This window comes from Silene latifolia, chromosome 6, assembly GCF_048544455.1.
Source record: "Silene latifolia isolate original U9 population chromosome 6, ASM4854445v1, whole genome shotgun sequence".
NCBI lineage: Eukaryota > Viridiplantae > Streptophyta > Magnoliopsida > Caryophyllales > Caryophyllaceae > Silene > Silene latifolia.
Window position 1 is genome coordinate 104,588,032 of NC_133531.1, and position 72,089 is coordinate 104,660,120.

Sequence of the window (72,089 nt, forward strand, 5' to 3'; positions counted from 1 at the left end):
AAGGGCCGAGATTCAAATTATTTGGAGGATGGTCAAATCCGTCTTTACCTTCTAATTTTCTATCATTGTGCCTTTTACTCTTTCTCTCTCCTCCTTTATCAGACTCTCTCTTAAGCAATAACGTATGTTCATGTTTCCTTCTTCATTCTCTTTGATTTCAAGCGCCATTAATATAATTTCGACCAAATTACTTCGTACATTAGAGTTCAAATTTGCTTCCTTCTCCTTCCTCGCTATTTTATCATTGATTTTCCTGATTTCGAGCATATTACAATTCTAGGTAATTTCTCAAATCCCCAATTTCTTTCCTATTTCCCAGTTTTTATGGTTTTTATGATTCTAATTAGTTGATTAGGTTTGTATTCATGATTTGTATTTCTTTCTTTTGTTTTCGTTTGCTTTCAGTTGTCGTTCGATTCGGTTACCTGCATTTTTCGTCAATTACCTATTAATTACTTTATTTTACGTACTTAATCATTGATCTCTCACTATAATCTTTTGTGTTCCTTGGTGATTTTGAATTCTTTATTTAGAATCTTAACCCTAAATTTGTGTTGCATTATTATTATGAATGGATTCTTGTTGAACACTTGGCTATGTGGTAGAAACTAAATTTCCATTTAATTTTCTTTCAGATACTTGTATCGAATAGTCATCCAGCCACACTGAGTTCTGGTAATTATTTCACTATCGCGTTATAAGGTTTGTATTTGATTTCATCAATTTTCATATCATGTATTCTCATTCAATTTTGTCTTCTTTACATAACTGACTATGATATAATTTCTTTTACTGTTGAGTTGATAAAGTTATTACTACTTATAGTCTCATAGGTTCACACTTCACAATAAGGAAAAGTGAAACCATTTTGAGGTAGAGAAACTATAATACTATGCAAATCACTTAGGGCTATTAGTGGAATTTTAGTTTCAGGATAATTACTTAAATCTGAGTGGCTGGTGAATGACAAGAAACCTACTGCAGAAGATGATTTGAAGAAGATCCTTGGATCAGGTATTTCATTAAGTTTAATTGTGCTTGATATCATTTACAGTATTGATCTTTGAGATATAATTTTTATGTTAGTTGTGTTTGATGAATTCATCTTTTTGCTGCAAATGATTATTAATGTGGGATTGAAGTATTGTTTTGTTAGTGGTAATGATCTCATGGGTTTAGTGATTATAGATGGAGATGACTTTGTACTCCCTTTGTCTCGGAATTACCTTACAAAATACTCTTTCCGTCTCAATCATTTTTTTACCTTTTAAATTATTTGTGAATAGTATTTTAATTAAAGCTAAACAAATGATTGGGATGGAGTGAGTATGAAATTGTACGATTAATACATAATCTCACAGTCCATACTGAATTCTTGTTTCAAAGTTAATACAAATGAGTGAGCTAATTTATGTACTAGTACAGTAGTACTAGTCCTTAAAAAGAGTAGGAGAATAATGAAATAGTATCTCAGAAATGGTGAGAATTACGGAAAAATAGATGGTATATACCTGATATATACCAAATGCTGATGGAGCTGATGATAGTATCTTGATGCAAGTAAGGAATGCTTTTCTGAATAGGAAAGCAAGTGACATGATATGGGTTATTTAATTGGAGAAAATTGTTAGTGACTAGAAAAGATTTAACTCTTTCCGTCTCAAGCTTAAGATGGGTCAAATACCTCCACATGGTGGTAATAAAGACAAAAGTTTTGACATTTCCTAGACAGTTTGTCTTGTGATTTGATAAGTATTTACCATGTCTTAAGTTTAAGACGGATAACACCCGTCTTAAATGAGAATTTGTGAACCTTTATTATCTTTGCAATAGCCATTGTTTTGCTTATAGCTTGCCGCATTGCTTTAACGATAATTCCATTGGCCTGTTTGTCATGGACAAAATTTTCAGTTCATAAAATAGCCTTGCAGATGCATGAAAAAGTGATACATGTGCATTAAAAAACCTTGTACATGCATGAAATATGTAAAATCTGCATCGTTTCTTCTTGTATTTTTTTTTGTGTTTGATCCCTGTTTGAATAATTGCTTATGTTTTTTGTTTTTGATCCCTGACCCAGGAATAATCGTAAGAGTTTAGGGTAAAACGGCCTTATTAGTGCATGAAGTACCCTTCTAGATGCATGAAAAAGCGATATATGTGCATTAAACGACCTTGTACATGCATGAAATATGTAAAAATGTGCGGTGTTTCATCTTTTATCTCTTTAATCCCCTTTCGAATAACTTTTTCGAAAAAGGGTACCGCGGAGTTGGCTAATCCTACCCAACCCTTTGCCCCTCAAAAGGGTTTAGTCTGCCCCTCTAGGGTATCTTTTGGTCTTCATCGCAGGTTTGGCTAATCTCACCCTAAACCCTTTTCAGCATACTCAAGGACATTGTTCCCCAAATTTAAACTCGTTCCCATCATAAGGGAAAAAGGTTAGGGTTGTATTAGGCGGCATGGTTCACTCTCCCCCTGTATGGTTGTCTTTTGTTCTTGTTGTCGTTCGAATGACAATAAGGGAAAGAGTTTAGGGTTGGATTAGGCGGGTCCGCGTACCTAATCCAACCCTAAACTCCTTCCCGTCCTAAATTTTAGGACATTGTTCCCCTAGTTTTAATCTCGTTCCCTAAAAAGGGCTCACTCTTCCCCTCTAGGTTGTGTTTTTGGTTTTGGTGCTGTTGGAATGAAAATAAGGGGAAGAGTATAGGGTAGGATTAGGGCGGTCCGCGAAACGGTCCGCTTAATCCAACCCTAAGCCCTCTTCCTGTCCTAAATTTAGGATACTTGTATCCCATCGTTTGTCCCAATAATAATGGTAAGGGGAATAAACTCATCAATGCATGAAAAAGCCTTGTAGGTGCATGAAAATTCAATATATGTGTATTAAACAACCGTCTATGTGAATGGAATAAGTGTTATATGTGCATGAAATAAGATTATATGTGCATGAAATAAGGTTACATGTGCATGAAGTAAGCTTGTACATACATAAAATAAGCTCTTATTTATATGTATAATTAAACCATATATGTGCATTAAAATGTTCTTCGCTTGCATCAGTTGAGTATATTATGATACTAGTTACTGTTACAGCTGTTCCTCGTAACAAAAGCAAAGTTAACGAGGAAGTTTTACCAATAAATGTGCAACCTAACAACAACAAAATGAAGCCATATTTTCTTGGTTTATGTAATATGTTTTGATTTATCTCTTTGGAACAATTGTATTTCGTATAGCCCTTATTTCATCTTTGTTTAGCGTATATTAAAGGCTATTAGCTCAATGGTAGAGCAAAGTGCTAATTTTGCACAAAGATATGGGTTCGAATCCCATATAGCCTATTAAACAACAAATTCAATGATTGCATCTTGCCGAGATGCAAGCGGTACAGTCCATCTAAGATTAGGCATGCCATATTTATATATTCATACTTAGGCAAAGACGAGCATGCCATAATTAGACTCGTGCGTGGAGCAAGAACACCAAGGAGGGAATGTAATAGCTTTGTAGTGATCAAAGGTTCAAAGACTAGCTTATGCATATATACTATGACCATACATTCTGGTTTTTGGCGATCTCAGTGTGTTTTCTAGCCAATGTGGGAGTTGAACCCACATCTTGTGCATTGCACAATGCTCTGCCATTTGAGCTAATTGACTTTCGAAATAAGTAAAATATAAGTATTCGACACGTAGAAACGATAATGACTATATCAAAGATATTATATAAACTGATAAATTCGTTCACCTCTATACGGAGTACAAGTTTGAGAAAACTATTGTTGATTTTCTCAATGGACCATAGACATTTTAATCACGGCTGTAGAGTATCAAATAAAAGGTGAAAACTCTTTGTCCACAGTCAATGAGACTAGGATCAACTCCCAAGCTAGGATTTTCTTCAGAACTATGTAGAGCCATAAAATCAAAAGACAGTTTGATACATTCCGGAAAAACAATATTCGATATTCCTTCTGTTGATAGTGTAAAAGATTCGATAAAATCAAAAGTGGACACTAGAAATAAACATTACTTCATCATAGGTTGACTTTTATCCAAATCATATCCTTGATCCCTTTCTCCTGCAACATTATTTTCAGCATATGCATTTACTTACTTCATTTTCATGAATCTTTTACCAAGCGATTATCCATATCTACAGAGTGAATCGAGAGTGAACCGTGGTATCCACATATGCATTACATTCAGAAACGTTCTTCAACTCTAGAAGAAGTTTTAGTCATCATGATGATGCAGAATTCACAACAACAAAAGTTACTAAAGAGAATAGGCCTCGCGTAACCCTGAAAAAAATGATAGCAAATCAACCACTTTGAATAACAAATATGCCACCATATGACATGAACCTTTCTATATCTACATAGAAGTATTTACGGATAAAACTCTACTTGACACGTACGGTGTGTTCACAGTTTCAAACTTTACAAGCTACTAGGTCACTTAAGTTTCTAAATTTTAACAAGTCATAGCCTTATTCACGTAGAAATTTGCTTACGTATCCGACTCATATGATTTATTATTTTTACACTAAGAGAGTATTATGCACGTAGAAATAAAGCTTAGGTGCATAGAAATATTCAGTAGATGCATGAAAATAATCAGTACATACATAAAAAATAAGCATTAATAACATTTACAAGGAAGTGAGGTTGTGCCTTTCCTGCAACAAATTCAAAGAATTTCCACTCTTCCTAAGTATGGGATGTCATCGGCACTGAGAAAAGCACATGTAGGTATCCGGCTCATCCGACCAAATTTACACTCAATCATTTCATATACTCCTACTATACAACAAAACCCATAGTCTCAAATCAAGTAATCACTGCTACTTGATGGAGCGATATCGTGGACCTAGTACCAACAATATGGCACAAGGATCTACCCACTCAATGGTAACCCATCAACAAGGGGGATTAAAACACCCGTCTTGCTACCTCTCAATTAGACTCACCTAAGACTACTTGCAACTATACAAGCAAAAAAGACCAATCCACTTAACCCGTTGATTTCAATCGACCCAAAGCATCTTCAGGTTAATAATATTATTTTCAAACTGTGGGATCGGGAACAACGAAAAAGAAAAACAATTAACCTAACAATGACCATAACATTCAAGTTTCCATAAACACAAACACACTTTATATGCTTCATGTCTCAACCAAAATGTAAACAAAGTACAGAAGTGATATCAATCATAATAATAACTCATAAAACTAAAAGAGATAATAATACATAGATAGGAATCATTTAAAGCAACACATGTACCACACTTACTGTTTCTAATTCACTATAAAGACAAATTGTATAACACACCGCTAAACACGTCATATACAAACAATCCACACCCTTAAAACTTTTATTTGATTATGGTCCATTCATATAATTGTACTCTAAGTATACTTATGGGCCATTAAACCAATAGTTCTCCTCAACATCACACAATACAATGACCAAAAATAATAATTCAAATCATGGTAAACATTAGAAATATAATCATCCAAATCATGTCATTCACACTCAACATCATACAACCATATTGGGTCATTTGAGGTTAAAATTGTTAAAATCATACACAATGTAGCTACAATTGTAAAGATTGCATTTCCTGCTACATTTTTTAACGTTCCAGCATTATTGGGTCATTTGAGGTATTAATGCTGTAATTACAGGAGAAATTGGCAGATAATGAGATTTTCTTCATCATATCTAGGATTTATTTCCTCAATTGTACTTAAATTTCCAAACAAAATTAGCTGAAAACCCCCAAAAAAAGCCTTATTTAATTTAGCTAATTTTTTGTTCGGGATTCAATAAACCGGTAACAAATGAGATGTTTCCATTAAACACCAAAATGAATCAGTCATAACACCAGAATTCGACAACAATAATTGACGATAACGAATTATCATCATCTAAATTGATGAATATGAAACCTAATTGTCATCAACGAAAAAAATAAAAATTACATTATATTGATTAATATAAACTCTAATTTCGACTAATTCGACTAATTTAATTGATGGGATCGTAAAATTAAAATGACATAAAAATATAAACCCTAATTTTACTAAAATAAAAATCAATTTCTAGTGTGTACCTTGTCCAATCCACGACTTTCAATGATGAAGAAAGCATGACAAAGTTGAATTCACAAACACTGGAATGTAATCAAAGAGAGAAAGAGAAAGTTCGTAGCTACGCGGACTCACAAGATTGATGTTAGGAAAAAAATGTGCAGTAAGATTTGAAGAGAGAGAAAAAAAGGAAGGGTGAGAATAAAATTGTAAAATGTCGAGGATGGAGGGTTTGGTTTTGAGTGTGGGGAATTAGATGAGTTAATCTAGTCATTCGCTTATTTAGACTAACGGTTATAAAAGGTTCTCACAGTTCTCATTATACTAGTGGTTCTCACCGGATCCCGACCCTATATATATATATATATATATATATATATATATAATTATCAATTTAAATTATTAAGTAATACACTAAAATATAATTTTTTTATAAAAATAGTGCATACTTTGCGTGGGATCTATACTAGTCGTGTAACAAGAGTAAAATTTAAAAGGTTAATTGGTTAAAAGTATACTGGATCAATTAGTCTCCTTTGTGACGGAGTATATCCGTCACAAGGTGAAGACGGGCCAAATCGATACCAAATTGAGTAATGTGGATACTAGTGGGGCATGGGTAAGTTATTATTTAATATATTGCATGTTGGGAAAAGTAAAAGCAACAAATAATAAAGAAATGGGGAGCTCCCCATATTTCGTCTACTGTCAGAGCAATTATTCAACCTCACCTTCTCTCATCTCTCATCACTCTCAGTAAAACACCTTTTTTTTCACTCTCTCTCATCACTCTCACTTATCATCTACAATAATAGTCATATTGTAATTAAAAATCGTCATTTTCTCAGTCTTACAGCTTCGAAAGTTCCGTCCATCAACTTCATCTCTTCAAAAATTGAATATTCAATGGGTAAGAAACAAATGGCGAGGAGGACACCCCTGAAGAAAATATGGAAGGTATGATATTATTGAATTTGTTGAATGTTGTTTGTTGTTGAATGTTTTGTCAGAAAATTGGTTTTTATTGTTAAAGAAATGGTAAAAAATGGTTTTTATTGTTAAAAATTGTTGATGAACCGTGCATGCATGAGTAGATTTAAACAATGCAGTTGTTGAACATGGTCATTTTAATTTACTGAAAGATGGTATCGTCAATGTATTTAAAATCAGATCAGGTTTTGTTATTAAGGATGGTATCATTAGTGTAATGGGAAAAAAAACTTCAGATCTAGTTTTGTCAGTGTTGTTTAGTATGCAATAATGTCAGGTGAAGTCGGGTTTTGTTTAGAAATTGTCATGGTAGTCAGTTTTATCAGATTTGTTGAGATTAGGGTTATTGAATTTGGTTTTTTTGGTAAAATGAATTAATTAGACCTGTCATTGATTAGATGAGAAGAAAGACAGAGGAAAGCAGGCGATGCAGAAGGGAAAAAAGAAGGTGAAAACAGGGGTTTCATTTAGAGAGCCGATAGAAACAGATGAAAGGGAAGAAAGTGATGCGTCAGACGACATCTCAGAGGATACAGAAGACACTGGTGAGGAGGGAGGCAGTGGTGAGGAGGAGAAGGAAGACAGTGGTGAGGAGGAGAAGGAAGGCAGTGCTGAGGAGGAAGGCAGTGGTGATGGTGGTTTGGCAGAGGTACTGAATAAAGTGGTGAAAATGGCCGCAGCTCTTGGTGCAAAGAGGATAAGCAAGGAAGAGGAGCACGACAAATGGTAAGCTATGTATGTGACCATTTTATCTGCAAAAAGTGACCACTTTAACTGGTAAATGTGACCCTGTCATGTTTGTTAGCTGTAAAATGTGACCAATGTGGGTATTAGATGGTAAATTAGTAAACTTGCTTGCATTTGTGATAACATCATAACATATATATTGATGACATAGTGACATTTGCAAGTTGTGACCAATTTATGCAGAAATGTGACCCTGTTAATATATATGTGAAATTGTTATCTGCAAAAAGTGACCAATTTGGGATGATTTGAACTAACATTAACAGGGTAACAGCTATAATTACCACATGGTGACATTTTTGTTATGTGTAAAATGTGACCCTGTTAATGTATATGTGAAATTCTTATCTGCAAAATGTGATCAATTTAACTTATAAATGTGGCCATAACATATTTCATATCTTTCATATCTTTAAAATGTGGCCATATATTATCTGATGAATAAAGCTTAAGAGGCTAACATACCCTTGTGTTATGTATTTACTATGAAATGTGACCAGTTTACTGAATGATCTTGAATCTAGGATGGTAACATAATAGAATAAAGATAGTGTCACCACTTTAGTGTACCTTTAGTTTCTTAAAATGGTGACTTAATGTAAACTCAATATCTTAAGATGGCCTCATAATAAACTGAAGTTCCTGTTAATGTATATGTGACAGCTTTATGAGCAAAATGTGACCAATGTAACTAAGAATTGTGACCCTGTTAAGGGATAAGTTGTGCTGTTTGGGTGATTTGAATTATCATTTACAGGGTGACATATTTGTAATATGTAAAATGTGACCACTTTAGGTAGTAGTTGCACCATATATCATGTGATGAATATAGCTTACCATCTTTTTGAGATAAATTGATCACATTTTTGCATATATATGTTATCAAGTTAACCCTACATTACTGAGTTACATTATTGTGTAAGCTATCAACATTTGTAATTGAAATAACTTTGTCACCACCTGAACTGATAAATGTCCCTCCTTTTACCAGATTTCACCATTTTCAATTGTCATTGTCACCAGTTTTAGATTTTTGACACTTTGGATAAAAATATGTCTTGTTGTGGGATAAACCTGTGAACATGTCACCATTATTAGTGCAAAATAAAAATTAAGATGGTCACATCTGGTTTGTTAATGGGTTCATTCATAAATGTAACCATGTTAAATAGTCGGTAATGTGGAAACTTTGGAGTGTGTACAAGAAAACAATCGTAAAAATAGTTACATTTATAATTTATATGGTGTGTCAATATCTTATACAGACCACATTTATCAGTGAACATGGTATCATTTGGTAAATTTTGTACAATGTTAGTATAAGATGCTATAAATGTAACCACATTTCAGGTGCATACAAGGAGGAACATATATCAGCTCAGATGGCGACATGTTAATTAGAATTACAAAAAGTTGGTTGCTTAGAAAGTAATGTAAGCAGTATAAAAAAATATTAATATGAAGTGGCAAATTTGATACCATTAACATTTAAGAATGAAAATGGTGACATGATATGTTTGGTTCATTTTTCAGATTGACAGAAGGAGGGACATATATGAGCTCAGATAGCAACATGTTAATTAAAAATAGAAATGTTGATAGCTTAAAGAATAATGTAAGCAGTACAAGGATGATTTATACAAAGTGTGAAAATCTAAAACTAGTGACAATGTGATCAATTTATCTGCAAAAAGATGGTAAGCTATATATGTGACCATTGTATCTGCAAAAAGTGACCACTTTAACTGATAAATGTGAGCCTGGCATGTTTGTTAGCTGTAACATGTGACCAGTGTGGGTATTAGATGGTAAATTACTAAACTTGCTTGCATTTGTGATAACATCATAACATATCTATCATGACATAGTGACATTTGGAAATTGTGACCAGTTTATGGAGAAATGTGACCCTGTTAATATATATGTGAGACTAGTCAGATTTCAATTCTAATGAGATAATGTCAAACCTCTTTGATGGCATTTGCTATTGCTTGGTCTTGGTCAGTAAAGATAGAGACTGGTCGGATTTCATTTCCCATAGATTCATTGAAAATTTTGAATAACCACTCAAATGATTCTTGATTCTCGTTCGACAGGAATGCACACCCGAACACAACATTCGACTAATGATTGTTGATACCAACAAAGGCTTCACAAATAAGATTGTACCTATTCGTATGATAAGTAGTGTCGAATATGATTACGTCTCGGTACAACAAATAGTCCTCTCTCATCATTGCGTCCCGCCAAAATATGTTACTTAATCTTCCTTCTTCGTTAAATTGAACACGAAAGAAAAAACTTGGCTCCTCCGCTTGCCTGCTGGTCAGAAGGTTGATCAATGTTACTGCATCACCTCCTTCAATTTTTTTCATCCGCAATCTGTTTACATAGTTGATATGATCTCGCTTTGTGTGCCCAACGAACTCGTCGCCACCAGCAGCTACCGCAGCAACTCTGAATTGAACCGAAGGGGGCACATGAGCTTCAGTCATTGCCTTTATTAGCTCGCCCTCCGCTTCTGAAATCTTGCGCTCAGACCTATGGTGATGCTGCCACTCGGGGGGGGGTTAACGGTGATTGTGCTCGATCTCATGCTGCAGCACCTCCCATACTCCTTCCTCATTAACTTGCGTCCTGACGCAGGCTTTGCACTCACAACGAGTAATTGAAACATTCCTCAAATTGCTGTTTAAAACTTCAACGTCACCATTTAAACTGCCTTTACTCTTGTTCCCGTGATTTCCTTCGCAAGAACACCTAAAGTATCGCTCAATGAACGGTCTGTCTTTCTTGTTAGCCCGCCGAGATGTCGATTTCTTGACACTAAATCCAATGTGTTGCGAATGTTTAATATATAAAGCGTAAATATGCTCCCATTTCGCTGCTTTGATTCCAAGAAGAGTTCCGGATAAATCAGTACCTGTGACAAATGCATCCGATTGTGTTAGAATAATAGCACTGTGCAAAGATAATTTAAACTTCATACTCAGAAAACCTAAAATGGAAGTAAATATGCATAAACATGATAACTTCTGAATCAGTGTGGCACTTTCAGCAACATAATTACGAAACTAATATTTCTACAGTCACGAAAACATGAAAATATGAATATTTCATAGTAAGCTACAACATTTTTGTAGAACACAACAAATAAAATCTTTAAATGTTAAGCGTATTATCAGCATCGTCATAGCTTCATCATCGTCACAAATTCATTGTTGTTAAAGATTTAATAACCACAATAAAATTTAACAACAACACAACAACAAATATTACACTAGCTTGAGTTATATTGCCCTAAATATCATCAAAAAACAGAACATAACAAAACTTACAATCATAATAAGGGAAAAAAATGAACCTTTATTTATCACCATGGTCACAAATTCGTCGTCAGTAACGACATGCACTAGACTATCATCGTTATCAACAACACCCATAGGATCTTCTACAACCGTCTCTAAAGCCAACAGAGAATCTTCCTCCATTTTTTCTTAGTGATTAAGATTTGAAAAAATAAGATGGTTATATTAGTTGAAGATTTACATGATGTTTTTGTGAGAAATTATAGGTTGATAGAGCTTGAAGATGAAGATGTATGAGAGCTTGAAGATGAAGATATATGAGATTTTTTTTTGAAAGGAGATGGTGACTAATAGGGAGGGTAAGATGTCCTAAAAAGTATGATAGCTTGGGCCTTGGGGTAGGAGTGGGGTTGGGGGAAAAAACAAATAATTTCTGAGCACAAAAAACGAGATTGAGTGTAATATTTTAATCAACCCACTAGCAAACCCACCCGCCCAAATCACACGGATATCGTACTATTTGGCCCGTCTTCACCTTGTGACGGATATAGTGCGTCTTCAATGAGAACTAGTTTGAATGCCCGTGCGTTGCAACGGGGTAATTAGTTTATTTATAATGCAAAAAAAAACGTTATAAGCGTTTAATGTTTACATTATATGTCTAATGATTTGTTTACATATTATTAAAATATCTCTTTCAAAAAAAAATAAAAGATTAATATATACGTGGGCTAACTCTTATTTATAATCACCCCACCTTATACTAATCTTTCGATGTGGGACAATTATACTATTTATAAGTAATATATTCACAAAAATTGGATTTTTTTCTGATGTGGGACAATTCTAATACTTATACGTAATATATATTTATCAACCCTGCATTATTTTTCAATGTGGGACAAATAACATACTCAGAATTACTCCATCTTTTTTGTACTTAGTTCGACATCCAACCAGATCTCGAATACCGAATACAGATAATTGCTGCTCATTATATCTAATAGTTATATTTAAATTTAATAATATGATCAAGTACTCTCCATTAATATTTGTACGTTGTTTTTCTTCAAAAAAAATTTAACATAATTGAGATACGGAAATTTCCCGTGGTACCCCTTAATTTTGTTAGATTTTCCATGTTACCCCTACTTTTAAAAATCTGCCTATAGTACCCTTGAGGTTCCATTTTTTTGTCCATGGTACCCCCTAATGTAAAGGCTGTTAAATGGACGTTAAGTTTGATGGCGTGGCAATAAAATAACAATTAAAAAATAGGGTTATTTAATGACAATAATCCAACCTAAGTCTCCCCTTCCCCATTTAATCCAACCTATTGATTTTCCCATATTAATCTGATCTTTACTACCATTTAACTTATTTTGATACGTTGGAAAGGCAACCTATTAAACAGGTCATCCTTAGAAATAAGAAATAAAAGAAATAAAAATACAATCATTAAAACAACAACAGTTCTACATCCTCTTCAACCTTCAATCTTCATCCCCTTCAAGCTTCAATCTTCATCCCGTCTCAGCCTTCACCAAACACTAAAAACCACAGTCACGGAACCGTACCGCATGTCCACCACCACCACTGAACCGCATCACTTTAAGCCCACACCACCGAACCACCTAAAAATAACCGCATCCTCACCCAACCCTCCTCTCTCACCAGGTCACCACCCGCACAACCACTAATGCCCAACTGACGGTGACCACTCCCTGCCGCCGATGGAGTTCTGACGACAACCCCAGCCACACCACAGCACAACAACGGAAAACCACCAGCCCTTGTTACGGACCCAGATCTCGTGGTGGTGGTTGTTGGTGTCGGTAGTATTGTCGTTATTGTGGTGGTTGTGGGTGGTGGTGATCATGATTTCGAGGAAGAAGTAAAACAGCCGCTAGAAATGGGTTCCGACGATAGTGTTACTTGCGAATCTGGTATTTTGTTAGATCTCCTTTTTTTTATTTTTTGGGTGGTTGCAGGTGTGGGGTTCGGGTGGTGATGTCAAATGTGTGTGGTGATGTCGAAATTGTGGGGATTTTTGATGTTTTAGGTGATGAAGGATAAGATTTATGAAGAAGGAAGGAGAAGCTTTGAAGAATAACAATGGAGAAATGAAGAAGGAAACAAAAAAAAAAAAAAAAAAAGGAGATGACCTCTTGGGCAACCGGTTCTAACAGGGGTCAAATATGGGACGAGATCAATGCAAGTTAAATGATAGGAAAGATAAGATTAATATGGGATAATCAATAGGTTGGATTAAATGGGGAAGGAGAGACTTAGGTTGGATTATTGTCATTAAATAACCCTAAAAAATAATACCCCCTTTATTGTTTTATCGGTTTTATTGGTACGGATATCTCTCTTTTAAATGCAAATTTTATTAACTATATCATTATAATATTGGAAATTTCTCATGTTAACCTTGAACTTTGATAGATTACACATGCTACCATGGACGTTTGTTTTCTATTTTTTATCATAATTAAAATATGTGCAAATGATAAGAACCTATACTCGAATGATAGAATATTTTTTAACACAATTCTAATTATATTATTTAAACATAGTATATTTACCACACCTACATTATTTTTCAATATGGGACATATAAAATCTATAGGTAGAAAATATAATGATATAAACTTTTAAGAGCTCTCCAAGACAATACTTAAGCGACTCAAAAGATTTTGGGTTGATGCCTAAGTTCCAAGGATGCTCATAGAATCACTCACCTTATGCTATATTTCGATATGGGAAAATTCTATTTTTTATATGTAGTATATTTATCACACCTATATTATTTTTCAATTTGGGAGATATAACAGACTATGAAATACACCATCTTTAATATGTGCAAATTATATGAAATCTATATATACTCTAATGATAGCATTTCTTACCATGAATCTAATAATATTATTTTCATAATTTTTTTACCTACATTATTTTGTCAAATGAAATTTAAAAGTTTTTATATAAAAATTAGAAACATTACTTGAATATAAAATAAGAAATACATAGTATATATTATAATAACTAAAAGATTTTCCAAACATTATTAGGTTAGAAACCATTATTGTAGAGACAGTAATACAAACTCTTTTAAGAGTTATCCCTGATAATACTTAAGGGAATCAAAAGATTTTGGGTTATGACTTCTATTTATAATCATAAGATCACCATGCCTTATGATAATCTTCCGATGTGGGACAATTCTAATATTTATATATAGTATATTCACCACACTTACGTTACTTTTCAATGTAGGACAAATAACATACTAAGTACACCATTTTTTTTGCACCTAGTTTGACATCAACCCGAATTAATAATGAGAAAATACAATACAATACATTATACACTCTAATGATAGCATTTTTTTGTCACAATCTAATTATATAATTTTCATACGATACTTTTTTTTTCAAATGAAATATAAAGTTTTTATATCAAAATTATAAACATCACTTTAATATAATATAGAAAATGTATATATATGGGACATATCTATTATTTATACATAATATATTCACAACACCTACATTATTTTTCAATGTGGGACATATAACATGCTAAAAAGTCTATATCTTTTATATCAAAAATTTTTGAATTAATACATAAGTTTCAAGGATGCCTCCTATTTATATTTATAGAATCACCCTACCGTATACTATTATTTCAATGTGAGATACATAATTTAATTATTTAGACGTAGTATGTTCATAATGCCTACATTATTTTTCAATGTGAAAGATATAACATACCAAGAAATACATGTCTCTTCTTAAAAAATCACTATTGTATACATATTATTTTTCTTTGAAAGTAAAATCACTTAGTCTCGATCATTAGATATGGACCTCTACATCGTACATATAACGACTCATTAACGCTCTATTACTGCATTCAAAAGACAACCATTAGTAAAATCTTTAGTTTTGTATTGTGTCAGGAGATTACCATTAGTAAAACCTTTAGTTATTTTTTGATTTTCTTGTTCATGTTCTTAACTCTTTCCCGGGTAGTTCCCAACGATTTCCATTTTATTTTTTATATCATATCGTAGATAATGATAAAAAATCTTAAGAGCTCTTTAAAATAATATTTATGAGACTCAAAAAAATTTGGGTGGATACATAAGTTTCAAATATGCATCCTATTTATAATCATAGGATCACATCATCTTATACTAATCTTTCGGTGTGGGACAATTCTACTATTTATATGTAGTATATTCACCACACCTACTTATTTTCCAATATGGGACAAAACATACTAAAAAGTACACAATTTTACGTATTAAGAAGTACACCATCTTTAATATGTGCAAATAATATGAAATTTATACTCTAATGATAGCATTTTTTAATACAAAGCTAATTATATTATTTTCATAATTTTTTTAACGATATTTTTTTGCCAAATGAAATGTAAAAGTTTGGTATAAAAATTGGAAATATCACTTGAATATAATTTAGGAAATAATCGAGCTCTTTATATAATCTATATATATATATATATATATATATATATATATATATATATATATATATATATATATATATATATATATATATATATATAAAAGAGAGTTTTTTCGAGCGATCTGAGAGCGTCCACATCATCAAAAATAAATTTAGGAAAATATAATTTTTTATGTAAAAAATAAACTGGAAAATTTTTTAATTATTATAATATGTATATTTCCTAAATTATATTCAAGTGATATTTCCAATTTTTATATCAAACTTTTACATTTCATTTGGCAAAAAAATATCGTTAAAAAAATTATGAAAATAATATAATTAGCTTTGTGGAAAAAAATGCTATCATTAGAGTATAGATTTCATATTATTTGCACATATTAAAGATGATGTACTTCTTAATACGTAAAATTGTGTACTTTTTAGTATGTTTTGTCCCACATTGGAAAATAAGTAGGAGTGGTGAATATACTACATATAAATAGTAGAATTGTTCTACATCGAAAGATTAGTATAAGGTGATGTGATCCTATGATTATAAATAGGAGGCATATTTGAAACTTATGTATCCACCCAAAAATTTTTGAGTCTCATAAATATTGTTTTAAAGAGCTCTTAAAATTTTCTATTATTATCTACGATATGATATAAAAAATAAAGTGGAAATCGTTGCAGGGAACTACCTGGGAAAAAGTTAAGAACATGAACAAGAAAATTAAAAAATACAAAACTAAAGGTTTTACTAATGGTAGTCTCCTGACATAGTACAAAACTAAAGATTTTACTAATGGTTGTCTTCTGAATGCAGTAATAGAGCGTTAATGGGTCGTTATATGTACGATGTAGAGATCCCTTTCTAATGATCGAGACTAAGTGGTTTTACCTTCAAAGAAAAATAATATGTATACAATAGTAGCTTTTTTAAGAAGAGACATGTATTTCTTGATATGTTATATCTTTTACATTGAAAAATAATGTAGGCATGATGAACATACTACGTCTAAATAATTAAATTATGAATCTCACATTGAAATAATAGTATACGGTAGGGTGATTCTATAAATATAAATAGGAGGCATCCTTGAAACTTCACAAATTCTTGTTTCAGACGGACACTTTTGGTCTTATTTGTCAGACGGATAAAATGTTGCCATTTTTTAAGAAAATGTAACCAATTAATTCACAAAATGTTATGACTAGAGGTGTCATTTTTTACTCTGAAAATGATGTGAACAATAATGGTAACATGTTATCAAAAAATAACAACATTTTTTTGTAAAATGATGACATGTTAGCCGTCTTATTTCAGACCAAAAGCAATGGTCTTAAGAAAAACGGACCGTTGAAACTTAGGTATTAACCCAAAATTTTTTAATATAAAAGATATGTACTTTTTAGTATGTTATATGTCCCACATTGAAAAATAATGTAGGTGAGATGAATATATTATGTATAAATAATAAAATGTTCCATATATATACATTTTCTATATTATATTAAAATGATGTTTATAATTTTGATATAAAAACTTTATATTTCATTTGACAAAAAAGTATCGTATGAAAATTATATAATTAGATTGTGACAAAAAAATGCTATCATTAGAGTGTAGATTGTATTGTATTGTATTTTCTCATTATTAAATCGGGTTGATGTCAAAGTAGGTGCAAAAAAAAAAATGGTGTACTTAGTATGTTATTTGCCCTACATTGAAAAGTAATGTAAGTCTGGTGAATATACTATGTATAAATATTAGAATTGTCCCACATCGGAAGATTACCATAAGGCATGGTGATCTTATGATTATAAATAGAAGTCATAACCCAAAATCTTTTGATTCTCTTAAGTATTGTGAGAGAGAGCTCTTAAAAGAGTTTGTATTACTGTGTCTACAATAATGATTTCTAACCTAAGTTAATCTTTGGAAAATCTTTTAGTTATTATAATATATACTCTGTATTTCCTATTTTATATTCAAGTGATGTTTCTAATTTTTATATAAAAACATTTACATTTCATTTGGCAAAATAATGTCGGTAAAAAAATTATAAAAATAATATTATTAGATTCATGGTAATAAATGCTATCATTAGAGTATATATAGATTTCATATAATTTGCACGTATTAAAGATGGTGTATTTCATAGTATGTTATATGTCTCATATTGAAAAATAATATAGGTGTGATAAATATACTACATATAAATAATAGAATTTCCCACATCGAAATATAACATAAGGTGGGTGATTATATGATTATAAATAGGAGGCATCCTTGGAACTTAGGCATCAAGCCAAAATCTTTTGAGTCTCTTAAGTATTGTCTTGTAGAACTCTTAAAAGTTCATATCATTATATTTTCTACCTATAGATTTTAAATGTCTCATATTGAAAAATAATGTAGGTGTGGTAAATATACTACGTTTAAATAATATAATTAGAATTGTGTTAAAAAATATTCTATCATTAGAGTATAGGTTCCTATCATTTGCACATATTTTAATTATGATAAAAAAAAAAATAGAAAACAAACGTCCATGGTAGCATGTGTAATCTATCAAAGAGGTTACCATGAGAAATTTCCCAATATTATAATGATATAGTTAATTGAATTTTCATTTAAAAGAGAGAGATATCCGTACCAATAAACAATAAAAGGATATTAGTTTTTAATTGTTATTTTATTGTCATGCCATCAAACTTAACGTCCATTTAACAGCCTTTACATTAGGGGGTACCATGGGCAAAAAAATGGAACCTCAAGGGTACCATAGGCAGATTCTTAAAATTAGGGGTAACATAGAAAATCTGACAAAATTAAGGGGTAACACGGGAAATTTCCGTATCTAAATTATGTTAAGTTTTTTTTGAAGAAAAACAGCGTACAAATATTAATGGAGAGTACTTGATCATATTATTAAATTTAAATATAACTATTAGATATAATGAGTAGCAATTGTCTGTATTCGGTATTCGAGATCTGGTTGGATGTCGAACTAAGTGCAAAAAAGATGATGTAATTCTGAGTATGTTATTTGTCACACATTGAAAAACAATGCAGGTTTGATGAATATATATTACGTATAAATAGTAGAATTGTCCCACATCAGAAAAAAATCCAAGTTTGGTGAATATATTACTTATAAATAGTAGAATTGTCCCACATCGAAAGATTAGTATAAGGTGGGTGATTATATGATTATAAATAAGAGTTAACCCACGTATATATTAATCTTTTATTTTTTTTGGAAGAGATATTTTAATAATATGTAAGCAAATCATTAGACATAGAATGTAAACATTAAACCCTTATAACGTTTTTTTTTTTGCATTATAAATAAGTTAATTACCTCGTTGTAACGCACGGGCATTCAAACTAGTAATTAAAAGATTTTCCACTTTATTTTTTACATCAAAAATTATACTTTCCTAAATTGATTTTTGATGATGTGGACGCTCTCAGATCGCTCGAAAAAACTCTCTTTTATATATATACTAGATTTCATGCCCGGGCGTTGCCCGGGTTATAACGTAACAATGGCTTTTCAAGAATTTATGATGATGTCATAATGTCATATAGATTATATCGTAAAGGTTAGTTAAGATGAGTTAATACTCCTAAGTTCGTTCAATAAAGTAATGTATACTTGAAATTCTTTAGTGTTCGTACACAATCAAATACGGAGTTAAAACATAAACCTAATTAATTTAACTTTTAGATAATAACTTAATTTTATACTAATAGGAATATTTATAATAGTTGGGCCTCAACCATCACCTTAAGGTTTTGGTTGAGGCCGTAATTCGTAAATAATATTTTGTTCGTTATCTTGTTAATTACCCCGTAAGAAAATCAAATTCATGGTAGATTTTAATATTTAAAACAATAATACGGAATTTATATTCGTAATAATAGTTTATAAAATATGAACTCTTTAATAAAATAACTAAGAGATACGGAGTATATAAACATATATGTAAATCGATGATAAATTGTCATTATTGACAATAAGGTCATTGTTAGAAATTAGAAATTCTACACAAATTTGATCTTCTAACCAACTTTTACTCGATATGTTATATGTTGAAATCCTTTATTTTTTAGCTTTGGGAATAAATACATCTTAATTACTTGCTCTTGATGAGTCACATTGCAGACTAAATGAGAATAAGACCAGTTCCACTACTTAGCAAACATAGTTCTATTTGGGTGGCACTTTGATGATAATTCTTAGTTTACGTGCGTTGATATCCAAGGAATAGTTATGAAGCTAAGCAATACTGAAAAGTGCTGGTTAGCTCGATGAATTTGGTCACCTTCTTTTACCTCGTTTATTAGCTCAATAATCTCCTATGACCCGTTGACGGGCAGAATTGCACAAGAAATACCTCCTTATTACGTATTCCTTAGCCGTTTATTATAAATATAAAATAATAATATGTTATATGCCTCTCTTAAGACGGGTATATCCGTCTTCAGAATAAAACAGGTCAGATACTACACAACTTGCTTAGATAGGACTATGATTATAAAACTCACTGATCGATGATGAAGGTGATTGATTATAAAGAACTTGGCCACACTCACATCCTCGAAGGATGTTCACGATAAGATGAAAAGAACGGTATATTTGTATCGAATTATATTTAGTTTAAACATACGGAGTTTATCATGAACTAAACTCTTGATGAATTGGACGACATCAATACAACATACCCCCATATTAACATAAACAATAATCGCCTTACTCTATAATCGCCGACCATCAACAATGATACTAAGGCGACCTCTTCAGATGATAACTATCTTCCGACAGCGCAAAAGTTGTGTCTATCGCCTGCTTAATTATTCTCCTATGATCTCCATTCCTACAAAAATAACGAAATTATAAAAGCAAATTAATGTACACTCAAGTATAGAAAAAAAAATATAAAGTAAATAACATATTAAATCATTCATAATTAAAAATCAATATACGGGGAAATGTCAAATATGCCCCAATTAAAAGAAAGGGTAGCATAATTTGTGGAGTTAGGGGACACAACAATTTATTTATATAGCCTCAATCAATATAGAGGCCAGGCAAAATGCAACTATAGGTTCGGTAGGACTCTAAAAATCAACCGCATGTTTATTCTAAAACTTTATCTTTTGTCTTATTGGATTTTAATCTCTTTTATATATTTTTATTTTTATTTTTATATACATAATTTATTGAACAACAGAAATAACAAATGAAATCGCTTCAAAAGTTCCTCTTTTAAAAGAAAGGGTAGCATAATTTGTGGAGTTAGGGGACACAACAATTTATTTATATAGCCTCAATCAATATAGAGGCCAGGCAAAATGCAACTATAGGTTCGGTAGGACTCTAAAAATCAACCGCATGTTTATTCTAAAACTTTATCTCTTGTCTTATTGGATTTTAATCTCTTTTATATATTTTTATTTTTATTTTTATATACATAATTTATTGAACAAAAGAAATAACCAATGAAATCGCTTCAAAAGTTCCTCTTTTAAGTATATACTAGATTTAATGCCCGTGCTATGCACGGGCCATTTGTAAAATTGTTCTTAATAAAAACTTGGCATCTCGTTCTTTATCTACTTCAACACTCAGGGAAGGCCTATAGTAGAACTCAACCAAATAGGGCCCAAAATAACTTCTCGTGAGACTAATAGTTTGTGTAGCTTAATTACGTTTTAGTCTCATCAAAATTTTATTATCTTAAGACATCCGTCATGCTTGACAATTATAAGCTAGTTTTAAAGATCAAGTTATAAACAGGATACACTTTATAATATTACCCTTTCTCCCCTGCTGGAAATTGTTGCCCCTATAATTGTATTACTATTTGCCAAATTTAGTGTTGGTTGTGTACTCACTTAAACTTTTAGCCTATGTTAATTTACATAGGGAATACACATCAATTCAAAAACACTTTCTATAGAAGTAAAACTTTTATGAGAATAACTCCATATCGTGTATTAGTGTGTACATTCAATGAATGACTTGTAAAAAACTACCTCTCTACAAATCACCTTTATTATCCGTTCTTTATTTGATTTTGTAAGCATTGAGCCATTGAGGCACACTAATTCCCGAATCGAGCACTCTTTCAAACATGCCAAAAAATAAACTTTGAAGAAGTAAGCATTGTATATACACAGGGGCATATGCTTAAGAGAATTAGAAAGACGAGCAACTAAATTGAGGTATCAAATATTATTGCATGGCATTTTTTAATTTCTAATTCAAATACAGTTCAAAACCGGGTAAATATTCTAATTGATAGATGCTAAAAGAAATATTAGGCGGATTAATAAAAGAAAAATAGTTTTTTTATTCTTTTTTATATATACAGAATTTAGTTAACGTACACAAATTCAATTACTTAGCATTAGTAAATACTATTGACCACTTAATTTGTGATCGAGTTCCTGAAACTACGTTTTGTATATTTTGATATTGTTTCAATGTTGGAATTTTAGACACATACCCGACTTTATCGTATGAGCAAAGTAATGCTCCGTACATAGAGTATAATCATGTCACCAACTCACCATCTTCTTGATTTAAAATTCATTGAAAGTAACTTTGTAATATATTCTAAAATTATTAAATTAAAGAAGTATTATTATCTGAATTTCCTCATTGATTAGAAATTATTTTAACTTGGACACACACAAAAGTATTTAACGAACCGAATTTGGGAGTCATTTTTAAATATACCACAAACCGAAATAGGAAGTCATCTCAAAAACAGAAAATTAAGAGAAATTACGTTATGACATAGAAATTTATAAAAATTTAATTTGTCTCAAACCGTTATTATTATATGCTTGTACTCCATATACAACGTTGATTTGATATTGGCATCGTGTTGTTTTCTCGATAATACCTGAAGAATTATTATAGAAGTTTAGGGCATGGATTAGCAAAAATGAAATAAAAATTACGATAAACGAAAATAGATCATACAACATGAAAATCATATGCACATAGAGATCTCTATAGAAAAATGTCTCAAACCAGTCATTATGTGCTCGTACTCCATATACAACATCGGTTTGATATTGGTATCGTGTGCGGTGTGCCGTTTTTTGATAATACCTGAACAATTATTATAGAAGGTTAGGGATCAATTTAGCAACAACGAAACAAGAACAAATAAACGATAAACAAAATTGATTAGCTAATGGTCCTAAATAACACTAATCAATCGTGTACGGGGAAAATATATAGACTTCATATTATATATATTTATATAGGAGTATGCATTAAGAATATACGTAGGAGTATGCATAAGAAGAGTCCTACATTAATTTGATCTTACCAATTTCTATCTTGTATGAAGTAGTTATAATAATATATAGATATTGATTGATATTGATGATATATATATAGATTTGTGATACTGGATAAGTAGAAAGCGCATCGCGTAAATTAACACTTTAAACATTATTTAAAAAAAAAAAAGATTCCTACTTAGAAAAAGCAGTTCGCCAAAAGATGGAGATGCGGGGTATCGATCCCCGTACCTCTCGCATGCTAAGCGAGCGCTCTACCATCTGAGCTACATCCCCATTGTGATTATGTGTCCTTCAGTTTATTTAATAAAATAAGTTAATAATAAATACTCCGTATAAAAGGAGAAAAAAGAACATAAAGAGTCAACTCGAGGAAGAAGGTAGACGACAAAGGTGAGATACAGACCTCCATTTCCTTCCTTCACCATTTTTCATCCGCCATTTCCTTTTTTGTATTCTTTCTTCATTTCCAATTTCCCTCCATTAATCGTCCCGGAGCAACCAACAATAACAATGTTCGCCAAAAAGTTATTGAATAAAGCCACTCATCACCACCATCATCAACATCATCAGGTATATTTCTATTTCCATCTTTTTTTTTTCTCGATTATATGTTTTTGATTGCGTATCTACCAAAGCTAGGTATTTCCAAACTTCAATTATCGTTTTCAAATTAATCACACTTTGCTTCTGCTGCTGCTAATAGGAGGAAATTTGAATATGTAATGTGATTTGTGACGAATATGTCCGTCTTAAATGAGAATTTGTGATTCCTTATATACACATGACATGGTGATTGCATTTTGTTAGCTTACAAAATGCACTGCTTACTGTTTTTTTCTTCAGTGTCGGATCTTGAACTAAAATATAACGAGGGGGCCATTATCAGAACACTTAATCACATGTGTCAATACTTACACTCGACTACCCGGTCAAATGGGGCAACTGATCATTCACTCACTCAAATGTATATCAGACTTAAATGATCATATGGCCGGCTCCCCTTCCGCCATAACTAAGGTTCTCGTTCTATCAGACTTGTATTATACGACTACTAGTGTAGACCAGAGACTACACATTTTTGTATTTATTAAATATTTATAGTGGATGCCGGAAGGGGGTGTCATTTTGGATTGTCAAGGCATATAGAGTTTTGGGTTCTGAATCAAGGGGTGCTCGCTTGTTCAGCAGAAATTGTGAATATGGTAGCAGGATACCTTCTTTTGTTGTCAACGCTCCATTATTATTGATGTTGTCGTGATTGATTATGCAGCGGGAAGATCAACATGGGAATCCTAGGCAAGATGATTTTGATATACAAATTCTAAGTCACCTTGGCATTCCTATAACTGGATCTATTCTTGATGTTGATCCACTTCAGCAATTACTGGCCATTGGAACGCTGTGAGTTTTTTGTTTCGCGTTTCTCAGCTTCCTGTCATCCTTCATTGTTGGTTGGTTGGTTGGTTAGTTATCTGCTTGTATTCGGCTCTAATTCTGTTGAGTAATTTGTATAATTCTGGTACCAAGTTAAAGTTTGAATGCAATGATGTACAAGGCCTAGAGTTTACTATATATAAATCTTGTGTCTTCGCTTTAGCGTATTGTTAAAAAGTTTCCGCCTTTAGAAACACTTTTTCTGTGATTGATGCCATGAAAAGTTCGTTTCCAAATTCCTGATTCGGAGATCATATAAGCCTAACACCATTAGATAATCAAACTCCATTTCCATGGACACTGTCTTGCTGTTATTGTTACTTAAGTCCATATTTTGCATAACTAAGAGGTGGTGAAGAGAGCTAGAATATACAGAGGTCTAAGCCAGCATTTTAACTGTTATGGCATGGTATGTTATGTGTTCATCATCTTGCCTAAGAGCGGGGTTGAATTGAAGGGAGGGATGGTGAATAAGATAGTTCAAAGATGGGAGAATGCTGAAGACAGGTGAAAAACAGAAGTTTTTGTGGAAAGATCAAAGAAGAATGATACATTTAGTTTAAAGAATTGTCTGGGGGCCAAGAGAGGTTGCAGGGTGTCGTAAACTTGGTTTCTGTGTGTAAGTTTTACTTTTGTAACCAAATGTTGTAGAATGAAGGGCAGTGCCCGTCTCTTAGAAACATGATCGCGCCTAATGAGCACGGCTTAGGTGCTAGGATTTGAACCTCTGCTGAACATGTTAATAACAAGTAGTTAGTCTTCCTTCCGATAATCTTTTCTTGGACACTAGATACATCAAATGTGTGAACATAAATTGTCAGGGAGCCCCAGCCCTGTGCAACGAACTTCTGCCACTGCACAGTTCTGATACTTTTGTGTCATATAATGCATTAGTTGATTTTTTTTCGTCGTGTCATCTGGAAACAACATATTTATGTTCTGGATTCAGATATAATGTTGTGGTAGCGGTGGTGAGTCTGGTGACAGAATATTTCAGAATGTTGTTATGCGTTTTACTTCTTTTTTTATGCATTTTGGACATCCTAATTAATTGGAGCTGCGTAAGATGCTAGGATTCTGGATTTCTGGTACTTCCCTTGTTATCCAACCGCGCAATTTCAATGACCTTTATTTGATCTCAAATGAGGTCTCCTTGTATCTAGGCAAATTTAATTGGTTTTTAACAATGTGTTTGGATACACTTTTAGGAGGGAGGCCCAGGGGAATGAAAGGGAGGGAAGGGGAGGGGAGGAATAATGATTTTTTTTTCCCATGTTTGAGGTATTTTATTAGGCGTGTAGGAGGAAAAATAGATCCCCCATTTTGTTTAGGTAAGGCCCCCAACCCATTTCGCTCCACCTCCAATTCCCTCCCAACCCATTTTGCACAAGGGAAAGTCCCTCCCTTTCCCTCCATATCCCTTCACCCAAACAAAGGGTAATGTAATTTTTATTTATCCTTTAATCTCTTTGAAGAGTTTGTCATAGATATATCTGAAAAAAGGATAAGGAGTATTGGCCTTGTTTCATTTACATTAACTTGTTTGTTCTTCCGTATACGCAGTGATGGTAGGATCAAAGTACTTGGAGGAGACAGTATTGAAGGTCTTTTAATATCCCCTAAACAATTGCCTTACAAAAATTTGAAGGTATGAGCAATGAAAGTTTAACCATGTATCCTGCAAATATTATCATTTTACATAAAGTATTTTGTTTGTCTGGTGTCATGTATGTTACTATTGTACACCTTGTTACTCTTCTGATTGGGTTAACCTTAATTCCTCTTTGGGCACAAGAATACTATGTGATCTTGTGGCTTGAAGATTGACAAATGTCAAATGGTATGAAATCCATGTACGAGTACTAATTGTTTTAGCAAAATATCGTGTTGGGATATATTATAAAGGTTCTCCAGAGTGGAAGTTTGTCACTTCATAATTCTTTGAATGACATCGTGATGGCATTGCATAAGTATTTGCGTTTGTGCTGGGCATCTACAGGGGTACACAACCCAACATTAGGGTTACTGCATGCAATAAATAAATAATTGGGTACTCTAATGTGCACAAACCAAACCCGAGGGTATTTTGCGCACCAGTTTCTTAACTCTCTTTTCTGGTGTATAAAAATTGCATTTATTTTCACTGACTGCCCCATCATATTTTTAATCATAAATATTGTTATTTGAAGAGAAACAAATAGACAAGCATTGATTAGCAACTTCATTTCGTTAGGTTAAGTGTTTCTAAACTCCTAACGAATAAAAGGACAAGTATGTCCCTACTCCCTACAGCTTTATTTTGTGACCAAAATTTGGGAAATGTCAGCCTTGAAGTTAACAAATTTACGGAATAAATTACATTTGAGTGATATAAAGGACCGACAGTGAATGAATGAAAGTTAAGGTGGTTCTGTAATGCTGGAAATAGTTACTCTCTTTGTCGCTGTTTTCTTTTCAGCCGTATCTATCAAGAGGTTACATTTCTATATGGGCATGGTTTGGCGACGGAGATTACATATTTGACATCGCCAATCGACCATGACCAACTCTTCCCTATTCTCTACCAGCCATGGTAGTAAATTGTGGTATTCGAATATTGGCAATGAAATATGAATTAAGCATGTACTGTTGCTATTCATCGGGGCTTGTTCTTTATCAGTCATATCGGCAGTCTGTGTAGGATAGATTGTGCCTAGGAGCATCCAATGTGTCTGGAATGACAAGCAATGGCTATTCTTATAGTAGTTTATATAATTGAAAATTTAGTCTGGTTAAGTTAAAATTTTGTACGTAATGGCGGATATCTTGACTCTATGTTACTCCGAGTCTTCACTTTGGTTGCGCGACGCGTGTCCAACACTTGAGTGTCGGATACGACACGACACTTCAATCCTTCATTTTACACCAACAAATTGAAAACTTCTTGAAAATAACCGTATACGACACTCCGACACCGTGTCGTGTCCGACACTTGAATCTGAGTTGGAGTAAGATAGCTTGCGTGTAGTTCGATATTTGATATCATATTGTGATACACCCTAGACCCTAGAGCCTAGACCAAGCTTCCAGATAGCCGTAACAGCTGCCACCAGCCTCAACCCAACCCTCCTCTCCCAGCACAGACAACCTCCACCATATCTGATCATTGCTGATAAATGTTTAATACTATTTCCAGTTCCAATCTTAGTCGCTCCAACACTTCTCCACCACCCTAGCCTTCACCCACAGTACCTATACGTCCCCCCCACCCCACACATTCTAGATTCATCCACAAAGTCACACGGCACACCTGCCCTCTTAATGATAATTGTAATGGTAGTAGATCTTGAGCCCTCAGCCCACACAAAAATGTCAAGCAAGAGAAGGCGCAAGGATAAAAAAGGCCATGTGCTCATGTCAGTGGGGTGAGTCGTGGAGGATAGAGAAGGTTGTCTTGTGGAGAATTGGAGACTTGAGGTTGCCAGATTCTGTGATTGAGGAGAAGAAGCTCGGGAATGGAGGTAGTTCAGGGGTGGTGGACTGCGGTTGATGCCTTAGGCAGAAGTAGTCTTACACTCTTACCCTACTTGTCTTGCTCTACCTAAACAGCCATTCAGAAACCAAACTTTAACTATTGGCTCAAGCAAAGAGAGTATAATAGATGGTTTCTTGCAAAGTAACATAGTATATATATGCTATACTCCCTCCGATCCACACCAAAGGTAACACTTACCTAAAACGGACGATCCACACTAAAGGTAACATACCTGGCCCACAACATTACCAAGTTGTACTTATACCCATTTCATATTTACACAAAATGCCATTACATACCCCACATACCATCCCACAATTACATGACCCACCTATTTTTTCCCTCTTTACCCTTACTTTTTCCATCTTTTCTTAAATACCCCATTTTCCCCTATGTTGCCTTTGGTGTGGATCGGAGGGAGTATTTGGTAAATTCTCTTTACACATTGCTTGGAAATTGCCTCTAGCAAGTGAACTTTGTGCGGATATGTTAAGATTGTTACAAAGTTAGGGCCATTCTTTTTGCATGGTCCAGTATTTTTTTTTCCTTTTAATTATCTCATGCATTTTTTTTTCTTGCAGTTTCTGCAAAACAAAGGTTATTTGGTTGGAATCGTGAATGATAATGATATTCAGGTCAGTACATAATCTCTGAGGAGTTAACGATCAGACAGCCTTTTGAATATGTGATTGCTGGATGTAATATATGTTATCCATGGTAACTACTCCTTCCGTTCGGTTGAATTACATACGTTTGCTTTTTACACAAGATTTAAAAAAGTGGTAAAAGTACAAAAAATAATGGAAAAGTAGCTTAAGTTATGGGTTGAAAAGTGATTGTACTAACCTACCCTTATTTATAGTAGGTCAACTTTATATGAATGAGAACAGATGAGGGTATATTGGTATTTTTAAGTGGGTAAAGTTACATTAAACAGAAATGTATGGAATCAAATTGAACATCCCGAAACGGAACATGTAATGAAATTCAACCGAACGGAGGGAGTAGTTTGTATCTTTATATTGGTTCTCTGAGTGTTATGTGCTAAGCCCTCAGATTGAGAACAATGATGTAGCAAGAGTATGTCTCGGTTTTGTAGCATATGTTGGTCAGTCAGCTGTACTTATATCAGATTTTAGGACGAAGATAAAGTGTACAAGGTCACTTGAATCAAAGGTGTAGTTTTTGTAATCTGATAAAAATTTCTTTTGCTGAAATCGTAAACTTTTGGTAGTATTGCTTGGCAAATAATGAGTGATATCCAATGCTTCTCTTCTCAATGCAAAGATTCTTGGAAATTGAATGGCTTTCTAACATTGAAAGTTGAAATGATGCACTCATGAGCAGTAGAGTCCTCAAAGAGTCAAAGTTACTGAGATTTAGTTTGAAGTAGATTTTTTTTTTTTTTTTTTTGGTGACGAGGGGTTGAATCCCCCCGGGCACATGCAATACCCTGCAAACCACGTGTGCCATGTAAGACATCCTTTAGGATGACAGGTAACCGCAGCACTCCCGTGTAGGGAGTCGAACCCGGGACCTCTCAATTCGTTGCCATTGCAACGCTTTGAGGCACTCCCGCACTCCACTACACTCAAGCCACTTTGGTTTTGAGCATTACCTTTAACTCACCAGACAGTCTATGTAACAAGTAAACAATGTGTTTGGAGTTAATTATATGGCGTTCTTGCCTTCGTGATGAATACTAAAACAGAAATGTCCTACAATACTAGCAATGAAAGAATAGTTTGTCGAGGAAGGTTCTCTGATACTGATAGTCGTGTATAAATCTTCGCTGGATTCTTACAAGTTGACTTGGCGTATTATTACTTCTCTAGAGGGTTATTCTATTTCTTTTATACTGTTTTAGATATGTGAACATCTGTATAGGCAGATATCAACAGTGTAACTCAATATACAGCACTTCTATTTTTCAGGTCTGGAATTTGGAGAGCAGATCTCTGTCGTGTAGTCTGCAGTGGGAGTCCAATATAACTGCTTTTTCTGTAATTTCTGGGTCCCTGTTCATGTATATCACCAATACTTTCTTTTAAATCTATTCAAATTTTCTTGTTGGATCTTGGATCTATTTTTCTGCTTGGGGAACTACATCATCTAATGTAACATAAAACGTTGTCTTTTTCATTTTGTAGGATATTAGGAGATGAGTTTGGAGAAGTCTCAATTTTGAAGTATGCTCCTGAAGGTGGAAAACTTGTACAGATGCCATATCGTATTTCTCCTCATATAATTGCTGGTAACACTATTCTCAACTTCCTGCTATACTGATATTCTTTTGCTTTTTGGCTTTTTGCTATTCTGATTGTACTGGAACTCTGGATGGGCAAGTTTTTAGAGTCAGGTGTGGGTTGTCCAACTATTTTGTTAATATATTGTTGCATTATTCACTAGCTTGAGTATTCAATTTTTCAGTAGTTTGTTTACACTCCGTTATAGGAATAGAATATCATCCATTAAATACATATCATAAATGCCAAAATTGGAGCAGAAAGTTACCCCCTCCCCTTCAAATCCAAATACCAAACACCACAGTCCCGCCTTTTTGTGAGGGGCATTTTAAATTTATGAGGGGTGTTCAGATTGGAAAGGAGGGGGTATTTTTTAGTGTATCAGAGAATATGTTGCCTTGTATTGACATATCTTTGGCTGTTGTCTTACCTCCTATATTTGCTCTTTTTATTTATAAATGACACTGTTAGTTGGCTGCTTTTTTGCACAAGATTATCTTAAGCAATCGAGTTGACTGTTTTACAGAGAAGACTGGCATCATTATTCCTACTGACCAACCTGTTGCTGGGGTTCTTCCTCAACCTTCTTATTTTGGTGACAGGCAAGTGGTTGTGAACATTTCTTGTTTTTTTCAATGAATGATGTTATTTTCTAAGGAGTTTTGTGTTTAACAAATATGCTCTGCTCCTCATTCAGTCAAGCTAGAAGTTCTACTACCGACTACATATTGCTTAATGAAAAAACTTACATTGAAATTTGTTATTCGGTGCTATAAATTTCAGGAAAGCTATTATTTATTCCCTGATCTATATACTGTTATCATCTTGCAGAATTTTGATTGCATACCAATATGGGTTAATCATTCTGTGGGACGTTATTACAGCTGAGGTTGTAGTCTTTAAAGGCGACAAGGATTTACTTATTAAGGGTCACTTGTCTGATTCGTCTCGTAAATTAGATGTTGATCCACTCAACAACGCACTTGAAGATATGTATGAAAAAGAAATAAGCGCTCTTTGCTGGGCATCTTCGATAGGCTCAATCCTTGCTGTTGGATATATAGATGGAGATATATTACTTTGGGATTTACGAGCTCCATTTAAGTGTAATAAAACTGGTGATTCATTCAATGATGTTGTAAAGCTTCAGTTATCTTCAGCTGAAAAGAGGCTTCCTGTCATTATTCTGCACTGGTCTGAGGTTAACGTATCTCAGAACAGCTCCAGTGGCCAACTTTTTGTTTATGGTGGCTGCGAAATTGGATCTGAAGAAGCTATAACGGTTAGTTTTCACTCCAGTTTTGGCTCTCTTTGCTGCGGATATTTCACATGGTACCCCTCAATTTTTCGACTTTCTACATTGTACCCCTACACTTTTTAAAACATACATGGTACCCCTAATTGTTGTCATTATCACTAAGTGTACCCCTAAACTTTATTTTCCGTCAATTAAACTTAGTTTTAGACGTTAAGTGATTACTTGGACGCGTAACCAAGTTTGTCATTTATCATCCAATGACATAAGAACTCTATTAGGGCTCAATATCCATCTTTGGACGTGATAATTTGGCAAAGAATCAATAAATTTTCCGTCAAATTTTTTTTTGCCCATATATATCAATAAATATTAGGATCGAGATGGATATTGAGCCTAATAGAGTCCTTATGTCCTGGAATAATAAATGACAAGTTTGGTTACGCGTCCAAGTAATTACCTAATGCCTAAAACTGAGTTTAATTGATGGAAAATAAAGTTTAGGGGTACACTTAGTGATAATGACAATAATTAGGGGTACCATGTATGTTTTAAAAAGTGTAGGGGTACCATGTAGAAAGTCGAAAAATTGAGGGGTACCATGTAGAATATCCCTTGATATTTTTGATTGTTTTGTTCCTCAGTAGTTTTGTTAGCATTTTAATTGTCGATTCCATAGCTATAAGTAATGTGTTGGTGGCTTGGTGCTATGAGGACGTGACCTGAGTTGCTCCACTTGTTTGTGTCATTTTTGGATAGCATTAAGCTCTTTCATTGTTTTTTGCAACTCTTTGTGCCAATGATATTTTGACCGTCAATTCCAACTGGAGCCATTTTGTCTGTCAGGCACTCAGACGCTTTGATGCTAGTCTAAAGGGGAAAAGTTACACTTTTTCGTTGCTTCTCTTTTATTACCTAAGGAAATGACCTCTCCCATGTTTTCAGGCTTTTGTAAGTGTACCCTATATTTGAAAGTGAAGGATGTTTCGTGTCAGACTCTTGGATCATACCCAAGTCTGACACCTGTACCCAAGTTCAAGCATGATAGGTCTGTGCCGCCCGATGTAAGCAGGTTTATATTTGGAAAGCAGAGCACTCACTCACTCCGGGATCATGGATCCTGTGGGAGTGAAGAAGTGTGGAGTTGGACAAAGATTAGTATGTCTTTGATGTACCTCTTCACTTCATTGGAGTAGCTGTTGGTTTCAGAAAGCAAATGTTTTACGCGATAATGCATTACTGCAATATGGCTTATAAGATTTTTGTTATTGTGTACTAGAGTTTATGTTGTGCATTGAGCGTCGTACTAGATTAAGTTTATGTAGTTTGGTGTAATTATAATAAAGATTGGTGTGTGATAGATATGTTAGGATAGGACTTATAGGTGTCTGTTTTTCTTTTGTCTTCCATTTTGGTGTTAAGTAAACCCACCGTTACTCTTTTGTACTCTTATGGAGTGGAGGGTTCTCTAGAATAGTTACAACATTACAGGTAGTGTCACATACATCTAGTCATACCCAAAGACTACTAGGGATGGGGTCAATGGTGAACTGCTGTGGGAGAAGTTGGGCATCACCCATTTAACTCCTGTGTTATCACATTTTGTGTCAGGTTGTGAGCATGAAATGGTCTCCTGGCATGGAAACTTTAAAAAGTGTTAGCCGTGTGGACCTTGCCGTGCATAGTGCTTTTGCAGACATGGTTTTCTTATCTTCTCTTGGGACGCCTGCAAAGGGTCAATATGATGGCCTTTTTGTATTGACAAGACCTGGCGAGTTGCAGTTTTATGATATGAAGTTTTTGTCTTCTTTAGCTTCTCAGCATGAGAGAAAATCACATGCATCAGGTGTTAAATTTCATGTGGCAATCCCCACTACTGATCCACAAATGACAGCTACCAAACTCAGCTCGCATGCATATGATGGAAATGTGTCAGCGTGGTTGTTGGAGGTACATAACTTTTGTACAGCTTCACAATCATGAAATTTATTACAAATTTTCCTGCTCAAGAATTTTTTTATTGGTGTAGATAACTTCATTTGGTTCAACACTGAGCCCAGGTAAATGCACAAAGTGGCCATTAACAGGGGGTACATGGAATGAAGGTTCATCTGCTGATGAAAAGCCAGAGAAAAGAATATACATAGCTGGGTACAAAGATGGAACTGTCCGAGTTTGGGATGTAACTAAATCAACATTTTCACTGGTGTCCTATTTAGAAGGTCAGGTTAGTGTTCCATCAATTGTAATATTGCTAACTGTTGGAATATTATAACCCACATGTGAGTGTCCCACATTGCTTGGAGAAGAGAGATTGTACCTCCCTTGTGTTTGTCAAGTGGTCCGTCTCTCCTTCGTTCGGGTAAGGCCCAGTCCCATTTTCATGTTCTAACATGGTATCAGGAAGGGACCTCACATGTGAGGGCGAGTGTTGGAATATAACCCACATGTGAGTGTCCCACATTTCTTGGAGAAGATAGATTGTACCACTTTATAAACCAACGGGGCTACTCCTCCTACCGACAATTGGTTTTAGGATGGAACCTCCCCTGTGTTTGTGAGTGGTCCGTCTCTCCTCCGTTCGGGTAAGGCCCAGGCCCATTTTCATGTTCTAACACAGACCTTGGATAATTCAACAACGCCGGCAGCGTAGTGTCTCAGAATGGCTATATCATTATGACCCAAAGTGGTAACTGTATAGATAATTGTGTGAACTGGTGCTATTTCAGAATGTAAGAAACTTCAATAGTTTAATGACTCATTTTTTTTTTTTTTTTTTTTTTTGCAATATAAATGAAAGCCATAAAATATTAAGGGGAATTTGGTAAGGGGTCCCATATTCCCATTCCCTTTGTTGATGTTTGTTCGATACTTTTTCCCATACCCTTTACCCCTTTTTAGATTAGTTTTACACCCCATTCCCTTAGATTGATTCCCGCACCTGGCCACCCCCAAAGGGTTTCCCAAACCCTTACCTTATTAGTTATTACCTCTCGTCACCACCCCTTCAACCACCAACACCCATCACAAAGCCTCACCATCAACATTGGCACCACCACTAGCGAAAAAGTCGGCTCGCCCTCGCTTTGCTGTCCCCCGTCGACCTCCTCCATCCCACCCACCCTCGTCATACCCCCACTTATTCCCGTCGGGATCCACACTCCTACCCGCTGAATCCCATACCCAACCTTAGACATCCCTTCACCACCCCTCGAAACCCCTTCCCCACCCCCAAAAACACACTCCGGATATCAAGTGTGGAGGAGGCAGGAGAGAATCTCGGCTCCGATTCTGGCGGTGAGTAGTGGTGGGGGTGGTTTGTGGTGGTAGGAGTGGATTTGGGGTGGTTGGTGGATTGGAGGGATATTTTGTCACACTGTTACCTATTCAATAACAAAACACATGATAGAATGAGGGGTTATCCCTTTCCTTCACTTAGTTTTCCTTTGGCTGATTCCATTTCCTTACCTCTTCTCAAACCAAACTCCCCCTAAGTATTTAGCTTTACTGGAAATGGAAGCTTGGGTAAATGGGTATTAGAACATGTACAGTAGTAAAACAAGGAGCGCTCCTCTTTCGCTCTTGATGTGCACTCCCGCTCATTAGAAATTGAAAACCAATTTTACACCTACAATAACAAAACTCTTTTACAAGCTCTCCACTTGAATTTTTGTCCCGTATTATTTATTTATTTATTTATATATATGCAAAATATTATTGAAAAATAATTTTTTCTCTCGCATTTTCACTTGTTATTGCCCACTTTAAGTGAAGAGCTAGCTCTCCTTTGCTCCTCTCCATTTTCACTTGTCAGTTGTCACAGGGAGCTCCTCTCCATTTTTATTGATTGAGAGTACATAAAAGCCAAGGAGAATGCCTTAATGTGAGGAAAAAACACTAAATTTTGCTCTCTAATATTGGGGAACACTTTGGAGAGCACCTTTGAGAGCTCTTATTGTACTTGCTCTTAGATAGTGCATTCAACTTATGTTAAATTTGTAGTGTTGTTTGGTTTAAGCTATTGTCTCAATCTCTTCAGGTGCCTGGCATTGAAAATGTGGGTTTAAATATCTCCGTGACATCATTAGACTTTTGTGAGTCAACAATGAATTTGGCTGTTGGATCCGAGTGTGGTGCGGTAAGAAAGTTTTTCCTCTGTTTTTAGGAGGATTATCCATTATCAAGTTCATCAATGACAGTATTTGATTATTTCACCTTGCTATCCTGTACTTAGGTTCGTGTTTACAGCCTGACTAGTGGGGGTGGAACAAAGCTTCACTGGGTGAAACATTCTGAACAGAAAGGTGATTCCGGACAAACTTGTAAAGTTAAACAGAGTATATAAGTTGTCCATATATTTGCTGCTGAGCCTACTTGTGTTGCTTTGAGCCTCCGGCTCAGGTGCAAGTGTCCTACATGACATGTCTTGTGTCGCACACGGCTATTTTGTGAGAATTGAGAAGGTTCGTGTTTTTGACTAAACTGAAGTGCTGAAGTGTCATGTCACGTTAGAAGCGCACAGTGTCGAACATGTGGCGCTCAACCAAAGTGAAGTGTCCCAAGTAACCTAGATGCCTACTAACCTTTGGTTGACGACTTGACGTTTGCTATATAATTACAGTTTATGATATGCCATCAAGTAAGGGACCTCACTGCAAAGCTGTATTCTCGCTGGTGAATGCTCGTGTGCAGTCACTTCAGTTTTCTCTGTCTGGAATCAAACTTGCTGTGGGGTTTGAAAGCAGTCATGTTAGTTTTCTTTCCCCTTTCTTTGAATGCAGTTAATATTATAAGGCTGTTTCATGGAAGAGTATTTCTTTGATAATCTGAATATCTTCGCTTGGTGTTTTATTTTAGTCCAAGTTGTTTCTGACTACTTTTGCCTTTTATACTCTTCATTTCAGGTAGCAGTTCTTGACATGCGGTCTCTATCAGTTCTGTTTTTTACAGACTCAGTAGCCAGCTCTACATCTCCAATCATTTCAGCAATTCTAAAGACGTTTTCAGATGTGTACGAGTTCAGCGAAGGATCCAAGCATCTGGGATCCAAACATACAGAGCAGCCTAGTGGAGAATTAGTATTCACTGTCACCCAAGATTCAAAAGTGAATGTCCTGGATTCTAGGACTGGTAGCACTATCACCACACGTCCTTTGCATTTGAAGAAAGAGCATAAAGCGATTAGCATATATGTCTTAGGCAAGTTGTCAGTCCATAAAGATATTATGTTGATTCATGTATGTTTGAATTTTTACTAAACTCCATCTTTCGTGTAGAGGAAAGTGAGTTCTCGTCTAAATCTCCAAATACAAGTGAATCAAGAGGCACTGAGCACTTCTGCAATGGAGAAAAGTTAATGGATTCACTGCTTTTGCTATGTTGTGAGGACGTGCTTCGTTTATACCAAATGAGATCAGTGATTCAGGTAATTCAATAAACTGTACTTGGTGTTATTTTTGAATGTATACTTTGTTTGTAGCCTTACCGACAAACCTTTCGTCTAGGGTGACGATAAACCTGTTTGCAAGGTGAACCTCGCAAAATCTTGTTGCTGGACTTCCATCCTCAGAAAAGATGACAAAATTGGGCTTATCTTGGTCTACCAGTCTGGAACTGTTGAAATAAGGTACAAAATCATTGTATCTGAATTGGTATGTAATCTCGGTTAGAGGCTTATCTTGAAATTGGTTGCCACGGCCTAATCTGGGTCATCCAACTTATATGTGGCAAATGCCTTCACAAAATATGGTCACAGTAAACTTCAAAGCTGTGTTAACTTGGCCACGATTTGGTGATGTGGCCCAGATTTAACACGATGGGCATGCGTAACACTCTACTTGTGTTTTCTTCGTCTACATTTGACTTCATTTCTCCCTTCAAATGCATATTCAAAAATGTTGTTCATGCATTTTGTCCACAGATTGCTTCCAAGCCTAGAGCTGCTGCTAGAAAGCTCCATAAATTCAGCTCTAAGGTGGAATTTTAGATCAAACATGGAGAATTTGACAAGTTCTACAGATCAAGGGCTTATCAGTCTGGTAGCGTATTTTCATTTGTTAACAGGGATGAAGGACTAACAATAATGTCATCTCATGTCTTGCGCATTTGTTTAAACAATTTATTTGCTACATCAGAAAACTAATTTTTTAATATTTTGCAGGTGAATGGGGGCGAGGTAGTTTTCTTTTCATTGTCTACTGGTGAAAATGAAACAATGTACTGTTAGTCTTTACTCTTTAGTCCTAATATTTTATACTCTTCTTAGTGACTAAATCTCTCTGACAAATGCTTTTTTTTTTCAAGATTTAGGGAATCATTACCTTTGCTTCATGACAAAGTCATGTCTACTGCTGCTGATGCTGCTATTTCCTACTCTATCAAACATAAGAAACAGGTGAAGCTTATGAGTTGTCACATACTTTATACAATGGATACATGTTATTAGCCTCTTATATGGAGTGCCGTTGCCTTGTGACAGGTTGCTGCATCAGGTATTCTGGGTGGTATCGTTAAGGGATTAAAAAAGGAATCAAAAAATACAAATGATCCTCCTTCTCTTACAAACTTTCTCCAACTAGAGAGGATATTTTCTCATCCAGTAGTTACCGACTCATCTTTAACCACCTTAGAATATAAGGAAGAAGAAGTCGAGGAGCTTGATATAGGTGTTATTCTCTTTTCAATTTTCATGACCATGATGCGTTTTTATTATCTCTTCTAATTCCTCGATTTGTCTGATTTTTGTTTCCTTGAATCTAGATGATATCGAAATTGATGAGCCCATATTGCCAGCTGCAACTTCTTCCAATCAGGGTAACTTGATGAGTATTCTCTTCGAACATAGTAACAATTTGAATTCTCTTAATTGAATCGGTTTTATATATTCTTGTAGTTCTTAATCATGTTTGTAAGTATTGCAGCAAAGGGGAAAGCGACTGGGAAACTCAAAGACAGTCTGTTTGAAGGCAAGCATATGGATATGAAACCCAAAACCAGAACCCCAGAAGAGATTATGGCAGCATATAGGGGAGCTGAGGTAATTATGCTAACTACACTAGTTCCATTACTTCAATTCTTTTTTTTTTTTCGCTTTTTCTTTTGTCCTCTTTCCGTCGGAGGACCTCTTGCTACCTCTATAGCTGCTTTCTGAGTTCTCCGTTTTTAAAGAGGACAAAGTTGTTCCTAATAGGTGTATTCTTAATGATGACTAATTCTTTTATCAGTATGCGTCTGCTGCTGCTGAACGTGCAAAAAACAAACTTCTGGAACGGCAAGAGAAACTTGAGGTGATGTTTATTAACCCTAAACCAACTGTGTATCTTATATAGTTTCTTTGATTTATCCGAAACAGAATTAGAGCATTCATTTTTCTCTCGCATACGCATAGAATCAGTTTTTACGAGCAGAGAATTTGTTAGGGAGTTCAATGAAATATTGAAATAGTAGCTGAATAATAGAAGTGGATGATTGTCTGGACAATACTATTTGTTAGTTCTGAAGATTACCAACAGGCTGCAGTCTTTACGGCGTTATTTACATAGGAGAGTACAAAGAAGATCTAATGATACATAATACTGGCAGTTGGTGGCTTCTTGGGAAGCTAGAGGTGTCCAGTCTTGCCTGTTGCTAGTTAAGGCGAGTAAGAGGTTCATGAGATACATATACTGGTATCATTTGTTTCGTTTGAAAAAGACATTGAAGGATGTAAGTTGTAATAGGCAATTAAAAAGCATCGGTTCTCATACAAGAGGATCTTGAGGTAAGATTATCATGAGCCCTTACCACTTGACCGGCCCATATAAATGGGTAATTATGACTTTATGAGAAGTTTGTAGTGGGTAAATGGGCGGAGTTTTTCATTAAGTGGGTTGGTCTTATTACTTATATTATGTTATTGTGAGCGTTTTAAAGGAGACCGACTCATTAAAGTTGGACATACATGTGGCTAAAGAGGGAAGGTCGATTAAAAACTTGTCCTTTTTTATTTGTTGGAAAAGGCTACAGTCGTGTGCCTAACCTTTGTATGCACCGCTTGGACCTGGTGTCTCTTTGTAGACATTGGATTTATGATGGTAGGGGGTGAGGTGAGGGGACAGAGGTATAATATAATGTTGAAAGCCCTCATAATGTCTTTCAGCATTATCTTGAAAGTCTATCTAATGAAGGGAAATGTCTATAATTACATTAGTGATTAGTATATTATACATACCTTTCATTTTAAGTTGCAAGCACAAAAGAGCAAATAAATTCGCAAAATTAGAACACAGATGCGGCCATGCTGGTGTATAAACTATAAAACAATCTTACCGACGACTCTACATGGTCCTAGTGATCTTGTACGATCCTATACGATACTACCTGGTTATGAGCAATCTTGAAAGGTCCTACAAGTAAAACGACCTCACAACGATGTGAATCATTTTCCTTATTTGGATCGTAGGATTGTAAGGTCCCATCCGGATCATGATTCTAAGAGCTATGACTTGGACATGTGCTTCCTTTTTTTTTTCATTTCGTTTTTTTGATGAAGCAACTGGACGTCTAACATAAAAACTCCTTCGTGACTTTTTAATTCAGAGAATCGGCCAAAGAACGGAAGATCTCCGAAATGAAGCAGAAGATTTTGCATCAATGGCTCATGAACTTGCTAAAACAATGGAATCACGTAAGAGGTGGTGGAAGATTTGAAGTTTCGTGTCCGATGTCATTAGACAGCGGAGTATTTGCAGGACGAAATCTCTTATTGTTTGTTAGTTGTGTCTTAAGGGATTTCCTCTTGTACAAAAACTGCTATGAGAATACTGTATGCGTTAACAATGAGATTTCACGTTATATTCGTCATCTTATAATGGCTCTGTTGTATGCATGAAACCGTCTCATACAGGACCACAAGTTTTTCTCGAGTTGGAATTGAAGTGTACTGTCCAGTCTACTCTTTTCCTGCAAGGAGGTTGAAGCGTGTTGCTATTTTCAGACAATGTACAGTTTCATGATTGATTATCACTGGTCATGACCAAGATTTTGGCCAACTTATTGTGTACATAAATTTTCAAACCGCTAAACGGGGACGGTAAATATACAAACATCGTCTTCATTCTTCAGTTAGCCATTACAAGGTTAAAAGTCTGCGCATTACACAATTTTTTTTTTTGACAGCAGTAAAGAACTAATGAATTACAAATCCTATTCAGCCCTAATTAGGTTATGGGCCACCTTATTAAGATGACGCGGTATAAAACTAAAACAAATACAATGAAAATAAGAGAAAAAACTCATAATATCCTCGGGGAGTCCCTTAATCATGTGATGCAACTTCTCCACCTCAGCTAATTGGAAGAGAAGTTGAAGGGAGTCGGAAGAGACATCGAAATGGAATATATTATGACTTTTTTAGCGCACGAAAGATCCCTAAGGACAAAATTAAGTTAATTATATATAGAAAAAAGTTACAAATATACATTGTTTAAAGGGTTTTTTGTCAAACACAAACCTTTAAATTTTTTTTTTCCAAACACCACCTTTAAAAAAAAGTTTGTGAAACACAACCTTTAATAAAAAAATTTTTGTTAAACACGACATTTTGGCTAGAGCTTGAACACTTGCAATGGGGTGACTTTCAGTCGATGTTTGGGATAGCAAACGAGGTCGATTTGAGGTGTTTTTAAACTCGTTAGAAAGGTAGGAGTATAAGCTTTCTAGGCATTATCAATACGGCAGTGATAGGTGGCCTTATGTGGGGTCTATTTGTGTGTAAAGTATGGCTGGTCAATGAGTGAATTGGTGTTTTTCTGATTTGTTTTTACCTCCAATTCACTTCTTGACCAGCCTTACTTTACACACCAATAAACCCCACATAAAGCCACCTATCACGACCGTATTGGTAACCTCTGGAAAGCTTGTACTACCACATTTCCAAAAAGTCTAAAAACACCTCAAATCGACCTCGTTTGCTACCTCAAATATCGACTTAAAGTCACCTTATTACAAGTAGTTAAACTCTTGCCAAAATGTCGTGTTTTACAACAAAAAAAAAATTATTAAAGGTTGTGTTTTACAAACTTTTTTTTAAAGGCAGTGTTTGGAAAAAAAAGTTTTTTAAAGGTTGTGTTTGACAAAAAAAACTTGTTTAAAAAGTGCATTACTCCTGCTTAAAACAATTAGTATAATTATAAGTTAAAAACTTATCATATTTATTGTTTCGATTTTTCTAATGTGTGTCCTTAAGGCACATGTTAGAAAAACCGTTGAACCAATTAGACCATCATCTGATGCAGAACAACAATTCATTCATTGATTTCAAGAACGATTAAACTTGGCATAATTCTTGGGCCGTTGTGTTTTGCAAGGACAAAATGAAGGAGAGCAACTCATCATTCGTTTGGTTTAGATTATGATTCAGCAAAAGCGACATAGCTGACAAAACTAGCGATTAAGGTAATTGACCATAAACTCTAAAATTACAAGTCTTTAATAGTATACAGGTCCTTCACGCTAAGAAAATGTCAAACTTCCGATCCTTGTATCTCTGACTTACAAAAGTCGCAATGACAGCAAAGGCTTCAAAGTTAAGTACAACATAATCATATACATTCCATAGCAGCTACGGAAAGTATATGCAAAAGACAATCGAGCTCTCGGGAATACAATTCCCACTCCAACGTTGAGTGTTGATCTAGATTCTAGGCAAAATAAGCTTTGGTTTTTATCGGTTTCCATTTTGCTAGCGATGACAGGACAGGGGCGGGGCTGGTTCAAGCCCACAAGTTGCCTCCAGCACCATCCACAATTCCTGAACCAGCAAGCCTTTTGCCAATAAGGTCCCTCAACTCGATTTCACCTGGAAATCTCTGCTCCCTCAACTTCGAAAATATCTACAACAGCCATAGTAAACATAATTCATAGAGTAAGAACACTGTCCAGAATACCTAACTGCCGACCAAGAATCCCAAAGAATATATGCAGTTGATAAGCAAAAGTTCATAAAACAAGAAGCAGAAAACATAGTAACACAAAGCTTAAAAGTTACAAGCTGCAATGGCATTATAATCCGAGAATTTAGGGTCACAAAACAAGGTCATAAGATACTCCCTCCATTTTCCTTATCTTCTTCTGACTTTAAGGTCATAAGATACTGCCTCCATTTTCCTATTTAGGGTGGTGGTAGGTAGTTAGAGATCGTTGTGGGCGGTCGGACATCACGTTGGTGATTGTAGGGTACAAGGTGGTGGGTTAGGTGATGAATATTGACGAACTGCGGACATGAATTACAAAAATAACTTACTTGTTCCCCATCAAAAGACACTTCAAAAGCACCAGAACTTTGAAGGGAAGACTGGATAAAATTCCCAAAAAGCCAGGTTGCAGAAATGGTCCCGAATCTGTTAGCTCGTAAAGTGTAATACCATGGAGGAGGAGAAATTCCCAATCTAGGAAAGATCTGATCTCCAGCCATAATAGCGGCAAAAACTCCCACCTGAACGACAGGTACTAGTTTGCTCAAGATGCGTTTTGGAGGTGAAGGTGGATAATTTGCAAGAGCAACATGAATTCCAGGGAATTGTGTCTCAAGCATATTCTTCATCGTCACGGCAGTACCCCTAATTTATCCAAGAAAATCAAATGTAAGGGTTCCTTGTAGAAAACAAGCTTAAAATCTTGGAACACAAAAACATCACCCAAGTGCCTCTTCAGCCTATGACGGGGCAGAACATTAAGCATATAAATGATCAATGTGCGAACCATTAACCATACATGATACATCAAAAGTTTAACAAGTCACCTTGTCCTAAATGCAGTGTAAATTTTTGAAGAAAGCAGAGTAAATTTCTGAAGAATTGTAACAATATTAATTCGCTCAACTCTTGAAAGGCTGAAAGAGCCGTCTACTATTCTGCTAAGGCCCGGGCTGGCAATAAAGTTCTTCTTTAGCTTACATCAACTTCAAAATCATCCTCACCGTGCATACTAAGAAAACTAATGAGCAACATACCATGTGTATGCACGCTAGTGGTACACAGCCAAATTGAAGCCTCAAATGGCACTATAAGACTATAAGTATAATACTAGCCTTTTAGTAACTGAGACATTCAAAAAGAGAAAGAAAAAAAAAAAAAAAAAAAAAAAAAAAAAAAAAAAAAAAAAAGGCACTACAACCTTCACATAAACTTCTTGGAAACCAGAATCAACCAAGTAAAAGAAGTCTTACACAAATGATTGGCTTCAAAAATTCATATAAAGCTCTTGGTTTGAGTGAAATTTTATGAAAGTAATAATATCACAACTGAAGAGTGGCCAGGTCCAGCAAATCATGTTACTTGACAAATCCTTGTACTAAGAAGCCTCATGATCCCAATTCCATCCTCTACACAAACCTCCTCACTCTTTCTCTACTACAACCAACGCTACTGTGGTCGGAAGGGTTGTTATTAGATCTAGGAAAACAAACCCAAACGAGGGAAAAAAAAAAACTGAAATATACAAATTGTCACTCATCGAAACCTCATTCCCGATTCCTGATTCAAAATGTCAAATAAGTAATCTAAACTACACCTGAACCCTCATTCCTGATTCAACCTGAATTAAATCGAGTAAAAAAGACACTCATTTCCTTGTAACGCCTTCTGGATGTCTGAGTTTGATCATTAATTCTTAATTTAACAAAATAATTTTAAATATGATATTAGTAATGACAAATATTATGAATTTTGACCCAAGTCATTGTCGAAGGCGGTTGAGGTTGTACGTGTTTGTCAGAGTAGAGAAAAATGATTATTACAGTTGAAATAGTAGTTATTGGGTATGTAGTGAAGAAAATGGACACGGTTTTACAATTTAAACTACGAGACAGTCTCTTAGTATAATCAGTCATGTTAATTTTAACAGATATATTGTTTGGGTGAATCACGGATAAAATAGAAGCATTTACTCAGAAATAACAAGCAAGTATAATTGATTCCATTTTGGTTTGTCCTAAAATCTATGCTACTTTGACGATTCATTTTGGTTGTGTGTTGCGTCTTTGAGTACTCGAAGCACACTAACCTTGAAGCATAAGAATTATATAAAGAAAGCTTCATGTTGAAGAAGAACATTTCTTTACAAGATGGTTTTACGAATTCAATTCTCACAAATTATTAGTATGAAATCAGCAAAGAGAGTTGACCACAACCTAGAAAAAGTTATGAATACAGAAATCTAATCTAGCCTACATAATCAAACAAAACATGTATAAAAATCAGATCTTTCCCAAAATCATCAAAAACTAAGATAAACCCATGAATACCAAATAATTGCATCATCTAAATAAATAAATAAATAAATAAAAAAGAGAGAGAATAAAAATAGGAGAATACTTGAAGGAACAAGAGGAGCAGAAATCGATGGTGACAGTATGACCATAACCAAGACCACCTCCGATCCCATTAGATTGCTGCCATGAAAACACATAAATTAACATTTCATAAAATACATATATTGAAATACAACAAGATAAATGATTTGGGGTTGGCCGACATGAATCATCCTATAGATAAAAAGGGAGAAGAAAGAAGAAACCTGGGTAGGGAAATCAGGGACAACAGAAGCAGGTATGTGGGGTTTAGGGTTAGGGTTATGGTGGTGATGGTGATTAGAGGAAGGTTTAGGAGGAGGAGGATTAGTGATGAAGAGATTAAGGATGTCAGTTGAGAACAAGAAGAGTGGTAATCCAACCAGCAGCAGCTGCATTCTATCCATACCTCCCTATGGAAACTACACTTGTTTGATCAATATCTCAACTCTCAAGATTATCAACACCACCAAAATTTGATTATCAATTTCTGAAAGGCTAGATGATGATCGTCGATTGTCGATTGTCGATTGTCGATGTTGTATGTATCCTTCTCTCACCACCAAGTCAACTCGGTGTGTGTAAACTCCGGTCCGGTCTTTGGTCCAACCTTTTTTAGGATTTCGATTTTTGGTTCTGATTTTTTGTAATCCTGTCTGGGATTTTTGTTGATTTCAATTCTAATTTCGGTGCGGTTTTGGACTAATGTACAGCCCTAAAGTCAACTATTGAATATACATGTCTAGTATTGTCTCCCTCTAAATGGATGGTATCCGTCTTATGACGGGTCGAATCAATATCGTAGTGCATCCATGTGGTTAAAACTAACCCGTATAGCAAAGATTAGTGTATGGAGCGAAAATGTGGGTAGGTTGGTAAGTGACAAGAATACAAGATGCAAAGATAAATGAATGTACAATGAAATATTAAAAAATTAAAAAATATTTACATAACCAAGTAAATTTGAAGAAATGCTTTTTAGGTATCGTTTGGTTGCCATAGGGACATTAAACTCCCATTAATCTTAAAAACACATGAATTGATCAATTCACGTGAATTGCTCAAAAAACGTTTGGTTGACATACGAGAATTATTCATATGAGAGTTTACAACTACCTAGAAGGAGCTAGGTAATTTCAATGAGTTTACAATGTATGGGAAAATTAAAATCTGTAATTTTGGACAACCAAACAACCTCATCTTTCCAATTCATGAAAATTTAGAATTCACCTATTTTTTAAAGGGGCAATTAAACCGCACCTATAGAACATCTCAACCTTAAAACAAATACTCAGCATCAAATATTTTTATTCACAATCACAACAAATCTTTCATTTTTTCATTTCCAATTCCAAGCTTTTCCTACTCCAAAATCCAAATATTCATCTTCTTCCGTAAATTTTCCATCTCTAACTTATTTAACTACGGAGTAGTGGAGTACTGTATAATTTTTCTCATTCTACTTCCCCATTTTTTTAGGTTTGTTTAAATCCTATTTATTAAAAGAACAACCATAGAGCTGATGTGTCAGCTTGTGGTTGAAAGTGCATTATTTTATTTTATTTTAAATAGTGACCCACCCATGTTCTCCATCCATCTTTTATATTTTTCAACTTATTTTTATATGTAAAATTAAAGAAGAAACAATCTTTTATAAAGTATGCAAAAAGCTTTCAGACAAGTTATTCTGATACTGTATGTTATTTGCCCATTAGTTAACTTTAATAAAATAATCATTAATAATATTTATTATTAGCTTGATTATGATATAATAATTTATACAATCAACAACAGGAAAAATACAATCTCTAAATTTAATATATAAAGTATTAAACTTAAAAAACGAAAATAAAAATAAATATTTAGAAATTTATAAATACAAATATAATAATTGATTTACAAATATGGTTTACTTATTTGCCAATTGCCATTACCTTAAAACAATCGGTCTAACCCAAACCCTAACAAAATTGCACGGTAGATAAATATATATAGAGTATATATGTGAACATGCGAGTACATGAAATTATTGAAAGTGAGATATGGTATGTGCAATTGCTTTATAGTACTTTAATTGAAAGAACATATTAATCAATTCACTAGCTAACAATATGAGGAAAACTTTTTGCACTGAAGTAAAATAATACTCCCTCCTATTCTAAATAACCTTCCGTATTTTCTTTTCCGTCCATTCACAATACCTTTCCTATTTCTATTTTGGGAAGTGTTTGTGTGGTCCAAATTTAATTGTATGGTGGGGTAGTGTGTTTGTGTGGTCCAAATTTAATTGTATGGTGGGGTAGTGTGTTTGTGTGGTCTAAATTTAATTATATGGCGGAGTAGTGTGTTTCCTTAATCTTTGTGTCAAAATGAAAGGGGAAGGTTATCTAGAATAGGAGGGGGTATATGGGGAAGAAAATGATGAATATGGCTTAATGATGATAAAGAGTGAAGGAAAAAAGGGTAAGGCTAAAGTTAAAGTTAACAAGGGTGAGGGAATGAGAGGGTGAGGGACGACGGTGAGTAGGGGTGTTCACCGGTCCAAAATCGGATCGGACCGAACCGGACCGGATGAACCCGCGGACCGGATAACCACATATCCCAAGACCGTGGACCGGACCGGTTAGAAGGGGACCCGGACTGGACCGGACCGGAACCCTTTAGGTCCGGTTTTTTCCGGGTTTGGACCGGACCGGTACTAATTTATAAGGCAAATTTATATTTATTTTTTAATGTGGACCGGACTGGACCGGACCGGAGACCGGTCACCATATTTTTTGGGACCCGGAGACCGGACCGGTATGTATCCGGTCTAGACCGGACCGGACCGGACGGTCCGGGTCGGTCCGGTTTGCCGGTCCGGACCACTTTTTGTTCACCCCTAACGGTGAGAGTGAAGATGAGGGCGTAGGGGATGAGTGAGTGGTAAATTTGTGTTTTTTGGTTATTTATAAGCTAGGTCGAATAGGGTTTGCAATGGGTAAAGATCTGAAAAATCTGGTCGATTGTTTAAGTGACATTCACTTTACTAGTCTATTTAATTTACGAGAATGCATATATATAGTTATGTCAAATGGGTCGGCTCCAGGATTGGGTTATACGGGTTGGGTTAAGATATGGGTCGGGTCGTATAGGGTTCGGGTCAAAAACAGGTCACAGGTCGGTTAGGGTCAAAAAATAGTTTATGGGTATGCTCATGCAAAAAAACGGTCTTTTTTATATTCGATCTTAAAAAAACGTGGGTCAAATACTATTTTTTGCATAAGATTCATCTTTTACAATTCTTAATGTTCTAATAAAACTGTTGATTTACCTTTAATTCAATGGGTCAACTCATTTGGGTCGGGTTTCAACCCTAAAATAACGGGGCCATTTCATGTAAAACTATAAAAACATAAACATTATCGAATGAGATTAAATATACGGTGTAAAACTAAGTGAAATTAAAAACTTGGATTAAATAAATATAGGGATATTCTAAATGGTATCCCTCAATTTTTTACTTTCTACATGGTACCCCTACACTTTTTAAAACATACATGGTACCCCTAATTGTTGTCATTATCACTCAGTGTACCCCTAAACTTTATTTTCCGTCAATTAAATTCAGTTTTAAGCGTTAAGTGATGACTTGGACGCGTAACCAAGCTTGTCATTTATTATCTCATGACATAAGGACTCTATTAGGCTCAATATCCATCTCGATCCTAATATTTATTGATATATATGTCGACTAAATGGGCTAAAAAACTTTTGACGGAAAATTTATTGATTCCCTACCAAATTATCACGTCCAAAGATGGATATTGAGCCTAATAGAGTCCTTATGTCATGTGATGATAAATGACAAGCTTGGTTATGTGGACGCGGGCCCACATGGGCGCTTGGGAAAACAAACGTTTGCATTTGTGGAGTCGCCACCAATTTATTGTGGAAAATTGGAAACCGTTCGAATATCTCGTGCCATGTCAAGACACAAAGTAGTGACATGAACACCAAGAACTCGTTACCCTTAGCATTCTATGTCTAGAATGACTCACGTGGATGCCAATGAACACGGATGTTCACAGAGATCTGGAGTAAGGGGTGAGGGTACGTATTAGGAAGCTCTTTTGATCGAACACCTAATCTCGCCCGCCTCGATAACGGCCTCTATTAATGATTAGGGAAATTATCTATACTCGATATATTGTCGATTATATGCATGCAATGCAACATTCAACGTTTTAATCCTAACATGTGAAGAATTAGACTAAGTCGGTTAACACGTAATTTAATCATACAATTAATGTCAAAGTAGGTTTTAGGTTGATTGCATGTGAAAGAAACATACAAGCAATACGATAAAAGAAATACAATAACAAATACAATAAAGAAAATTACAACAATTACATCGGTTTTAATGATTTATCTCGAAAATACTTTTAAAACGGATAATTTAAGAAAAAATAAATAAATAAATTAACGAACAGAAATTAAGGTCATAATACGACTAATAGTTAATTAAATACGTAATTAGCAAACTAAGTCAAGGCAACACGGGAGTTCAGAGACAGAAATCAACCAGGAACAGGCGCAGCAGAGCTGCGTCCCTTAGAAGAGGCGCAGCACTTGCTGCGTCCGTTCCTTGGCTCAGTTCTGGCCGTGAAGCCGGAATTGCAAGTCGTTAATGTTAATTGGGTGATTTAGTGATTGATTATGAATTATTGACTCGGATGAAAGTGATTAGCAGGTTATTTACATGCGATTAATGGTCATAAAAACAGTAAAGCATGGATAAAAACTAATTAGAATGAATTATTACAAGATTAATGAATTATTAATTACAAATTAACAAACTAATTGGGTTAAACGAATTAATGATGAATTAACAATGGTGGATATGATAAACAACAGATGTAAATATATCAAAGATGAACTCCAGAGACTCAATATGGGTAAATCGAATCTCTAAAACCCGAATCTGATTTAATGACGAAAATACGCAAATATTGGATTATAAGGGATTTAAGTCGGGATTTTGAAGGATGAATTAATTATGAAGAATTATTAATGATATGTCAGATTATTATACTTAAATCATTGTGTCAAAGAATCAAAGAACAAACGAAATAAAAGAGACGAATTGACAAAAGACGAAGGAAGAAGAAAGGAAGCAGGAACTGCGGCAGCCTCACGAAGAGGCGCAGCAGGTGTTGCGTCCGTTCGAAGAAGCGCAGCAGTTGCTACGTCCTTTCTTGACGGTCATCTTCTAGTAATTCGTAAAAAAAGGATTTAAAGCATGGTTTTATAAATCGGTTTTAGAAATACTTTCGGCATAAACCTTACATTATGATTACAATAAACAAAGTACAATAATTAAAAGAAGGATTTACACCCCAGACTTATATGTTTGACGAAACGAGATGAACTAAGCATACGTTTAGTGATGCTCGACTCGAATGTAGACGAAAGTGCCCTCGTAAGAGGAAAATAAACAAAGTTGATTAAAGTTGATTATGGTGGAGTTGGTCAAATTGGTCGGTCATGCAAAACAGAGGCTGGTACTCAGAAAGATCCGAGCTTACGTGGCCGAAAGTTCAAGCACGTAGACGCCAAAAAGTAAGAACGTGGTCTAGAATGCAAATGGAGAAGAGAAGGGCGGACACTCGCGTGAGAAATATGTGAGACCGAAGGTCTCTATTTATACTAATCACACGGAGGAAATTAGGGTTATCGGAGAAACCTTTACCTTTCTTCTTACCCTCTGAACCACGCCCGCCTTTCCCAGTCAAAGGTGCTTGGACTTGAGAAGATTTGCCGGCATTATCATTGTCAACAGTACCACGAGTAAACAAGGCCGTAGCAGAACCAGTTGCTTATTGTTTTGCGAGGTCGGCTTCTTCGAGAGTCAACATGGAGCGAGCACGAAAGAAGGTGGGAAAGGGGTTGGCTTGACGAATAATCGTCCCAACACTGTGATACGCTGGAGATAAACCCGAAACCAATTGGAGCACTAATCGGCTATTGCTAACAGGAGAGCCGACATTCTTCAATTGGTCTGCCAAGGACTTAAGTCGTTGGCAATAGGCCGAGACGGAGGAGAAATCGGCCATCTCAATATAAGAGAATTCTTGTTCCAAGGTCACAGCCCGGGAAGTTTTATTATCATTGAAAATATCGGCGAGGCGATTCCAAGCATCCATGGCAGTCGAATCAGCCTCGACGATAGTTTCCAGGAGTTCGGTTGTGACGGTGGAATAGATCCAATGAAGGACCGTCGCGTCTAGGGTTTCCCACATCTCTTGTTCATCATCCGTCGAAGGTTTCGGGACAGCAACTTTCGGCCGGATGATGTGGTGGAGAACACGGTTGGACTTGGCGTGATTGGTGAACAAGGCGACCCAAAGAGGTTATTGATCATTGTTCGTGCCGAGTTTGACAGGGATATGATTTGCGACATTGTTAACCGCAAGAGCCGGGTGAAAAGTCGACTTTGCATCGGGAGCCATTGGTGACGTGAGGTCTGATGGTGGACGTGAGGTCAGAGGAGAAGAAGGAGAAAATTGAGTGGAAGTGAGTGATTGATCGACATATATATTGACTGATTCTATCAATTTCCATTGGAATGGAGATGTTTAAAGAAAGAGGCTTCCATTAGGCATATACTCGTACACCATTATAGGTATGGAAGTCTCAAGACAGTATTTTAAGCTGCTTTGATCCTGTGTTTTGCCCTCTGCTAAGACTCTAAGAGCAGTATGCTTTTCAAGGAAAATGCATCCATTTTCAATGAAGTATTCATCCCTGGAGTCCAATTTTGGCTCTATGCTAAACTTCTTACTTTGTGTTTGACCCATCATTAAGATATCCAAGTTGGTATGGATTTTGCCAAAGTAATATGTATTCAAAGTGATAATGCTTTAGTATGTGGATATGAATGAGTCAATAATGTAATGCTTTGAGAAAGGTTGTACATGTTTGACTACTTGGCACAGTCCAAAGTTAAGGCATGAACAACTGCGAAAATCAATACCCTTTGATAAATAAAAGACGATTTTATAACACGGGTATGAGAAAATTGTCAGCGTTCTGTAGTAGGATCTAATAATCATCATGTTTCAGAAAAACTGAAGGAAAAGTTGATTAACCAAACGAAATTAGATAGATGCAGTCAAAGAAACGGTAATAAGAGTATTATACTAGGCTTTACTTTCAGTTCTGTGGTTCCCCTGATCTTGGATCAACCACAGCTCTTCAACAACGCCCATCATGCTCGGTCGTTCCACCCCTTTTTTCGCCACACATTTCAAGGCAAGTCGCATAAACCTTTGGATCTCATCAATATTAACTTCCTCAATGAGAATCGTGTCTATCATGGCCTTAAAACCATGTTTGCTCACATTCAGAACAAACTCATCGACCAAATCATTCCCACACTGAGCCATTTCAACGGGATCCCTCGAAGTTATTAACTCCAACGTCAAAACTCCAAAGCTATAGACATCACATTTCTCTGTAACCTCTTGAGTTTCAATGTATTCCGGGTCAATGTATCCCAGAGTCCCATGAACTGCCCATCTTTGTTCCTTCTTCCCGGGAGTAATCACCACCGAGTGGCCAATGTTAGCTAGCTTAGCATGGTACGACGAGTCGAGTAATATCCCAAATGACATAACATCCCTATGAACCACTGGCTTTGACAAGGCGTTATGCATACAAGAGAGTGCATAGGCAACATCAATTGCTACCCTCAAACGACCTCTCCAATTCAATAGATTTTGATGTGCCATGTCCCCATGTAAATATCGGTGAAGGTTTTTATTTGGATAAAATTCACACCATCATTGGCACACAAGTCTCGAGACAACAACCATAGATCTTAACCATATTGTTATGGCATATCACCATTCCAATGGATACATCAGTCAAGAACAAATTAACAAATTCAGGATTTGGGTCGGGTTTTGAAGAGGTTTTGATTGCTACCACCTTGTCATCAAGTATGCCCTTGTAGAAAGTTCCACCGCGAAAACTACCAACAATTAGACCAGGATCATAGTTGTTTGTAGCCTTGTCGATTTCGCTCTTGGACAAAATTTTCCGCTGTTCTACTCCTATGTCTTTGCCTTGGCTCAAAGCAATTTGTTTTTCCAACAAGATACCGCCATTTTCGATAAAGTACTCCTTGGATTTGAACTTGTGCACTACCTTGCTATTCTTATTATTTGATTTAGTTTGATCCATAAGAAAAAGGAACTTTCCTGACATACCCAAATTCATGTTAATACCTTAGGAAACAGAAAGATTGCTTATACTTACTGCAAAAAAATAGAGAAGATTGACAAGAGTTTTTCGATGAAAATTTGACATTTGATACAATGTATATGAAGACAAATGAGTTTGAAGCTCTTATTGCCATTGTAATATGTTCATTTTTCTAAAATTGCCATTGAGAAAAAATAATTTCTATAATTGCCACTATATAATGCATTTGACTCAATTGATTGCCACTAAACAACCTCTTACCTAGCTAACCGGTAAACAAAGTCTAACCTTGGAGAACTGTGACCATAAAATAATGCTCCTTAAAAACTACATACTCCAACTACAACAAAACTTCTGTATTTCCTTCGATTAATTGATTCTACCGGCTACTATTATCTTTGCATTTCTTTATGCAATTGATTTGAGAATAATTCGTTGTTGAAGATTTGTATTCTTATGAAGGTGATGAGGAATTAGTACAAGGGAAGCAAAATTTAACTAATAGATAGAGGGAGATGAAGATTGTTGGTGATACTTTAAGAAGTGAGAAATTGATGAGTCATGTGACTAGGAGTAATACACACAATTCTATTGATGACGGTTAGACGGCGTGGGAATAAACCAACAAAATGACAAGTCTGATTATGATTATGGAGTTTTCAACGGCCTAAACGATATAGTATAAAATAATGATCGACTCTAAATGATGCTCCCTCCATCTCATTAAATATGTAATAGAATGATGCATAGACTCGGACTACTGGTATAAACAAAGGTTTTAATTCTAGCCAAAATTTGAAGGTATTACAGACAACCCGTGTTCGAGCCTCATAAGAAGCATTTTTTATTTTTCTTCACATCATTTTTTTTTACCATATCATGGGGCTGATGGGCTTCGTTGAGAGGCATTTGTATTTAGTCATTTACTTGCAATTGAGTTTTTTTGTTAATTCATTCAATAATTACGCAAAAACAAATCTTTTTCTCAAATTGAAAAAAAAAATTATTACAAAAAGTTTGTGTTCATCCGTGTTTATTTAATCGAGGAAATGTTAAAAAAAAAATCCGCTACCCCGTATATAAAATTTTGGCTTCGCCCCTGGACTCGGTATTCAGACGACTGTTGTATTGGATTCGATCTCATTGTCCAGTGCGGTCAGGCCACTGCTAGCGGCGCTAGCTTTCACCTCTAAAATCCCAGGACCGTTGTCATAAAGAGATTAAAAATTGCATGCATTCTACTTGTTTGGGTTTATTGATCGATGAAGGAATGAATGCAATGCATAATCGCACTTGTGTGACCTGTTATTATAGCATTGACGTCAATTATAACAGATTAGAGCCTATGTCATTCCCTTTTTTTACATGTACTTCTCCTATACTGTGGATTTCTTACCGCAAATTCATGTAAAGCCTTTAAGTTTCTCTTGAAAGGGAACCTTTCTTGCCTAGTAGACTGAACGAATCTCCCATCCTTTTTGGCAAATCGGTTTATTATTGATACTATATTAATAGTGTTGATCTCAAATAACTAAAAATCTAAATGGCAAGGTGAGAGCAACCGGCAATTGTAGGTCAAGTAAGTAAGGATTGGCAATTAAAATAGTAATGTATATTCTAGGGTGGCACTAGTAGAAAAAAAAGTTTTATAATGGCAATATTAAAAAATAAGAAGTTCTATAATGGCATTGAATGTATTTTCCTCGAAGACAAATAGACAATAAGCAATTGCCTTCCCTTCTTTATTTGTTTTGTTTGGCTATGCAATAAAAAGAACAGTCAATGATAGAGTCACATTGATTTAACTACCCAACTAAGATGGTCCAGCTGCTTTTGACGTGACTCGAACTCGGACTTTGACTTTGAATAAAAAAATATTCATGAACCTGATAGAAAATGTTTATGTTTAATACGAAGTATTTAATTGTGTAAACTGAATTCACAGCATTGATTGTTTGAGCAAGAATTTAGAAGATGAATAGACATGGTAACGAGAAAAAGGATTACGCATCTGAGGTAGTACCCCAAACCTTGTAGTTTTTGAACATATACACATTTTTTCTGAGCATATTACCATTTATAAATATAGTTTTTGAGCAATATTATATTTTTTTAGTGTAATGTTATAGTAAATGTGCTCAAAAACTTTATACTAAAGCAGAACTCAAAAACTTTAAAATAAAACTCGGAAAATAAACAATAAGAGGTACTACCTCAGATGTATAGTCTATGAACTGCATGGTAACTGGAACCGGGACTCACATTCGTATTTTTGTCATGGGTTATGATAAATACAACCCAATGGGTTGTATTTAAGAAACTAAAAAAGGAAATAAACATTTAATATTTGCATTAATTGCATGGACTTATGTGTAATTTGTTCTTTAATTTCTAAATTAATACCAAATTTGAAAGGGTATTAAATGCTTAAATACAACCCATTGGGTTGTATATAGCATTTCCTTTTTGTTATACCAAGTTTATTTGAGCGAGTTAAGCAAGAAAATGTTGACAACCTACCTAAAAGAGAGGAATCAGTAAATATGAAACATTGAATTGGAAATTGATAGCGAGCAAACAGTATCAGGTTTCGTTCTGGCCAGAGGTTTATATACGGGCGTATCACACAAATGCGGTTAAAAATGAAGTTTGCAACATCTGCCTATTTTACGTCGGAAGAAAACATATCGCTTAGTATTCGTGCAAAGGTGATATAAGCTCAATGACTCGAAATTTTTTTGCAAGTACAAAAGGTGCATAAAATTACTGCAAATCTTAAGTGATTGAAACGTGCGACTAACAAAGTGCATAATCCGGAATTACAACCCTGTAAGCCTACTTAAGTACCTATAACATGAAGTGGCTGTTGACATAACTAGGGAAGTTCTTCATCCAGAGCTGCTGATGTTGAGTAATTGATGGTGCAAAACATTAAGAAAACGAAGAGAGCTAGAAATTTGCATCGGCCAACTGAAGTTGAAGAACATTTGGTGTTTACACAAATTCTCATTTGAATGGAGAGAGTAGCAAGCAGACGAGCACAAGGAAAGATGACTGCCATAGAGCTCAGCGACAGACTTTGTACAGCATAAATTGCAAATGTTAACGAACTACAATGTTTTTAAGAAAACGAGCAGCATATAGAAGTCATAGGACTATAGGAGTAGTACTTAAACATTTCCTGCACAAGGTAATTGACAAAATATGGAAAGACGATTTCGACATAAAGGTTAAGAACACATTCATCACCAAAGCAAAAGAAACCCAAAGGTAGAATCCCCATCAAAAAGATCTGACAATACCTATCAGGGATTCACATGCAGGGACTAGGGAGTAGTCGAATATGGCTACTCATAAGCTGCAGTTCATGATTGGTAGCTGACAGTTTGGCATACTTGCCGCGGAATTCTATCACACATTTGGAAGAAATTAGTGAGCATAAACTCAGATCCATGCAAACCACCATTTCATCAAGCATATATTTTTGTTTGTCTTCAGATTGACGTGAATGGGGAAGAACATTAAAAGTAAGGGTCTTCAACGGTGGGGCATTAATTAGCAAGTATTCGGCCAGCTTCTTCAAATTCTTGCGATTTTTAACATTATACATTATTACTTGAATCTTGTTGACATGCCGAAGCAGACTAGGAGACGGGGATTCAAACGGGAATGCATCCAGGCCATCAGCTCCAGGACTCAGCTGCAACTTGAGTTCCGTCAGGTTGCGAAAAACAAAGGAATTACCTTGATCATCTTTGAAAAACTCAAACATAGAAATTGTGAGAGCAAGAATGTGAAGCACTCTAACAGTCGAAATCACTGGAATAAGCGGCAACACCAGGGATTGACTAGCAGTAATAATAGAGGCCTCACGAAGCGCAACAGGCTTATTGAGAAACGAACAATTCAAATTAAAAGCATACAGGCCGAAGAAATCCAAATTAGGCGCATCAATCACAACAGTAACATTCTCAGACGCCGCAAACAAAAACAATTGCAACGCTTTTAGCTGGCAGACGATATATCAATAACGACGACATCATTCTTGTCCACCTTGCTACGCCAATTTCTTGCAGCGCTCAAGGACAAATCCTCGAGTAAAGGACAAGACCTAACTAGTTTGGAAATAAAACCACATTCGGAAGCACTTAAACTCAACCTCAATTTTTTCAAATTAGGAAGTTGAGTATGATGAGGCAAGTCATAATGAAAGCGACAAGGAGGGAAACTGAGGCAAACCAGGGAATGAGTTTGAAAAATGCAATGCGGCATGGTGAAAGGCGAAGCGGCACTACTAGAGTCGGTGCGGGACTCAATATAGATGTTAATATTTTGGATATTTCGAGCGGAAAGGTGGCAGAACCAGGATTCCAAGTGCTGATGGGTATGGAACGGGGCGTGAAGGGAGAAAGTATGGAGACACGGAGAGGTGAGACGGGTGAGGAGATGGTCAACAATGGGGTAGAATTGGGGAGAGTTTTGCGGAAATTTACGGAAGTCGAGGTGGAGAAAGGTGAGGTTGGTCCATAAAGATCGCCAGCGATTTGACAAAACGGAGGTTGATACGGCAGTTTTAGTGGGGAGGAGACTGATTATTTCGATGATTATGGCGTCTGGCAGGGCGGATAGTCTATCCAAGGATGGTGGGGACGCCGGCGGTGACGGTGGCTACTCAACTTCTGCTTTCTCATCTTTGCTGGTCTTTTGTTTCTTGTATTTTCGACCCATTTTTAATGGATTCCGCTACACTCTTGTAACTTGTAACACCGTTTTTAAATGGTGGGAGCATTTGCAAATGCCACAGGTTCTTGGTTGTCTAGTTGGAATTTTTTTTTTGGAATAAAAATTAGTCTTAAATTTGCGTAAAGTTATGCGGGTATATCAATTTAAATGTTAGTTTTTTTTTTAAAGTGTAAATAATATGATTATTTATTGTCTCGTGATTGATTTAAGATTTTAAATTTGGGCTAATAGTTTATCATTATATATATAAAAGAATCTTGTAATTTTGCTGATGTGGCGCAACCAGAATTCAGAAAAGCCCTCTAGAAGCCCTCTCCTTCACTCTCACAATCAGAGTCTTTCTCAGCCAATCAAAACAACCCCATTGCCATGTCAACCGTGTTAAATTATTATCTTTTGAACCCAAATAGTCTATAATTTTTTTATCTCTATGCTCCCAAGTCGACAGACTACTCAAAGTACAATTTTCCAGAAGCATGCTTGAGAATTAAAAAAAAACTCTCAAACTTCCACCCATCATCTCACCATCATTATCTCGACTTAATCAATTCTCTCCCAAAAAAAAAAAAACAAACTTTCAATTCATCTTTCAGATCCCCAATTCTCTCCCTTTGTTACCCTCATCCCTGATTCTCTCCATCGGATTTTGTTTCCCTTTGTTACCCTCTTCCCTCTACACACAGATACAAAGATCGCGATGTAGGAAACCCTAAATTGAAACGTAAATATGTAACAAAAATTCACAAAGGAGAAGGAATAACCTAAATCGGATTTGGAGGAGAAATTGACGGCGAAATCGACGATGTATTTTCCGAAATCGTCTAAAATACGGCCGATTTTCAGGGAGTAATGTGTGTGATATAATAAAAATCCTCAAAAAAATCCTCAAAAAATCCTCGATCTCCGTCCCGCTGCTTTTAGGATCCTTTCCTCCACCTTTGCAATACCACAATCCTCTCTCTCTTTAATCCTTCCACCAACAAGTTATACGAAAAGAAGAACATCGGTCCCGGCAGCGGGTTTTAGATCTGTTCTTATATATTTCAGTTTTAGAAGTGTAAAATCATTACTTCCGCAGTTCCACTGGAGATTTTAAATTGAAAACTTTGAATGTTGAGTTAGAAAACATGGGGTTTAATACTGTTTACTGTGATTCAACTACCCATGAATATAATTTCAAAACTCAAAATTTTATGTGTTGATGTGAAGGAAAAGAGGGGTAAGAGTTTGATAGTGCAAGCGGAAATGGTGAATAAAGGCTAATGGTGATTGACATTTGTGCAACCGGTCAATGCAAATACATTTCCATCACTGAGCCACAATTTTATTTTGAATATTCAAGGTTTGAGATTGAAAACTTTGAGTTTTAATTAATGTATATGAGTTTTAATTTCAAAGGTTTCATTTATACTCAAAATTGGGTCTAACAACTCAGAATTTTAATTTCAAAACAAACAACTTTGAATTTTTCAGTTCTTGCAACTTTCAATTTTGCAATTATAATAAAGAGTTGTGCTTTTAAGTAGGATTTTAGTTTAATAACAAGTACTTTTAGTATGACAATTTCAGCTTTTAAGATCCAAGTTTTTGCTTTTGTTTTATGGAGTATATGAATATTATGTTAAGACTGATAGTTTTAATTTGACAACTTATTGAATTAAGTTACGATGAAAATTTGTGTTTTGGGTGGAGCGGCGCTTAGCGATGTAAGATCGGCATTTATAGAATTATAGGTGAGCTAGATGGCAGAGTCATGGTAGAGTCATGATCGTCGATGAATGATCAAGGCATCAGTGTAGTGTCAAGTGTGAGGGTACGTCGTTGTTGAAGATGCCAGATTGCCAGTTACCCAGTAGTTTTTTTTAATTATTTGATTTTTTGGGCTTTTAGTTAACGGGCTGGTCTCATGGTATGAGACCGTCTTATATAACAATTTGTGTTTGATTTTTTTTCCACAAGGTGTAACATATTTACTCGCACTATTGAATTTCAGGCAATGACGGATTTGTGATTTAGGAATTCCAGTGTGAGGTAATTCCATGATGCCCTTCTCTAACTCTCATTATGATTTTGGTTATTCTGTGAGGAAATAATGCTTTGTGTTTCATATCATGTACCAAAGTTGTGTGGTGGACTGTGGTACATTATAGGAATAGATTTTCAAAAGAATGTTACTGAAACAATGCACCATTCTCCTACTTTCTTCTCTCTTTAAAGCAATATAGAACAGTATCTTGAATACCCGTCTTTACTTTTACGAAGATGATTAGTTTTATGTCTCACAATTTGATCTAAGATTTATCTAAAGGATGTTTTTTGGGTTTCTGTTTGTTCCTCATAATGTTGGTGTTTTACTAAAAGGGTAAATGAAATTAGATAAATTTTTCACATCAAGCTGGTCTCTTTTTGAGGATTATTGAAATTGTGAACTCGGTTAGTTATAAAAAATTAGGGATTTTTTAAATGAATTGCAATGGTGAAAGTGTTAAAAATACGCCTCTTTTAGTAGCCATAAGCCTGAAAGAGAGGAATTTGAAGAAAGTGGGTTGTGTAAAGAGGACAGTGTTGTTGACTCACATAGACTGTTGCCACCTAGAAATATGCTTGCTAAAGTTGTTGGGTTTCAAGTAACTTATTTATACATTTCTCTGTGTATTACGTATTGCTTTCCCTTGATAATTTTGTCTTTGAAATTCTGTTTTATTGCAGTTTTACTGTATTACATTTTGCATTTCCCAAGTATACAAAATTCTCTCTTCTGAACTACTACTCTTTGTGATTATTAGTTTTATTATGTTGCTCCATTGCCATTATGTGAATGTTATTTATGTATTTCAAACGTTTTAAGTGTTAAACCAATGGTGTGAATGTTATGCATCGATCTTCCTTTGGTTGTTAACAATCCTTCAAAGTATGAGTATACTTATAAGAGTTGTTCTTGATTGGTGGCAGCAGAAATGGATATAAGACAAATTTCAACTTGCTGATCACTAAAGAGAATACGACCAAGTTCACAAATGTTGTAATGAGTCATTTTTTTCAATTGTTTTCGGAAATATGGTTCTAAATTCACTTGAACAAATTTGAGACATATGAGCAGTTGGCTGTATTAAAGTTTTTTCCCGACGATTATTCAGTTTCTTAAAGATTTGGCTTGATTTCAGTCATTACTGCTATATTTTCAGTGCTGTATATTGGTTTCATTTTGTTTGGTAATTTCTCATTTTTATGCTACTATATGCCTATATGGGTTAGTCTTATAATTGTCTTCAGACATTTCATTTCTGTTTATGTATTTATTTCTTATTTAATTACTACTTTTGTGGCGCATATGATATTGAATTCGGATGAGAAGAAATACGGTGGTTACGGAGCCATCAACACTAATCAATATCCCCAAAGAAGTATTCGAAAGAGGTTTGTATTTTCTTAACTTCGGAAGTGTTCTGATTTAAGCTCTTTTTTCCAAACATCTTTGTGTCAAGCTCTCCAATTTTTCGTATGTGCTCATCCCTGTTTATGTAAGTGCATAATCTATGGTCTACATAACTCTGTACAGCTACCACCTAGCAAAGTTGCTCAGGTTTGTATTAATTTGTACTGTAACTAGCGTCGAGTGCCACTCCCTTGCCATAAAACTGAATTCTGTTGAGTAAACTTAAAATTACAGAATGATCTCATTTGAAGTGGTGCACAACCGTGCTAAAAAAAACAGCATTGTCTAGCATAGTAGCATTGTAAACTCTTTATGAGGTATTCAGTTACTACAACTAAGAAAATTAGTAATGTAGCATTAACATCTTAAATTCATCATAGTGCAGGCCTACAAATGTTGGCGGATACTTAGAATATGGCGGTTCCAAATGGGTCGTCTCTCACTTTGTGCCATAGTTGAGAGAGACTGGCAACTCTGCTTGAAGCAAGCCATCGTGTATATAATTGTCTTATGGATGGTGTACATAAATGGCTTCATGTTCATTTATACCTTGAAATTTGGAAAGATGAAATTTTTTTATTATTTGGAAAGAGTTTGTTAAATTATCCTATTACCTAAGCCATATACTACTTAAGTTTTCATTTTTTTTTATCAATCTATAAGACTCATTCTAATAGTCTCATTCTAAATGTTAGAGAGTAACACGAAGTAGGGTTTGGAGCTATCATATTTATTCGGATTACGTAGTAGCATTATCGCTCGCGGATCGAGTATGAGCATCATTCATATATAAATATATTAATGAAATAAAAAAAAAAAATTTAAGGTTGAGTCGAAAACGATGAAGTATATGATAAAATACAAAGAGTTGGTGCTAACGCGTTTGAAAGATGGAAAAGAAATACTTCGTAAAAGTAACAATAACACCAACTAGGTTTCCGAATTTAACAATAATAACATTTATTTTATAAATTTAGTAAGTGAATTTAATTTTCAAAAATTAAAACCAATCCCGTGAATTTTCACGGGTGTTACACTAGTATGCAATTAAAATAATAGAAAATGAGTTGTAAAATAATAATTAAAAAAAAAAAAACATTCTTCGTTAAAGATATACAAACACAATTAACATATTTAATTCAGTAATTGTATTGAATAATTATGCGAAATATCCCCCATATTAATCTTATCTTTGCTAACCCTAATTGAGCTTTAAGTACCCTCTATTATAGAAGCTATGAAATACATGACGACGTGGTTACGATAATGCTTACATTAAAGTATACCGGATATACTTAGACGTGTCAAACTTTGAGTCTACCCGTAGTGTAATACCCGCAATTTTATCTTAAAGGGTAATTTGTTAAAACTTCTATTTTATTGGGTAAATTATTTTAACCGCTAATTTAATACTAGTTATCTTTATTTTTATGGGAAATTTATTTTTAACGTGGTTGGCTTAAATCCAATGTCGTTTTTGTTTAGTTTTTTTTTTTTTTTTTTTTTTTTTTTTTTTTTTTAACGGGAACAGAGTTACCGTTGAACAATCTAACTAAGGGGTTGTTTAGTTACCATCAGTGGTTTTAAATTTCCATGAATTCCAAAAAAAAAAACATGAATAGGACAACTCATGTTAATGGAATTCATGTAGGAGTTCCTATTACCTAGGGGATTAGGACGTTAGGTGACAGGCTAATCGTATACCTACCAAAGATAATTAACTGATCTCTAACTAATATAGCTAGAGAAGTCAGGATCATATTCACAGGGAGACTAAAATGTGTTCTACTTACTACCTAAAGTCTGTCTAGGCAACAATTCAAGGGTTGTTTTGTTTGTTTTGATAAATACGAGTAGTGAAGGAAAGAGAAATGAATCTAAGAAATGAGTCTAAATATAAGGAGAAATAACTAAGATTGTCGCAAAGGTAGGTAGTGAAAATGTCCTCTCGGATCGCTATTCGCCCTAGAATGCTTCTAGCTGGCTCTCGCAACTTATTAGGACACTCTATTGTTTGTAGCAGGTTTAACTCTCACCAGGCTTTTGATCTTAGGTCGGAGTTTACCAGATTAATTAACTACTCTAGTTACATGCATTTAACCAATTAACCAAAATTAATTGCTACAATTAACAATTCAAACACAATAATTAGGCCAGATTCTAATAATCTAATTAAAATCGTCTTACAACCATGGCTCCCCTAAATCCTAGCAATAGAATTTAGCTACGCATAATCAAATTTACGAAATTAACAATAAAAACGATACTTAAATTAAGCATGATGAAAGTACGAGAATAACAATTAAAAATAGGACAAAGAATAAAAAGAAATAATTAAATGAAGAGTAAAGGTTAATTGAATTACCGAATGAAAGGAGAAGGGTTACAAAAATTCAGATCCAAGAGTCAGACAAAAATAACGTAGCAAGACTTTTGAGCAGTGTATTCAAGATAACCTAATAAATTTTTCTGAGTCCCTCTTAAATAATAGGAAGAGTAAATTATTACTCAAGAACTAATGGGCCGAGATTAACAACTTAAAACAACTCATTCATAATAGAAAGCATTCGACCGACTAAAGGGACAGTCGATCGACCAAATAGCAGATCATCAAAGGTGAATATAGTCGATCGACTATGTAGCCTGTTGATCGACCAAACAACATAGCAACAAGCCAACAACATCCTTCTTCACTTCAGCATGCCCCCTCTCGTTTTCACGTATCTCAAGGCGATGGTTCCAGAGCTCAACTCTACAGGCATCTAGAATGCAACTCCAGGGACGGATTTCGGCTCATTTTCACTCACGTGGGCGTGCTTATGCCGTGACGTGCTAAATGGGCCATGTGTTATAACGGATGTAAGAAAGACAGATAAATAGGTGAAAAAGGACAACAGGTTTATGTGGTTCACTAACAAATTGTTAGCTATGTCCACCGGCAGAGGGAAGAATATTATTGATTTTGAGGATTATGGATTTCGGAGTATACTCGCCAGAGTATTCAGATTTCAGACGACTCAAATATTCACTACTACAAATCCAGGCAACTACAACGCCCCTTTAACAACGATTATTCACGAAAATCACAATAGACGTTGTAGAATGTATGGCGCGAATTTTACTAAAATAAATTACAACGGGTATGGTTATAAAAACCGTTGTTATTAGTTTTAACAACGGGTCACACATGCATAACCGTTGTTAATAATTTGGCGCAAAATTGGCGCAAAGTTAGTGAAAAGTAATCACAACGGTTATTTTTGAAACCCGTTATTAAAACTTATTTAACAACGGGTGTTTTTTACAACCGTTGTTAAAACATATTTCACAACGGTTGTTGTTTAATAACCGTTGTCAATACCTTCCATACTATAAACCACACAAACACAAGTCTGCTGTAGCCACAAAACACAACCCTTAATACACAAACACAAACACAGCAGACAAACGAACACAAAACACACACTCTCTTTCTCTTTTTCTCTCTTTCTCTCTTTCTCTCTTTCTCATCGTCGCTTTATCTTCTCGCCAATCCTTTGTTGATTTCATCGTCTATTACGTTCTGTATTTATCAGGTAAATATCGCCGTCACTGTTAGTTTCATCGTCATTATTTTCTTTTTCTATTTATTTCTTTTGCATGTATGTGTTTTTATCGACCATTATGTTATTTGTTTAAGTATTGTTCGCATAATTAGTTAGTAAAACAATGAAGAAGCAAGATGAAGAAGTAAGATAAACATAATTAATATATATATATATTTATAAATATATAAATTAAAAAAAAAATTACATATGTAAAAATGCAATTCTTATATTTTCATAGAGGATCTTATTCTGCTCTATCGTATCCGTCCTCTCCTCCTTGGCTATTTGGAGGTTCCGTTCGTGATTGCTATATCGTCATATAGCCGCAATCGCTTTCTTTGCTCCGTCAAGCCATCTTCTTTGGCGTGCTTGATGCGGGATCGAGCATCCAAGATAGCTCTGAAACTTTCCTCAATATGGAGGAACCGGCGGATGAAGTTGTTGTTGTTCTCGATCATGGTAAGAGTCTTAAGGATGAAATCATTCATTTTGTTGGAGTTTTTTGAGTTTGTTTTGAAAGATTAAGTAGAGTTTGTTTTAGCAGTTAGGGTTTGGAGATGAATATATTGAGATAATGGAAATGTTAGTTGAGATAATGCAATGTATTTATACTAAGCAATGTGTGAGTTGAGTTGCTTTTTAATTAATATATATGTTAGGAAGTTGTGCCATAATCATCATCATATCTCTCAATAATCTTTGCTTCAAATCTTATTACTAACCCTTCTCATTCCATATTATCCGTTCATATGTACAGTGATGTCAGTAATAATGCATGCATCGGAATTCTAACGGGCCGTAATTATGCATGCATCTAGTAATATTTAATTTAATTTAATTTTTATTTTTTAAGAACAAACAACAACGGTTATTTTCAAACAACCCGTTGTCTTTAGTTATAACAACGGTTTTGTATATTAAAACCCGTTGTTATAACTTTCCCCCCAAAATTGAGTCACACTTTCCACAACGGGTTTTTATACATAAAACCGTGGTTAATAGTTTTAACAACGGTTTCCTTAAGAAAACCAACCGTTGTTAAAACCTTCTACAACGGACGCTTTAACAACGTCCGCTTTTTTATATAACAACGGTTTTTGACCGTTGTTATAGCCTGTATCTGTAGTAGTGATTTGACAGATTTTTGAATGAATAAAACAGACGACCTATGAGAGTTTATATAGTAATACTCAACAATTTCCTAAACAGACAGTCAGACAAGGAAACTAAATAATAGTTTCCTAAACAGCTAAGGAAACTAAATCAGATGCGGAATTGAGAACAGATTCAAGGCATATTCTAATAAATCTCCACCCGGAGTTGAATGCTCTCACAATCAAACAGATGTACAAGATGCACCATAACAGTGCCAGATGTACCAGACACACTAAACTAGTGCCAGATGTTCTCTCCCTTCTGCCTCTGATATTGCCCACCACGGAGCAATCAGATACTCCTAACATTTAGCAAGTCCAAACAGTGCTGGAACTTGATATGAGGAACAGAAACAGAACCTGATAGCGTAGAACCTTAGAAACAATACAAGGTATCACGGTTAACACCTTTAATTTCAGAATCACATCCGAACCCTTGTAGACTTTCAGAACTCCACCTTCACCATGAAAATTGAAACCCTTACTGTCCAACACACTTAAAGATATCAGATTCTTTGTCATCAGCGGAACATGTCTAACATCATTTAATGTGCAGAATTTACCATCTTGTGTCCTTAGTTTAATTGAGCAAATTGCAACCGTCTTACAAACCGAACCGTTAGCCATAGAAATATCGCCACCATCTATCTGCTTGTAGGTTGTAAACCACTCTCGGCAAGGACATATGTGATAGGTAGTTCCCAAATCCAGAATCCACACATCACTAGGATGCATGTATTTATCAGCAACTAGAGCATAATCATCTTCAGAATTGGTATCTGCTATTGCAGCTACTATATCTGGTGCTTTGTCCTGTTTATTTTTCTTGGGACAATCAAATTTATAATGCCCCTTTTCTTTACAGTAGTTACAAATATCAGTAGGTTTAGGACCCTTAAAATCAGATGTACCAGAGGTACAACATAATTAGAAGAACCAGAATAAGACGGCTTCTTATACTTTTTCTTCCCGGAATTTCCATGTCCATAACCCCTGTTAGCTACTAAACTTGCGGCCTGATTATTTGTAACTGTACCAGCCGCCTTATGGCGCAATTCTCTGGTATGAAGAGACGATCTAACATCTTTTAGAGACGCAGTATCTTTACCAACAATGAAAGATTGCACAAAATTCTCATACGACAAAGGAAATGATACTAACAGAATTAATGCGGCATCCTCATCCTCAACTTTAAAATCAATATTACGCAATTCATATAAAATTGTGTTTAACCGATCTAAGTGATCTCGAAGAGAAATACCTTCCTGCATTTTTAGACTGAATAGACGTTACTTCAGAAGCAACTTAGGCCATGTTATTTCTGGCTTATTTTCAGCTCACTTGATTCGGCTCGGCTCTATTGATTCGATTCATTTCGATTCGGCTCTATTCGATTCGATCCCACTCACTCAACTCCATTCGATTCAGAACACCCCATACTCCAAGTGCCTTACCAGGACCACTCAGGTATAAGGATACTACCATCTCGGTTGCCCGAGGTACTGAATATCATAAGACAATAAAGAAACGTACTTTTAAAGTAATTATTAAGCGATTACATGTTATAACCCAAACTAATAAAAGGAATTACAAGCTTCTCATACGGACTACAGCTAAAACTATCAAAGCTACTAGACTTCGTCGACACAAATGGAAGACTTCTAACGCCACGTGATGACTCATCCTGGGCCCTATCCCATACGCGTCATATCACACTGCTCAATAACCACTCACCACCCCCGAATGGATCACCACGTTTTAAAACATTTAAACGGGTCGAGTACTAATCACACAATTTAATACATAGATAACAATAATAAGATAAACAGACAAATTTGAACACACACACACACACACACACCACCAACTCCCATCATCTCAATATCGACCGTCCACCGGACCCACCACCGATGGGGGACCGCAGCCGTTCCCACCTAAGCCCCGCTCATCATACGAGCGATAACCCTGTCCCATTAATGTGCACATCCCCCTCCGTGGCGGGTTCCACGAAGGGCGAAACTAGGGCGTGAAGTCACTCCCGCAAGTGACCCCACTCAACCGAGAACGCATCTCGAGAACCATAGACAACCAATCACAATCACAATCACAATCACAATCACCATATCAAACAACTAACTACAAGACATCACCAATATCCCATTATGGGACTAATACGAGTAGAAATCCTACCCGGAAAGCACAACACGCAGACGGTATCTACAATTTGTATCAAAACGGCTCCTCTACGAATTCTCCTCCTATCATACAACACATAAAGACTACACATCACAAACTACACACCAAAACCCCAATTCCTAAATTAGGGTTTAACCAATCTTAACAAAACATTATAAAAACTATATTAAAAGCTTACCCTCGACGCAAGGAATCCAACGACACGAAAAACGACAAGAACCGACCGTCCTGAACTCAGGAATTGCTAAGGATGCGATTAGGAAGATGAACTGGTTGCTTTCTCTCTTAAACAGGGTTTTAGGTTTTGTAAAAGTGATTTAAAACAATGACGACTATGTTTAAATACCTTAATCGCATAATTAACAAACCCGAGAAAACTCCCGTAAACCTGACACTCGATCGAGTACCCAAGGTACTCGATCGAGTACCTTTTACGATCGAGTACCCAAGCTACTCGATCGAGTACCCAAACAGTCGAAACTATTTTATCTCGCAACTTACCCTTACTCGACAGAGTAAGGGCTACTCGATAGAGTACCCCAAGACTTATAAATACGAGTATTACGCCTTCCCTCCTTAAAAGGAACTTCGTCCCCGAAGTTCAACCCATACATAAAAACAACCATACCGAGTCGACCAAGACACAACAACTTAGCTAAGGACTCAAGAACTCGACCGAACATAGAACATGAACTCTTAACACCCACTCCACCAACTATGTTTACTTCCACAACATGACTCACTATATCGTATCTACCACATATATATCTCTCACGACACCAACTCCATACATAACCAACTACCATCCTCTAATACTGCTAGCTCCATAATATCATCAACTATCAAATCCAATACCAAGACACTCATAGACATCAAACGGGATGTTACATTCTACCACCCTTAAAAGGAACTTCGTCCTCGAAGTTTACTCACACTCGTAACCTCATCATCCAGCTGTCAATACTAGCGAAATATTCTCAGACTCCTAAACATCACGCTACTACAAGCACGGTCATGACCTTTAATAAAATCACCCACAATACGAATCGATCTTTTATTCTACATCAAGACTCAACTTCCGAATATATTACCATATGTACAACCATCAAAATCTGTTTTATCGCATCCTACTCCTCTTAAGACAAATGTTACGTCCTCGTAACTCACTAATACCAAACCATATCTATATCTCATTACCCTCTGTACCACCACATGTCAAAGATAACCGTCTATAAACCAAACACTCACCATTCTTATATCCAAGGCTCCCATACATAACATTTCCCATTCCTCAACTCATTCGGCAGCGCACCTAACCTATACCATAAACTCGTAGCAAATCACCATACCCACTCTTCATTATTACTGCCAAACAACATACCTCTCTACGTAAGGCACTTATCTCCCAGAAGCATAACTCACGGTCCGCACTCGTTACGTACACGCACACTAGATCCTCAAGTTCTTTCTTTCATTACCGCAAAATTCATACACAACTTAACATGACACTAATTTCCCCAACACCCTACACTCACTGTCTCAACAAAAGATTATGAACTACCTGCCGCTTTCAGCTCATTACAACACATGTTCCACGAATCATTTTCCATTACCATGTCTACCGATGTCTCATCTGAAAACAAGATCAAAATTACCGTAACAACCTCTCACAATCGTGTCCCATCAACAGTTATCACTATCCCATGACAACAACGAAACATATACAACTCTATTTCACATCATACTCTACCTCATTCCCAACTTAAACTGGTAAAGAAAACATGAATAAGCAAGACAACTGTCTATCAAAGACAAACGACACTCGCAGAGAGCAACATCAAACAAAACAACAATCTATGTATAATTGGTATGTACTTTCAAAACCCGAATCATAATCATCCCGCCTACTCCACCACAACCGGTGACGGCATCACAACACCGCCACCAACAGCCACACCGTAGTGCGAAAATACCCGCATCACAAAGACTATGTACCCTGCCCGGATCACCACCCGAGGCACCACAACCACACCGATAGACATCACAACTGCATACAATTCCCATAAATACTGACTTAGCATAACTTCTCAGACAAGAAAAACTTACTCAAATCCACCTTATTAAATCACCACGCAACATATTATATGGATAAACAGATAAGCATCTCATGAACATCATCTCTACCATTTCCTAAATACACATGTGTTATCAATACACATAAAATTATAACTAGCCATGTCAAATCAATCAAGTTATTACCTTTTTGGATATCATTCAATTAAATTACCGTGTCCAACATATATATTACCGAACATTCATAAAACAATTTTATAATTATCATACCATACCACTTCTTGTGAGGTCAGAACCTCACACAAACATTTACACAAATCACAGACCCGTAATCACAACCAACTAGTCAATCCTGACCACGTAAGTCACCACTCGAAAAAGGTTACCTACCGCCCGAGTTTAACTCATATGCCCCTCATCACATATTCCCCCATTCGCACAACCATCACTTCCTGCCAAATATAATCACACCTTCACTATTCAACTAATAGCGTCCGCCTCATCTAACCACATCTTATACCCTCTCACAATCATACACAACAATCAGGTCCCTACCAAATCAACCTCTTTAGAATTGCTACCTTTCTAATATTCCATCACTTTAGTGATAACACCACAACGCCACCGCTGCTCGTATATCAAATCTCTTACACTCATATCAAAATAACATCGTTTTTCTACCATTTTTTGTTAACATAGCAAATAACGAACATCAAACCCATCCACAAAATTACCTCAACATTATTCCCAATGCTATCTTATTTGTATTGTCATCCAACTCTCCACCAAATATCTCGTATCGTGCCAATACTCCACCAACTTCTTACTCCCTTAATTCCTCGAAACTCATTACCAATCATGTTGCCCTGAAACTCCTATATAACCTTTAGCTAACATCCTCGTGATACCATCACATATTTCGATGATTTCTTATCTTTATATCACATAGCTCCGGTGAACATTTTCCTCAGCTTACTTTTATCCTTCTTTTCTCTTTACACTCAATAATACCAATTAATAGTTCAACTCCTTATTCCTTCTAGCTAACTCTTTAGAAATCTGGTTACCCCTTCGTTGCTCCAAAACTTAATTCCATTATTTTCTACCGACATCATCTCACTCTTTCTTACCATGGATCTTCTCTTATTATGCTATCACTCATACCTGCCACTAATCTATCCATAGAACCAACGTTTAATGTTCAAACAATTGCATCCCCTTTTTTTACATCTCTAGAAATCAGAATTCATTTAACACCGTTAATTACCCAAGGAAATCACACAGTAGTTTCATCTTTTAATAAACCAAACCTCCCAAACTCACTCATTGTCTACAAATACACCTCGCGACATGTCTCCACAAAGTTCACTATATATTACTCTTCTCAACCCCTTTAAACGAACTTTCACTACATAAATCCATAACCCACACGACTCCTAACCAATTCCCTCCATAACTCTTTACACATCGCAAGCTGCCACTATCCACATTCTTACTTTCAATCTTTTCATTCTCACGTTCATCATACCCACATCATCCCTTGCCTATATTCACTTATTTTTACATTACTCAACACGCAATCATATCACTCATCCCGTCTCGCAAAACGTGCACCATGCCTCAATAAACTATACCAATCTTCCTTTTCTTTTTCCACCATCTATCATAATCACATATAACTCATGTCCTCCCCACCGAACTCATACTCATCATAGTGCCACTCTTTACATCATAAGATTGGGTAACTTACGCTTCAGGACCAACACATACGTAAAACAATGCATAAAGAAGTAATACAACACCTTTGAATTAAACATAATATGCAACGGATGTCAAAAAGATAGACATATGACCCGAAACACGCATATGACCTGCACGGACCCCACTCGATCGAGTACCAGAACCTACTCGATCGAGT

General features: G+C 35.4%; 3 protein-coding genes and 1 non-coding gene across 4 annotated transcripts; 1 reads left to right on the top strand and 3 right to left on the bottom strand.

Annotated features, from left to right (window-relative positions):
- Positions 1-23,159: 23,159 nt before the first annotated feature.
- TRNAA-AGC (transfer RNA alanine (anticodon AGC)) lies at positions 23,160-23,232 on the bottom strand. Its single transcript has one exon. It is a non-coding gene; the product is annotated as a tRNA-Ala (tRNA).
- Positions 23,233-23,321: 89 nt separating this feature from the next.
- Positions 23,322-40,320, top strand: LOC141587058 (lethal(2) giant larvae protein homolog SRO77-like). Its single transcript, XM_074408477.1, has 24 exons — positions 23,322-23,529; positions 24,230-24,360; positions 25,957-26,041; positions 28,489-28,542; positions 29,842-29,933; positions 30,058-30,161; positions 30,680-30,755; positions 30,985-31,435; positions 33,020-33,358; positions 33,438-33,635; positions 35,448-35,546; positions 35,643-35,712; positions 36,030-36,157; positions 36,313-36,607; positions 36,685-36,833; positions 36,913-37,034; positions 37,329-37,446; positions 37,569-37,624; positions 37,712-37,802; positions 37,887-38,073; positions 38,168-38,221; positions 38,329-38,444; positions 38,632-38,694; positions 39,986-40,320. The coding sequence occupies exons 1-24, from the start codon at positions 23,470-23,472 to the stop codon at positions 40,094-40,096; spliced, it is 3,249 nt and encodes a 1,082-aa protein (XP_074264578.1). The 5' UTR covers positions 23,322-23,469; the 3' UTR covers positions 40,097-40,320.
- Positions 40,321-41,766: 1,446 nt separating this feature from the next.
- LOC141587059 (selT-like protein) lies at positions 41,767-45,383 on the bottom strand. The gene is made up of 4 exons (XM_074408478.1): positions 44,963-45,383; positions 44,761-44,837; positions 42,690-43,005; positions 41,767-42,279 (listed from the first exon to the last, which is right to left on the bottom strand). Exons 1-4 carry the CDS (start codon positions 45,140-45,142, stop codon positions 42,160-42,162), a joined length of 693 nt encoding a protein of 230 aa, XP_074264579.1. The 5' UTR covers positions 45,143-45,383; the 3' UTR covers positions 41,767-42,159.
- Positions 45,384-51,916: 6,533 nt separating this feature from the next.
- Positions 51,917-52,507, bottom strand: LOC141588425 (putative wall-associated receptor kinase-like 16). The gene has a single exon (XM_074409868.1). It carries the CDS (start codon positions 52,505-52,507, stop codon positions 51,917-51,919), a length of 591 nt encoding a protein of 196 aa, XP_074265969.1.
- Positions 52,508-72,089: the final 19,582 nt, after the last annotated feature.

What these genes read in the sequence shown, in the direction of transcription:
- LOC141587059 (XM_074408478.1), bottom strand. Translation starts at nt 45,142, where the DNA reads ATGGATAGAATGCAGCTGCTGCTGGTTGGATTACCACTCTTCTTGTTC. An exon ending in TCCCTGATTTCCCTACCCAG is followed by an intron (nt 44,838 to 44,962) that starts GTTTCTTCTTTC and finishes TTTTCATGGCAG; the next exon opens with CAATCTAATGGGATCGGAGG. An exon ending in TGTCTTTTGATGGGGAACAA is followed by an intron (nt 42,280 to 42,689) that starts GTAAGTTATTTT and finishes TGGCTGTTGTAG; the next exon opens with ATATTTTCGAAGTTGAGGGA.
- LOC141588425 (XM_074409868.1), bottom strand. Translation starts at nt 52,507, where the DNA reads ATGGCACATCAAAATCTATTGAATTGGAGAGGTCGTTTGAGGGTAGCA.
- LOC141587058 (XM_074408477.1), top strand. Translation starts at nt 23,470, where the DNA reads ATGTTCGCCAAAAAGTTATTGAATAAAGCCACTCATCACCACCATCAT. An exon ending in TCTGGAACTGTTGAAATAAG is followed by an intron (nt 37,035 to 37,328) that starts GTACAAAATCAT and finishes TTTTGTCCACAG; the next exon opens with ATTGCTTCCAAGCCTAGAGC. An exon ending in ATCAAGGGCTTATCAGTCTG is followed by an intron (nt 37,447 to 37,568) that starts GTAGCGTATTTT and finishes AATATTTTGCAG; the next exon opens with GTGAATGGGGGCGAGGTAGT.